General features: G+C 40.1%; 1 protein-coding gene across 4 annotated transcripts; it reads right to left on the bottom strand.

The window, feature by feature from the left end:
• Positions 1–28,405: 28,405 nt before the first annotated feature.
• On the bottom strand, positions 28,406–48,031 carry ITM2A (integral membrane protein 2A). Of its 4 annotated transcripts, none has more exons than XM_001363464.4 (7): positions 47,049–48,031; positions 46,371–46,433; positions 40,728–40,853; positions 40,192–40,386; positions 38,442–38,552; positions 32,668–32,818; positions 28,406–29,457 (listed from the first exon to the last, which is right to left on the bottom strand). In XM_001363464.4, exons 1-7 carry the CDS (start codon positions 47,127–47,129, stop codon positions 29,369–29,371), a joined length of 816 nt encoding a protein of 271 aa, XP_001363501.2. In that variant the 5' UTR covers positions 47,130–48,031; the 3' UTR covers positions 28,406–29,368. The 4 variants fall into 4 exon arrangements, with proteins under 4 accessions (XP_001363501.2, XP_007507547.1, XP_007507548.1 ...); XM_007507485.3 differs by having other exon boundaries at positions 46,377–46,433; positions 47,049–47,828; XM_007507486.3 differs by lacking the exon at positions 38,442–38,552 and having other exon boundaries at positions 47,049–47,816.
• Between the last annotated feature and the right edge of the window lie 24,058 nt (positions 48,032–72,089).

Genomic DNA, 72,089 nt, shown 5'->3' with positions numbered 1-72,089 from the left:
TGGTGCCATGGAAAGAGCCCTATTTGTACCTGGAGGACTTGGGTTCAAATCCCAGATTTATCACTTAATATCTCTATGGCCCTGGGCAAATCATTTAGTGTCTATGAATTATCTATAAAATGATGAGGTGAACTTCATGCCCCCTAGGGTGCCTTCTTATTCTTGGGGGATGTTGACTTTTGAAAAAAAAGCTATTTTGGTAACTAGATTTCGATAGGATTCATTTCTTTTCTTATTCTATATCATGATTCTGAAAAGAAGTCTGCTATACTACCCCAAGAGGTTCCTGACACAAATGCATTAACCTTTCATCTAGATTTGCTCTGTGTGACTGACCCTGGGCAAGTCACAACATTTTTGTGCCTCAGTTTCTGCCTCTGTAAAATGAGGTGGCTGAACTAGGCAATCTGTCTCTAAGGCCTCTTATGGCTCTAGATTCAATGATTCTTCTCAACCAGCATCTGCTGAGTACCAGCTGGATGCCAGGAGCCAGGCTTTGGGCTTACAGTGACTTTTCTTGCAGTAGCAGATGCCCAAAGACACTGTTGTGTACTGAGGACCACTATCTGCAAGTTCCCGCTGGTGACATGTACACCTAAAAATGTTTACGTGGTCCTACTCCAGTGTACAAAGCGAGCGTACAGTACTAGGCCACTGGCTTTTATTTCAGGCCACTTGCTGTCCATGTCATTTCTGGTGCCTGACCTCAGTATGTCCATGTGGACCATGGCCTCCTCCTGTGGCTTTAATGCTTTTGGAGGGCTGTGTGCTTGTTTCCTGGGGCTTTGGTCCCAGGCATTTCCGAGCAGAGCAGTATCAACAGATGGTTAAAACAAAACAAAACAAAAAACAACAAAAAAAGAGAAATAAAAGCTTTTCATCTGAGAACAGAGTGGTTCTGACTAAGGAAACAAAGCACTCTTGGGGCTGTGGGAACATGGACCCTTAGCTGCTTTGTGCCTGAGGCTCTGAGCCTCAGTTTCCCCATCTAAAAATAGGGATGCAAGGCAGAAAAAAGTAGTAAGAGGGTGGGCCTTGGAGCCAGAGAGATCTGGATTCAAATCTTGCTCATATAAGTCTGTGGGGGCACTGCTGTGCCTCCTAGGCAATCCTCTTAGATTCTAAACTCCAGAGATATCACTTATCTGCAGTGAGGGAGGGAGTTCACATACCTAGAGATTCCCCCAATGCCAATGAAGCTCTAGACCAGAAGAAAAAAATTTTTGCACTACCTCTCACTGTTGTTGTGAGGAAAGCACTTAATAAAACTTTAAAAAAACCCTCACCTTCCATCTTAGAATCAATTCTTTGCATTCATTCCAAGGCAGAAGAGTGATAAGGGCAAGGCAATGGGGAGGGGGGGGTTAAGTGACTTGTCCAGAGTCACACAGCTAGGAAGTATCTGAGGCCAAATTTGAACCCAGGGCCTTCTATCTCTGGGCCTGCTTCTCAAACCACTGAGCTACCCAGCTGCCCCCATTTAATAAGTCTTAAAGACCTCTTAAGTAGGAATGATGCTGCTAAAAATTAGTAGACTTCTAGCCTGAATAGGTGTGGGAGATGGGAGAGGGTGATGAAGGAGAAGAAAAAACCATACCATAAAGATGGAAGGACCCTGAGGTCATCTAGCCTAACTCCCTGATTTTGTAGATCAGGAAACTAAGGCCCAGAGAAGGAAGATGACTCGGCCAAGGTTGCAGAGCTATTTGGATCCTTGAGATAAATGGGTCTTTGGTCACAAAGGAGGCCTTTGGTTATTTTGCTCTATGGAAGCAAAGCCTGCATCCATTGACTGGGATACTACTCTGGCCTCTCTTGTGTCTTATCCAGATGACAAATACCTTTTTACTCCAAAGCCCTTATTGCTTGCTACAAGTCTTGGACTCCCCTAAAGAAAGGTATTCTCAAAGGGCTAGAAAGACCTAATTACCCATTACTGTTGTGTCATGGCCTGGGGAGCACTAATTCTATCTGGAGGTGTCACTAAATCAGCCATAATTATGTTGGTGATGATGCTAACCTTATCTAATTGGAAAACTCCACTCAGTAGCAAATTCACATGGCATTCTGGAGGATTTTATCATAGGGGCAATAGGGAGCCATGGAATGTTCTAGAACACGGAAGTGAATGGAAATAGGTTATTATTGCATTTTCATAGAAGATGGCTGGAAGGGCAGAGAGATTAGAAGCAAGGAGACCAGTTAGAAGGCCATTAGAATAATCCAGTTAGGAAGGGATAAAGATCCATCCTGGTACAAGTGGGGAAATGGAGAGGATCTGAGAGATGTTAGGGGCCTGTTTTGGAGACCATAAGAAAAAAAGAAACATCTGCCTCTTAAGAAATAAGTGAAATACTAAATGGGAGAGTAGAAGGACTGAAGGGTTAATTTACAGAAACTTAGTTTCCTTTTAAGATAAAACACTAAGTCTGTGGTTGGTTGGAGGTTACTTAATTTGAAGCTATTTCTCTTAGCTGAGGGAAGGTGAACAGCAAATGGGGTTTATTTTTGTAAACTTTGATCATTTAGTCCCCGGGGAAGTGCTTGGACAGGAACGGAAAGCTCCCTGAGGATTGTTTTCTTTATGGTCAGCAAATCACTCGATTCAGCATTTGAAACAGTGGTTGGTAATGTGGAGAGAGCAGCAGGTTTCCTCCCTCCCTTCCCCCACCCTGAAGAAATATTTTGCTTCTGAGTTTGGGGTTGCAAGGCCCCTGAAGATATACTTGATGGTGGTTGGCTTTCTGTTGCCTTAAGCCCTAGTGTCCCCCACCAGCGGAAGGAACTGAAGCATCGCTCGATCCAGGCTTAGAGATGGTTTGGCCCAATCTTCTCATTCAGAGAATGACCGAACCCCTATGGCCAGAGGAAATGTTTCCTAGGGATCTCCGATTCAGGGCCTGTAAATTGAGGTAGAGCCACAGAGGAATTGCTGCTTTGAACTTTGAACTGAGTGCTCTACCCTGAAAGATGAAGTTTTTGTAACCCCAACGGCCAAGGGTGACTTGGAATCCAGCAATGGCCAAGTCTTGGGAGGCCACTATCTTTCTTGTTACACCTGAGTGTGATTTGGAGGAGCTGTGTGGTCTAAAGATGGAGAGAGCTTTGGACCAAGAGGCCTGTGGGTCTAAAGTCTACACTACCACTAATTAGGCTGTGCAACCTCGACTGTTTCATCATTTTCTCTCAGGGCCTCCGTCAGGTCATCTGGAAAATGAGAGGGTTAGTCTGGGGTCAGTTCAACTCATTAAGTGGCTACAACACACAAGGTCCTGACCTCTGGGATCAGTGCTGGGGGCACAAAGACGAAAGACCACACAGTCCCTGTCCTCAGGCAGGTTACAGTCGAGGAGGGGGATGAAGCAAATAACTACAATCCAAGTAGAAAGGGTCTATGCACTCAGATGTCAGAGTGACTGGAGACAGTCAAGGAGGAAGGACACACTTCTTCCTAGGTGGTTCATGGAAGGCATTATGGAGGAGGCAGAGAAAGACTAAAGTGGGCTTAGATGGGGAGTAGGGAGAGTTTGTGCTTGGCACAGGGAAGAGCACGTGTAAATGTTCTTAAGTGGGCGAAGGCAGGAAGAAGCCAGGTAACAACTGTTAGTCTGATTTGTCTGGAAAATAGAACTAAAGCAAGATAACATAGCATAAGGCTAGAAAGATAAATTGAAAAATTGTGCCTTCAGATGATTACTTTGGCAGCCAAGGGGAGGATGGGCTTACTGGATTTTTAATTTTTAAAACCCTCACCTTCTGCCTTAGAATCAATACTGTGTCTTAGTTCCAAAGCAGAAGAATGGTAAGGGCTAGGCAATAGGGGTCAAATGACTTGCCCAGGGTCACACAGCTAGAAAGTGTCTGAGGCCAGATTGGAACCCAGGACCTCCCATATCTGGGCCTGGCTCTCAATCCACTGAGCCACCCAGCTGCCCCCATTGCTGAATTTTAAGACTGGAATCAGGAGAATTAGGTGGTCTTTCTGACAACCTAGGCAGAGGGAATGAGGGTCTGAACTAGGTGGTGACCACCATGTGACTTAGAGAAGAGGGTGAGCAAAGGACTTGATGAACCTATTGGATAATGGAGAGCTGAAAAGCTGAGTATAGTTCTGATATTTCCAATCAGGGTGACTGAGACAGTCATGGCACCTTCAACAAAAAGTGAGATCATGAGCAGGGGTGGGAAGGGGATTGTCATCTGATGGATTGGAAAGAATGTTAAATTTGGAGTCAGAGGATCTGGGTTCAAGTCTTAGATCTCCTAGTGAGTAGCAGTGTGGCCTTGGGCTAGTCCATTCCCTTCTCTGGGCCTTAGTTTTCTCATCTGTAAAAGGAAGAGGATGAACTAGATGACTTCTCGGGTCCCTTTCAACTCTAAATGTATGACTCCAAATTCAGTATTCTTTCTCCTGCCTCCTGTGAGGTCACACAGTTGATCCATGTTAAAATGAGACCCAGGACTTTGGGCTCCAGGTCCATTTAGCTATGATTGTCTTGATCTCCCTCAGTAGAGATATCAGAACCATCCTTAAAGCATTGGTGACTCTCTGCAATCACAAGATAAAGGGGTAACCTAGGTAACAGCAATCCACAGTTAACCCAGACTTCATGTTAGGTAAACACTTCCTCCTTCTCCTTCTCCTTCCCCATCTCTCCCAACCCCACCGAATGTCTTAGGGGAGGTGCTAATAAATAGCAAAAAAATCTGAAAATTCCTTTTATTCAACAGTCATTTCCCCATGGCGCCCACATACGGCAAAGGCATCTCCCCCTACCCCTTCCCAGATAGGATGGTCCTTGAACACAGCAGCCAAGTGAGCATGGGGGCATGGAGGAGTGCTCATCTCCGAGTCAGCAGGGACCTGGCTTTCTCTCTTACCTTCCTATCCACTAGCTCAGTGAACCTTGGTGAGTTGTTGCTACCCCTTTCTAAGCCTCATTTTCCACATCTGTAAAAGGAACCTCATGATACTGATGGTGGCGATTCTGCAGGATTGTTGGGAGCTCCAGAGGACCCAATTTGGGCAGAACATGGATGAAGCTGAAAGTACTGTGTAAATGGTAGCTTGTACATCTTGGTAGAAGCAATAGAAGAGTGGTTGGGGAGCTCTAACCCCAGTTCTAAACCTCAACATCTGCCTGCACTGCAAATTCGAGTTCTAGGCAAGGAACTTTTTTTTTTTCAATAGAAATAGCCAAGCCTGAAACTCAGGTTGCTATCTTCGGAGGAAGCGTTTCCTGTAACTGCTTAAACAGGAACACCCAATAATTATTTGAAAACAGTAATAATGTGGTTTCATCATTGTATCTATTCACTATTGAGAGGTCTAGCTAGTATTGCCTCGCCTGGTGAGCTTCCAAAGGTTCGAGTGCCCCCTTCTGACTTCTTACTCAAAGGGAGCTCACCTTGATCCTTTCTTTTGGTGCGCTGCTCTTCAAGTCAACAAGCATTAATTAAGCACCTACTAGGAGAAAAAGAAAAAGACGGCAGAAAAAGCCTTGCCCTCAAAGAGATTATATCTGTTGTACTTTGGTCTCCAAGTATCTTAGATGTCTATCAGTCAATCAACAAGCCTTTATCGAGAGCTTGCTATGTGCCAGGCATTATGCTAATTTAGGCCCTGGGTATGTGAAGAAAAAGAAAAAGCAGGCCCTGCCCTCAAAAAGCTTACATTCTAATGAGAGAGCAAACATTTGTGTAAATACAAAATCAAGCAGAGTTGATGGAAGGTAACCTTAGAGGAGAAGGCATTCACAGCTGAGGGGGACCAGAAGAGATCTCCTGAAGAAGATGGTACTTGAATTGAGTCTCAGAGGAAGCCGGGGATTCTAAGAGGTAGGAGTGGGGTGAGGAGAGAGAATACTCTACATATGAGGGGCAGTATAGAGACTGGAGTTGGAATGTCATGTGTGGCGATCAACAAATAGAACATGAAGAGTGCATACAAGCAAGTAATGTAACATGGCGACAGAGACAGAGAGAGAAAGCAGGCTATAAAAAGATTTTAATACCATAACTTCAATTTTGTCTCAGATAAAAATGAAGGGTAACTGAGTGAAATCTGAACTTTGGCAAAATCACTTTGGCACCTGAGTGGAGGAGACATGAGGCAAGGCAACCATGTAGGGGGCTATTGAAAAGTGAGAAGGAGGGGGAAGCTAGGTGGCTCATGAATTGAGAGTCAGGCCTAGAGACGGGAGGTTGTAGATTCAGATCTGGTCTCATACACTTCCTAGTTGTGATCAAATCACTTAACTCCCATTTCCTAGTCCTTACTGCTCTTCTGCCTTGGAATGGGTACACAGTATTAATTCAAAGACAGAAGGCAAGGGTTTTTAAAAGAAAAGTGAGGAGGGATGAGATGGCCTGAATTTGTATAACCATGGATGTAGAGAAAAGGTGGCATTTACAAAAGTTGCAGAGAAAGAAAGAAACAACAAGATTTGGCAGCAGATTGGATATGTGGGCTCAGGGAGAGTAAGGAGTTGAAGATGGCACCATGTTTGTGACCCTGGGCACCTGGAAAGATAGTGATGATCTGCACATTGATGAGTTTCTGAAAAGGAGTGCGTTTGGGATAAAAGATCAGCTCTGTTTTAGACATATTGAGTTTGAGATGCCCATGGAATATGCAGCTTAACATGTCCAACAAGTAGCTGGTGATGGCAGAGTGGAGGTTCGGAGAGAACCTAGGGCTGTATTAATAGATCTGGGAATCATCTGCATAGAGATGATCATTGGACCCATGTGAGCCCATGAGATCACCAAATGAAAGAATAGAGAGAAAAGAGGAGAGAGCCCAGGGAAGCACCTTGGGGGACAGCCCTGGTTAGTGGTCATGACACTGATGAAGAATCAGCAAATAAGACTGAAGAGCCTTCAGATGGCTAAGAGAACCAAGGGAGATGAGCATCAGGAAAACCTAGAGAGGAGATGGGAGAAGGTGGTTGTTAGGGCCAAAGACTGCAGGATAAAGATGGAGAAGAGGAAGTGAGACTTAGTAATTAAGAGATCATTAGTAACATTGTAAAGCGAAGTTTCAGTGATGAAGTCAGAAGCCAAATCACATTACAAATAGCAATTTTACAGATTTCCACAATAAACCAGTTTCCATTCCCCAGTGTCTTACTTGTAGGTGTGTCTGACTCTGTTCAATAGATATATGCTCCTGAAAATCCAAGCATTCTTGTCTTGCTAGCACAGTGCCTTCAGTGTATACAGCAAGTGCTAAATAAATTCTTGTTGACTGCTTAATAAATGCTTTCTGGTAGATGCTAAATTTTGATGTGTTGCCAAGTTTGTACCATTTCCCTGAATAGTCTACATTGATTGCGCTCTTTAAAGAATCCTTCCATAATTTCTGGTGACAATAAACTGGTCCTGAATTGCCTTCATAAATCCCTCCATTTAGGGACTTATGAGAAAGAAGCTTTCCACATCCAGAGGAAGAACTGTGGGAGTAGAAACACAGAAGAAAAACAACTGCTTGATCACATGGGTCGATGGGGATAGGATTGGGGATGTAGACACTAAACAATCACCCTACTGCAATTATCAACAATAAGGGAATAGGTCTTGATCAATGACACAAGTAGAATTGTACATCAGATATGGAAGGGGTTTGAGGGGAGGGGAGGGAAAGAGAATGAATCATGTAACCGTGGAAAGATATTCTAAATTAACTAATTAAATAAATTTTTTAAAAACCTCCATTTCTACAACAAATTCATGTGACTGTCATTTGTTCAATTAAGGAGTCATTGAATGCATTTTGCCATGGAGTCAAACAGGTTGTTGTCATTCATGCACCCTAAGTTACTAAATAAAAATTGTTTTGCTTCAACTCCCTCTTTAATTTAGAAGTCTTCTTTAGTTCTAGTTGGGAGAGATGACCATGGGTTTAAAGCTAAGCCATGCTATAATGATTTTATATTGTCTCCCTGAAAAAAAAATGCTGTGGTTTATATCATTTTTTCTTGACTTGATTGTATCGGTGATATGTTTTCAATAGAAAATAGTTTTCCATGCAGACATGAAATACTCTAGCATTCTCCCTTTGCTTAGGTCTTTTTTCTACATTTGCAGGCCTTGAATAATCCATGAGTGAGGAACAGAATCAAAGGCATCATGAAAACCAGCAAAGGTACGAATTATGTTATGGCGTTTTATGGAAGTTTGTCAAATTATTACTGAGTCAATTAGAAGTTGATGTTTATACCCCTGGGACTTTTTGGCATCCTCATTCTGCTTCTCAGCCAATATATTGTTTTCTTGGAAGCACTTACGTGGTTTTCTTTTTAAGTGATTCAAACTAAAAATGCTAAGTAGAAACTATAGGAAGGTGGCCGCCTATATTTGAAGGGGTTGCTGGTGTTCCCACCTTCTGAAAATGACAATGTTATGTCTCCTCTTAAGAAAAGTGGGAGGGAAAGCTAGCTATGCACATTGCTAGTCATTCACATGTGACCGTGAAGCATTTGAGCCAATATTATGGATCTTATCCATTTCAACCAATTTCCACTTTTTCAGAGAAACCAGTTCATTCTTTCCTTTGGCAGAACTGTTCTGTTGTTCATTGTATTAATTGTATGTGAGCTTTATGGTTTTCTCTTGGTCCAGTTTGCATTTTTCTTGCCTTAGATTTCATTCTTTTAAAAAATTTTTTTATTTAAGCCCTCACCTTCCATCTTGGAACTAATACTGTATATTGGTTCCAAGGCAGAAGAGTGGTAAGGGCTAGGCAGTGGGGGTGAAGTGACTTGTCCAGGGCCACACAACTGGGAAGTGTGTGAGGCCAGATTTGAACCCAGGACCTCCTGTCTCTAGGCCTGGCTCTCAATCCACTGAGCTACCCAGATGCCCCCTCTTGCCTTAGATTTCTTAAGGACTTCTATACAACAAATTCCTAAAGTCTTATATAAAACTACAAATTGTTCTACATCCTCCTTCTTTGAGGGTTAGATCTTGCCTCGTCTAAAAAACTTTCTCAAGTCTTTGTAGTAGAGTTTTGAGTGAGGCTGAATTGTTTACTTTGGCTCTATGTATCTCCCTAACTTTGTGGTTTTTGTTTTCAATTGTTACTTAAGGAAAGCCAATATTTTGATATACTTTTGTTTTCTGCATTCCTTTCCATATGTTCATTGTTGTTGCCTTCAACCGAACAATTTGGCATTCAAATAGTCTACCACATGTACAAACTAGGTATTGATACAATCTAGTGCTTTTCAGTAGCTGTGTCTTTGCCACAGTGGTTGGTGTTTGGCATCTATCCTTGAAGCTTCACTTTACCTCCTTTGGTCCTTACCATAGCAATTGCTGCTACATACACTATTGCATGCTGGTCCTAAAATCTTTTTACACTTTCCATCAAATCCTGTGGGTGGACACATTTGTTTCTGATGGTTGTAGAAGAAAACCAACTATTCAAAATTATTTTGTTTGGGGTATAATGGCTCTGCTATTGAATTCTTGATGTCAAACTTTAAAAGGCCTTTTTGGAATTCCAATCCAAGTATTTCTATCTCCTTTTCAAAACTATTTGAAATATCAGTGTTGTTTTTGTTGTCTATTTTATTAGGTATCATCATCCTCATCATCTCACTCTCATCTTTTTTTTTCATGGAGTTCAGATAGAAACAGTCCTGGGACAAGTATCTGTACTGTTTTTACATTTAATGTTCTATGAACTAACTGTGTTAGAGGACAAAAATAACTGCCTTTCGTAGCTGATTAACAGTAATTAGGAGTAGAGAAGTGATGAATATGATTTTTATATTGGGATTTCACAGGTGTAGGAATTCCCTTTTGTATGGTCAGTGTTCCATCTCTAACTTCTGTTGTTAGAGAGTTGCCTAGGGCACTGAGAGAAGTTAAAAGACTCATCCAGGAACACACAGCCAGGATGTGTCAGAGGAAAGACAAAATCACTAGTTCACTTTTCCCAAGGCTGAATCTCTGTCCATTTCATCACAAATCCTCTCTTTTGTTTTATCACCCCTAATTTATCAGTGAGGATACTGAGTTTTAAAGAGTTTAAATTATTTATTCTAGGATACATGATTGATGTCAGGAACAAGAACTCCTGATTTCTATTGTTTTATTTAGCTCCATTGTTCTTAAAAGTACCTTCCTCTCTTGATTTTGTTTAGTCTAAGAAATTAATAATAGTGATAATGTAAACTAATGGGATTAAAATTGTGGGATGGAAGTCGATCCTTTGGTATTGCTAAAACAGCTAGTGACCTCAAGGCCTTGGCTTTTATGTGCCCTTGAAGCTATTTTCCTGGAAGGTTTTTTTAAACCCTCATCTTCCATCTTGGAATCAATACTGTGTATTGGTTCCAAGGCAGGAGAGTGGTAAGGGCTAGGCGATGGGGGTCAAGTGACTTGCCCAGGATCACACAGCTGGGAAGTGGCTGAGGCCACATTTGAAACCAGGACCTCCTGTCTCTAGGCCTGGCTCTCAATCCCTGATCTACCCAGATGCCCCCCAGGTTTTAAAATGAAAACTTAAGACAGATGACACTTTTCAATATTCAATTGATATAGAGTGTAAGCCACTTGAGGGTAGGACTATTTTTGTTTTTCTATTCCTCATGCCTAGCAAAGTCGTGGAAAGGAATTATATTGAATGTGTTAAAGTTAAACCTATCAAATGATAGCTTTATTTGATGTAAGCTATTTGTTTTTGTTGCAAGAGCCACCTCCTGGTGGAATTTTGCATTGGAGCCAAATGAAAGATTTAATACAACAGTTTAGCAATACTAACTGGGATTTTCAGCTTTAGTTTCTGATACATAATACAAAAGAAAACAAATTTAACATTAAGAAGCCACCAATGGGTCTTTAGGTGCTATGCTTTACACACCATAGACTTATTTTTTTAAAACCTTACCTTCGGTCTTAGAAGCAATACTATGTATTGGTTCTAAGGCAGAAGAGTGGTAAGGGCTAGGCAATGGGGGTCAAGTGAGCTGCCCAGGGTCACACAGCTGGGAAGTATCTGAGGTCAGATTGGAACCCAGGACCTCCCGTCTCTGGGTCTGACTCTCAATCCACTGAGCCACCCAACTGCCCCCTCTATCATAGTTGGACTATATTCACTTGTATGAGATTCTGGACATTTAGAAGATAGGTCAGACTCCTTTTTCTCATATTCTTTGGCTACTACAGCCCCCCCATCTCCACCCCCCAAAACAGTAGGAAAATTGCTTAACCCTTGGGTTTAGGATCATTTCTAGGGCCTCCTCAAAAGGGAGAGAGTTGAAAGGTCCTCAGTATACAATATAAATCAGACATCTGACAGATTTGTGTTTCTTATAGGCCAAAAATGCTAAAAGACTCAAATCACACATTCCCAGAATAACTTAAATAGAGTTCAGTCACTTAATTTATAACTGCTGTTCAATATCTTTGATATTGAGATTGATATGTAAACCCCGGCAGAACAGAAGACAGTTTGTGAGACTGCTGAATAGGCATGGCCACATTTCACCTCACTTCTGCACTGTCCAAACCATTCATGATCACCTTCCCGGAGAATTTTCTCTGATGAAGAAATTCCCCTTGATTGTCAATCAGCTAGATCCAGATCTCTTGAACTTGCAAGTTGGCCTCTAAGCCCTGAGAATGATGTTTGGTTACCTACGAGGGCAGGAGAAACTAGGAGGACAAGGAAGGTAGGCAGCCTGGAAGGCACAAGCTTGAGTGGTTGAGTTATGTCTAATGGAGGAACAACTACAAGTTGGAGAAGAGTAGCACTGCTTAGCCCCAAACCCTCATGGGAAATCTGAAATCACCCCAAACCCAGGGTGATTTCTATTGTACCAAAGCTGTAAATTCATCTTTGCTCTGATTTTAGCATAGATTTTGGTCTAACCTTACACATAGATGTGTTATCCTTTTATAAGGCAAAGCAAGAGTACAAACCGTCTATATCTAGCTGGCCCCAAACCATACTTTACATCCTTCAGATTCCACCTGGCCATCTACCAGAACCCCTGAATTTATCCCATGTGGGTATTTAGCCATCTGTCCCCCTTTCCCTATTAAAACCAGGCCCTCCAGAATCACCCTCTGCCCCAACTCTCAGTTCTGCCTTGGGGATGAGCTATACTGATAGCTTTTTTTACATAAACTTTTTAATTTAATTATAATGTGTAATTAAATATAATAAAATTATAAATTATAAAAATAATCAAAATTATTCATTTTACATTTTGTAGTGTTTTCTATCTCTTGCTTGGTCTTAAATTCCTTCCTTTTGCATAGATCTGACAGATATACTATTCTATGTTCACCTAATTTGTTTATGGTTTCCCTTTTAATATTTAAGTCATTTACCCACTCTGAATTAATCTTGGTATAGGGTGTGAGATGTTGATCTAAGCCTAATTTCTCCCATACCATTTTCCAATTCTCCTAGCAGCTTTTGTCAAATAGTGGGTTCTTGTCCCAAAAGTTGGAATCTTTGGGTTTATGATGCGTTATCTTGCTACTGCCATTTGCTCGAAATCTATTCCGCTGATCCTCCTTTCTGTCTCTTAGCCAGGACCATATTGTTTTGATGACCACTGCTTTATAGTATAGTTTGAGATCTGGGACTGCAAGGCCACCTTCCTTTGCATTTTTTCACTATTTCTCTTGATGTTCTTGATTTTTTTGTTCTTTCAAATGAACTTTGTGATAGTTTTTTCTAATTCTATAAAAAAATTTATCTCTGAGTCCCAAGGTGAAACAGGCCAAAGATTGCCACTAGGATGTCATGAGGCAGAAACAACAAAAATAATGTCTAATGCTGCTGTAGTGCCTTGAGGGTTACAAAGTATTTTCCATATATTATCCTATGTAAGTCTAACAAGAACCCTGTGAGGTAAGATCCTACTGGTATTATTCTTCCCATTTTCCAGATAGGGAAACTGAGGCTCAACAAGTACAAATGACTTGCCCATGCTTATATAGCCAGTAAGTGTCCCAGATGGAATTTGTCATGCTCTGCCTCCTGTTTTATGCTGGCAAATCCTGCCCCATGCCACATACCCCACTTTACCTTCCTTCTCCATCTCTGAACATTTCCCCTCTGACCTCCCTGGGTGGGACGACCTCCTGATTGATCTGTGCCACTCCTTATTCAGCAAGCATTACTTTAGATCCTGCTATGGGCAAAGCACTGGGCTACACTGGGTATTGACTGAAAAGCCAACATTTAGATTAGACAGGATTCTTTCCTTCGTGGAACTGTAGTTCAGTAGGGACATAAGGCATAAGCAAAGATCTAATAAATGATAGCTTCTCTTCATTACTATCAAAGACTTTGGCACCATGTTCCCATCCCCACTGCCAGTTTTTATCAATGGAGGTAGAGATTTCTGTGCCCTGGAGTACTCAAAGCAGAAATGTCCAAGTGCTCCTAGAACACATATTGGAAAGCACTGCCCTGAACAGTGGCCACGTCTCTGGTCACTAAATGATCTGGGGCCTCCAATAAAGCCACTCTCTCTTTCTACCTCCTCTAACTGGGCAAACTCTCTTTCTTCAGCTTGGATTTCTTTTTTCGGACCATCTCGAAAGGGGATCAGCCAGCTGGTAATCTCTAAAGTGGGAAGTGACAATTTAGGAATGACATGCTTACCCCGATTGCTAGGTGCAAAGCCCCGGGGGCCCAGAGGCTACAGCTGTCTCCTTTACCAAGGAGCAGGCAAGGGAAATTCTACAAAAAGGGAGCAAGTTGGGTCCTGAAATGTTGAATCTAATTGATTAAAAAGGCCCAAAGTGCCAATTAAGTCAGGGAAAATAGAGGCACTACGGGAGGGCCTACTCACTTACCAGAAGATATTGCTATGATTATTATCAAGTTTAATTCTTAAAAAGCATAACAACTCTGAAGAACACTCTTTTATGTAAAGGCTTACTGCTGTGTCCATCCCCCACAGGGCTACTAAGGGAGTTTCTCAGCAACCTAAAACTTGATGTACAACTTATGGGACATGATGTTGACTTTTAGGGTATTCAAAAACAACACCAAGCCACAGCATTAATGCTATTTGCCACTCTTTCTCAAGTGAGCACTGTCTCAAGTGAAAGTTCCCTTTAAGATCCTTGTGATGGTAAAGCTACGTGAAAAAGTAAGAGTCGGTTGACAGAATAAGGCAAAGTACTGTGTAAAATGGCCAGAGAATTCAGTGATTTTTTTCCTGAGAACACTCAGTACTATTTGCCTCTGTACACTCTTCTAATGTTCTTTCATGTCTGTTATTTGTGATCAGTAATTGCCAGCTAGGCCAGAGCCATGTCTGTTTCAAGTTGTTTTATTCACTATCTATTTGTGCATGATAGATGATGGTTTGTTTTAGAGAAAACAGCAAAACAAATTTCCCAAGTTATGTAAGAGATGATTTCACCCAAGGTACAAGATGGAAAATCAGCGTTTCCATATATCATCCCCCCAGAAAGAGAACAAATGGTACAAAAAGTATTCCAAATTATGATTAGAGATATATTGCATAGCTGGGAATTAATGTACAAAGCCACAGGGCTTTTAGGAAAATAACTAGGAAGCATCTCTTACAGAAATGAAAACGTAAACAACTGGAGAGAAATCCAGTGTGCATGATTCTGTCAAATGAAAACAGACAGGATGACAATTAACCAAAACAATCGATTGGATTTAATGTTCATGCTGGATGGAGCACAAGGCCACAGAACTACATAAAACAATAAGAAGATCCGTACGTTAAGAATGAATTGTCTAAAATAGTCAAGGGGTATTTTTTACAGAAGGAAGGAATATGTGCGTTGCCAGGAGCTCAAATTATTCTATAAAGCAGTAAGTGCCCATACTTCCTGGGACTGAATTTGAACGTAGGTAATTTGATGAGATAATATCAAGTGAGAACCATATACAGTGTATATCTCTGTTTATATATGTAGAGAGACATCTATATATACACATAAGGCTGTGTAAAATGAACATATGTGGCTAGACAGGGAGGTAGCTGTCTTCCTATCTCTTTATAAATATATCTGTTGTAAGTTCCTCAAGGGCAAGGACTGTCTTTTGCCTTTTTTGTCTCCCCAATGCTTAGCACAGTGCCCCCATACATAGTATGCCTTAATAAATATTACATGATTGATTTTAGATACATATATATGTATATCTATATATTTCTCTCTCTTCCTCCCTCCCTCTCTCCTCACTCCCTCTCTTTTCTTTTTCTTTCCTTCTTTCTTTTTTCTTTATCTCTTTCTTTTTTCTCTCTTTCTCCCTTTCTTTCTCTCTTCCTTTCTTTTTCTCTTTTTCCTTCCTTCCTTCCTTCCTTCCTTCCTTCCTTCCTTCCTTCCTTCCTTCCTTCCTTCCTTCCTTCCTTCCTTCCTTCCTCCCTTCCTCCCTTCCTCCCTTTCTTTCTTTCTTCCTCCCATACTTTCTTCTTTCTTTCCTTTCCTTTCCTTTCCTTTCCTTTCCTTCTTTCTTTCCTTCTTTCTTTCTTTCTTTCTTTCTTTCTTTCTTTCTTTCTTTCTTTCTTTCTTTCTTTCTTTCTTTCTTTCTTTCTTTCTTTCTTTCTTTCTTTCTTTCTTTCTTTCTTTCTTTCTTTCTTTCTTTCTTTCTTTCTTTCTCTTCCTCCCTCCCTTTTTCTCTCTCTCTCTTTTTCTTCCTTCCTTTCTTTCTCTCCCTTCCTTCCTTTCTCCCTTTCTCTCTTTCCCTCTTTTTCTTCCTTCCTTTTTGCTCTCTTTTTCTTCCTTTTTTCTCTACCTTCCTTCCTCTCTCTCTCTCTCTCTCTCTCTCTCTCTCTCTCTCTCTCTCTCTCTCTCTCTCTCTCTCTCTCTCTCTTCCTCTCTCTCTCTTCCTCTCTCTTCCTCCCTCCCCCCTCTTATTCCCTACCTACCTCCCTACCTATCTGTATAAGGAGGCCTATCACCTCTGGCAGGAAGACTTGCAATGCCCTTTTCAGGGCTGCTCATTCATCTTTAGTGTCTGCCTTTCCCCCAACTCTCACCTGTGGCTCCAAGAAGCTGTAGCATACACAACTGCCACAACTTGGCAGACAGGATAAACTAGGTTGAGGGTAGCTTACAGACCTCAAACCTGTCTGTGAGTTAGGGAGGTGTCTGCTCCAAGTAAATGAAGACTTACCCTGTTGGAACAGGCAGACGAGTACAGTTTGTTCCAAGGATCATAAAAGTAACTGAAGCACAGGTACTGTGGAGCGTCTAGAGTTTAGTTGGACATTAATGTATGCCAAGGTTGTTCACTGCATTCTGAACCATTGCCAGCCATCCTGACTTTTGTTTTGCTACTGGACTTCAGTGACTCTGGAAAACTGCAACTCTGTCTCACTTAAATCCAATTCACTCACACTTCAAGATACCATCCTCTGATGTTATTGGTTCTCTTAAAAAATGAAGGACAATGATGAGCAGCTAGGTGGCTCTGTGCTTTGAGAGCTAAGCCCGTTAGAAGGAATGTCCTGGGTTCAAATCTGGCCTGGGACACTTCCTGTGTGACCACCTCCCCTCCTTATCTAGGCCTTGCCACTCTTCTGCTTTAGAACCAACCCATAATATTTATTCTAAGACAGAAGATAAAGGCTTAATTTTTAAATTGAATTACAAATAATAATAATATGTACATATATATAATCTACTGTTCATTAAATCCAGGATTACCCAAGACTCAAGAAATTATTCGTTATTCAACAAAAATTCATAAGAAAACTGGATCAGGATTTGGCAAAAATTGAAAGCAAAGCAACAACTTACATCATTCACTCCAGCAAATTCCAAATGTATCAGTGATTTAAGTATTTTTAAAACATATTATAAAGAAAACTAGAGGATGAAAGGGTACTTGTTATATCTTTTGGTAAACTCTAGAGAGGAAATACATCCTTAACTAGTTATGACTTTAAAAAAATAAAAGAAAGTAAAATATTTAAAAAGCAAAACAAAAGAATAAAAAAGCTTTTGTCAGTGAAAAGCAGTGCAGAAGGAAATGGGAAAAATGCCATACCGGGTACAATTTTTGCCTCCAAAAAATTTCCAAGAAGGAATATCCTGTAAGGATGAGATGCAAATTGATAAGATTGAAAGCTCTAGTAAAAGGCAAGGCTCAAGAAATGGCCAAATTATTAAGCACATGAAAATGTTTAAAATCTCTAAAGATTGGACAGAAGAGTATATTCTAGAGAAGAGAAGATCATAAGGAAACAGGCAAGCAGGAGAGCTTTGAAAGTTACATGTTGAATTTATTATATATATATTTTTAAAAAGCAAATTCTGCCTAAGAGTAATTGATAATTTCACATACAACCCCCTCCTTCTGTTTGTCGACGTATATAGGAAATGCTCTTTACATCTGGTGTCTATCAAATTCAGAATACAAAATTAGAAGAATAAAATGTGTAATAATCAGAAAAATGCCCATGGTAAAGATTAGGGTTCTACTTCATTGCCTTATCCCCACCAAATTGGCAAAGATAATGAAATATGACAAGATTCATTGCTGGTGTGACTGTAGTGGACTAGGCACGGTAACATGCTACTGGTGAAGATGTGAGTTGGTTTACCTTTTTTTGGAATGTGATATAGAATTCTATGAATGACAAGAATATTCATAAACTTTTGTTTGGGGCAAAACTACTGAGGTTATATTTTAAGGTGATTACTGGCAGGGAAAAACAGACCTGTTTAAAATTCTTAGCAGTGCAATTTGTAATAGCAAAACACTGGAAACAAGCCAGCTACCTGATGATTGGGGAATAACAGAACAAATTATGGTACAAGAATGTGATGGAATATTATTTTGCCATCTAAAAACATTTTTAAGTATGGGAAGACCTGTGAAGTGATGTAGAGGAAAGAAAGCAGGAGCATAAAACAAATTCATACAGACTACAATTATATTATAATTAAAGACAACCACAACTGCAACTAATGCATGTTAAATACATTGAAAAGAAGTTCAAAAGGTGTCTTGGAAACAGTATATAATTAGTAAGCATTTATAGACAATCCAGTCATTTATCATTTTTCTTCAATTCAGGACAATGACGTTGATTATAATAATTTTTATACAGAAGTTCAACTGATGTAAATCAACTGTGGTAACAAGGAGGCTAAAAGAGCCTAAAGACTACCTTAGCCAGCAAATACTTGACTTACTTGCCAAGCCGGAGATGCAGCAGCCAAGGGCAACACTGACTTAGAACATAAACTTGTATGTAAAATCTTATGGAGGATAGTGGAAGATTATGAGCAGTATCACCTCATAAAACAGAGAGAAGCAATGAAGGGTAAAACCAGTTTAAAGAAAGCTTGGCAAAAGACCCAACTAAGCAAAGCTATCCTGGGGCATTTAAGGTTGAATCTGGAAGGAAGACAACAACCAGACAAAAGATGAAAAAGATCTGCAAAAAGAAATCTGCAAAGATTTCTACAGCAAGTTCTTTTCATTATCTAGGATAGCTGAGCTACCATGCTTGCTCTTTACCATCCCCATCCTGAATGGGACTGTACACAGAGAGAGAAATAGGTGTAAAGAGAAGGGGAAAGCAGTTAGACTAGACCAAGTCTACACTGAGGAGGTCTGAAATAGAAGTAGCATGATTATGAGGCATTAAGACATCAGTTTTAAGGCATCTAGAGAAGGAGGGGAAGATACCAAGGGAGAGGAAAAAATCTTGGATTTTATGAATGCCAAGAAAAGGTAACCGAGAAAACATCAACAGTTGCTGATTTATTTGTTTACTTTTCCATCTATAGAATTTTAATGAGAATAATTAGCCCATTCCTTGAGGATTTTTTTGGTGAGCATATTAGAAGGGGACAAGTAAGCTTTTGCCAGCAATATTACACAGTAGAATGCATAGCTGGCAGGAAAACGTAGAAAATACAGGCTCCCACTGTACTCATTGTTTGTTGACTCTAAAAATGAGTCTCATGAGATGGGTGGGTATAGCTGGACTATGATTTGCATTGTTGGAGGGAATATCCACATTGATTAGATCACAGAACAGTTCAAGTTTGTTTTTCTTCTCTTTTCTTCTCATATTATTGTCTCTGTATTTGTATGATTTAAAAAATTTTGTAATGGCTTTTTATAAAACCACCCAGCACGGTGACAACCTACTACTCACTTAGATTTAAAATTAAAGCTCTCATTCAAAAACTTGTCTTGTAATGTAGCAGAAATGGAGACCTACGTGGTCCTTCACCCAGCATTGGAAAATGGAAAGAACATGGACCAGAAATCAGAAGACCCATGTTTCTGTCAAATCTGCCACTGACTCACTGACCCTGGGCAAGTCATGCCCTTCTCTGTAAAATGAAGGGATTGATGAGACCCTTAAGTTTTCTCTAAGATCTGAAACTCCATGTGCTCTAAAAAGTCTTTTACAAAGAAGCTGGCTTTTGATTCTTGGGAGGTGGTGTTGCATTCCTGCATCATCTCAACCCTTGTCCGCTTTGACTTTCCTTCTTACTCCTGGTCTTGGGGTTGTTTCCCCCAATCATTGGCACTTCCACCAGATGGCAGGCATGAGCAAAATGAGAAAGGCTAGGTCTACAGAACAGGATCTGGAAGGGACCTTAGAGACCATGGAGTCCAACTCTCATTTTACAGAGCAGACAGTTGAGGCTCAGGGAAGGGAAGGGACTTTTTGAAGGTCAACTAGTAAGTAGAAGATTTGGGATTGGGATAGGAATCCAGTTTCTAAGATTATGAATTTAGTGCTCATCTTGCCGTACTATTTTTCTGCCCCTACCAGACATTCCCATGAGAAGTATAGAGAGGTCATATTAAATATACCTCCCTCAATATCTAGAATTTGGGAGTTAGGCTTGCTAAATATATGACCAGTTGACTGGATTTTTCATGTTGTATCCAAACATTTTGTTTTTGTTTTTTTTTATTTGAAAATTTTTGTTTAATTAATTTAGAATATTTTCCCATGATTACATGATTCATGTTCTTTCTTTCCCTTCCCCCAAACCCCCTCCCATAGCCGATGCACAATTCTACTGGGTTTTACATGTGTCATTGATCAAGACCTATTTCCATATTATTGATAATTGCACTCGGGTGATCATTTAGAGTCTTCATCCCCAATCGTATCCCCCGCGACCCATGTGATCAAGCAGTTGTTTTTCTTCTGCATTTCCGTTCCCACAGTTCTTTCTTTGGATGTGGATAGTGTTCTTTCTCATAAATCCCTCAGAATTGTCCTGCATCCAAACATTTTGAGCATTGTATAAACACAACTGGAGGGGAGCAAATCAGATAATTTTGCTACTTGTTAGCAATTTTAATAAAATAATAAATGGGAGATTTGGGGTTTTCAAGTAGCCATACCATCTCACTGACCCTCCGTTACCACAAATAACCAGTAGTCGACTTTGCCTTTAATTTACAAAGAAACTCTTAAGAACTGCTAAGGATTATCGGGTTAGCGTAATCCAAGCACTGCTATAGGGGAATCCAAAGAGGCTTCCAAAAAATCCCTTCAATTTTACAAAACTGTTACCTTTTGCAGCCTTCCCTGGCAATTTAAAGAGAAAAGAATAATGAATTTCTAACTTCCCAGGTAATGGATTTTAAAAAATAAAGGGCTTTGTGGAAGCCAAATCTTATTTAAATCATTTTCATTTTAATTACCAAGGCATTGGGGTCAAGTTGCAGATAGAGTGGTCATGGAGACTGGAAGACTTACTTTTTGAGTTCTGCTTTGACCTATGCTAGTTTTGGGAAGGTGAGCAAGTAGCTTTATTTGTCAACACTCTAGACAATTCTCCAAATTACAGACAGGCTCCAATCTTCATTGACGGGTGAGTCCACATTAGGAGTTTTCTACATCATTAAATTCACTGGTCTAGACCAGACCAAAAATAAATGAATAAATCGAGGCATGAGGCTTAATAACCAAAGTGGAAAAGAATGTCATGCTATACTTCCAATAAGCTTTGGATCGTGTTCTACAAAATATGCCCATAAACAGCCTGCTCTCATTCTTTGGCACACATGTAAGTGTCTAACTGTGTTGTAGTATATCCTATGCTGAATTCCTCCTCTCATGCCTTTGTGTGGAATGGACACGACCCGAGTTCTTGAAGGCTATAACAGTGCAATTCAAGCTCTGACAGGCTGTACCAAGCTGGGAAGACTTGGAGTGTCTGAGAACAGGGTGTCATCTGAGTCTCAACCTAGCTAAATTTGGAGAGGTTCATCACCAGAGGGTTGGCCACCAGGTGATGATTTTTTTTGGCCACAGGAATGTGGTCAGGCGTAGACAGAGTCCAACAGAAGGGCAGACAGATAGCAACAGGTGGGCAGAGATGTAGACAGGCAGACAGAGTGTGACAGATGGGCAAAGAGACATAGACAGACAGACTGGTACAGCTACACAAATCTAATAATGGTGGTCTGCCTTCCTCAAGGGACTCTGATTATGAAATGGCTCCCCTTGTACCGAAAGTCAACTGATAGTAGAATGCAAAATTCAATTGATAGTTGGATTCTAACTTAGGAGGGGAAAGGTACATGGGCTGATGGGGAAAGAGACATGGGGCACACACACAGGGATGGTCTACATGGCAATCTGTACAGAAGAGAAGTCAGAACTGCAGTAGAGGGGAAAGCCTTACTTGTTAAATGATGCTGGTCATGAAGAACTGGCTTTTACCAGGTAACTATGCTAGAGGTACTCTCTAAAAGTTACCCATGACTCAATAAAGCTGAAAGGAGGGATGCAAACGTTCCCAGGGACTTCTTTAGATACTCTATTATTTTTTTTGCAAGTTCAATAATCTAAACTCTGAGTCTGTAAAATAGAATATTTGCTCATATGGATAGGAAATGGACCTGTGATTTTATTGATGAAGGGATCTTTGGGATGAAAAAACTCCCACCAATACAGCTCTGCACTTTCTCTTCATTTTATAGTTGTCGCTGTCTAGACATTGAGAGGTTAAATGACTTGCCCAGGGTCACACAGTCAGGATAGGTCAGAGGTAGGACTTGTACCTAGGTCTTCACATACACCCTTAGTTCCTATCTCTAAAAAATTAGGGGGTATACTAGACCTCTAAGGTCCTCCTTGCTCTAAATCCATGATCCAAGCAAACATGAATAGATGTTGCCATTGTTCAAAGCATGTTTGGAAGCCCTCCATTGAAATTATCTTCAGAGCCAGTTTATTATTTTGTTTATTTTTATTTTACTTAAAAATTGGCTTTTTTATTATAAATGAAACATCAATAAACATGAACATTCCATATACAAAGAACAGAGAAAGGATTGTATATGAAACCATGACTCTCTATTATGTGAAGCTTGTTTTTTTAAGTACATTATAAAGTTAACACAATAGTAACGACACTGCTTTGCTGGTCTATGTCCTTTTTGGAACTTCCCACTGCTCTCTTGTGTATTTTTTTTCATGTTGCATTAATGGAGTTTTTTTTTTTGTACTACTATGCTCCCTCCACAACTCTTCCCACCCCCTGCCTTCCAAAAAGGTCTTCCTTTTTAAGAAATAAGCATAGTTAAGCAAAACAAATTCATACATTGGTAACATCTGAAGATATGTCTCATTCAGCAACTCTAGTCCATTGCCTTTATACCGGGAAATGGGAAGCGTGCTGTATCATAAATCTTTTGGAGTCATGATTGGTCATTGTATTGATCAAAGTTCCTAAATCTTTCAACTTATTTTCCTTAATAGCATTGTCACTGTATAAACTGTTCACCTGGTTCTGCTTGCTTCATTGTGCATCCATTCACATATTACCCCTTAGATTACTCAGAATCCACTCCTCGAGATTCTTGATCTTTCATATTGCCAGGTGAATTTTTTATAATAATTTTGTTGAGTTCTATTAAGTGACCCTTTAGTAGTTTAGCATGGCACTAAATCTGTAAATTACTTTAGAAGATATTTTTAATTGTATTGGCCTGGCCCAACCATAAACAATTACTATTTTATGACTTATTTATGTCTACCATCATTCCTATAAAGTGCTTTATGGTTATGTTCATATAATTCATATATGTTTCCTAAGTATTTTATACAGTCATGAGTTATTTTGAATGCAGTTTCTTTTTCTATCTCTTATTTCTAGATGCTGTTGGTATTATTCAGAAATACCAATGATTTTGCACCTTTATTTTATATCATACTGCTTTCCTGAATTTAAGTAATAAATTAATTTTAGCTATCTTGCTAGGATTCTCTTAGCATCAGATCCTCTGCAAAAATGATCATTTTATTTCTTCTTTGCCTTTGCTGTTCTCTCAATTTCTTCCTCTTGTCTTATTGTTATGCCCAGGATTTCTAAAACCATTTAAATACTAGTGGCAATAATAGACATCTAGAGTTTCCTTGAAATTAAAGTTAGATCAGGATCTTATAACATTCCTCTATTACAGCTCCTGGTTTTAGATAAACGTTGTTTACCATATTAAGGAAATGTTGATTTATCCCTATTTTTTTCATGCTTTAAAAAAATTAAAATTGGCATTATGTTTTGTCAGAAGCTTTTTCTACATTTCTTGATAAAATCATTTTAAAATTGATATATATGAACATATATCATGATTTTTGTTGTTTTAGGTATTAATGTGCTCTATTGTACTAATAATTTTCCTGGTATTAAACTAATCCTACATTTCTGATATAAATATCCAACCTGGTCCAATAAAAAATCTTTTCCCACTTATTCTAAAGCCTCTTACTAATAGATTTTTAAGATATTCATAAAATATTTTGGTCTTTAGGTTTCCTTCTCTGCTTTATCTCTCCCTGGTTTAGTTATCTGGACCATGTTTGTCTTGTTGAAAGAATCTGATAGGACACCTTTTCCCTCTACTTTTACAAATGGTTTATATAATATCATTAGTTGTTCTTTGAATGTTGAATATAATTCACTTGTAAGTTCACCTCATTTTGATTTTTTTCTTTTTCCATTTGAGAGTCCATTTATGGCCTGTCCAATTAATTTTTAATGAGATGGTGTTATTTAAATTGTCTACTTATGGTTCTGTTAAATGTCAGCACTTTACATTTTTATTTGTTTTTTAAAAACCCTTACCTTCTGTATTGGAATCAATACTGTGTATTATTTCCAAGGTAGAAGAGTGGTAAGGGCTAAGCAATGGAGGTTAAGTGACTTGCCCAGGGTCACACAGCTGAGAAGTGTCTGAGGCCAGATTTGAACCTAAGACCTCCCATCTCTAAGCCTGACTCTCAATCCACTGAGCTACTCAGCTGCCCCCATACTTTACATTTTTATAAATAATCATTTTATGTTGTGATCAGTTTCATTGATATTTAATTGGGCAAAAGGGTGTCTAAAATTTTTTTTTATTTCCCCTTCATCGTTGTGAATTCTTTTTCATTTTCTCAGTAAGAATTTTGAGTATTGAGGTTTTTCCTTTAAAAAAAACAAGATTAGTTAATGGTTTGCCTTTCCCCCCCACCAAACCCCACCCTCCAACAACAAATTAAAATAGTTCCTAGTTTTATTTAACAACTAGATGGGTTTGTTTTTAAATTTCTTTATTGCTTCTTTGATTTGAAGAATTTCTTTTTTTTTTTTGAAATATTTACTTAGTCAGTTTAGAACATTATTCCTTGGTTACAAGAATCATATTCTTTCCCTCTCTCCCCTCCCCTTGCTCCTTCCCATAGCTGACACGCAATTCCACTGGGTTTTACCTGTGTCCTTGATCAGAACCTATTTCCATGTTGTTGGTATTTGCACTAGAATGTTCATCTAGGGTCTCCATCCCCGGTCATATTCCCCCTCGACCCATGTAATCAAGCAGTTGTTTTTCTTTGGTGTTGCAGAATTTCTTTTTGTGTGTGTATTCGGTTTTTCAAAAAATCTGCTCCCCTTCTGGGGTTTTATTGTTGTTGCTTGACCAATTCATTGATCTATTTTTTTCTCTGTAAAGTGTTTAGAGATTAAAATTTCCTCTACAGATTACTTTGGCTCTATCCCACAATTTTTATATGCTATTTCACTGTCATTTTCTTCAATGAAATTATCTCTTGGTCCTATGATTTGTTCTTTGATCCACCAATTCTTGGGGATTAAGTTAATGTCTAATTACTTTCAACATTTTTGAAAGTCCTTTACTGAATATAATTTTATTGGTTTAGAGTTAGAGAAGCATATGTTTTCTATTTCTGCTTTTCTGCATTTGTTTACTAGGTTTCTATGCTCTGGTACATGGTTAGTTTTTTTAAAAATTACCACACACAGCCGAGAGATGAATATTCTATTTTCTCTTCTTATAAAATAATTGTCCAAGATCTATCATGCTGAACTTTTCTAAAATCCTATTCAGGTCCTCAACTTATTTTTAAATTGTTTTATTGGATTTGACTAGGTCACAAAGGGGCACGTTGGGTTTCCTGGTTCACAGGAATTTTATGATCTGCCCTAGAAGAGTTGTGCTACTTGACAATTATATCTCATTGTAAGGCAAAAGCTGAATTTTCCAAATTGACTACTCAACTTATTTGACAAACAGGTTCTGAATGGTCTTCAAGGGTGGCTATTTTATTTTTAGAATCAGCCAGAGGTCAAAGATTTAGTCTCTCAAAATATCCAAAAGAGTAGGCACCCAAGTTCTGAAAGTACTCTGAAAAATAGCAGTTTTGGGGGAACAAATGAATGGCCTTCCAAGGTGACTATTTTGAAGGTGGCAACATTCATTTAGTTAAAGTTTGGGGGAGTGTGTGTGTTCAAGAAAAACATTAGCCTCATTGCCTCATGTAATCACACAGAAAGGGCAAACTAGAACATTTCTTAGAGGTCTCTTCAAAATGATTCTGTTGCCTAGTTTAAAAAAAAAGAAAAGAAAAGAATTCCTGGCCTGTTTAAGACCTGTTCTCAGTGGTACTCAATGCTTTTCCTAAATGAAAATAATTTTTAAAATCTAGTTTAATATTATGTCACAGGTGATCATACTAGTAAATATCTAATCAAAAGAGAAGTAAAGGACTTACTATAGAAGCACCTGTTTTGAATTGACCTAAAGTGGAGTAGATAGGAATACCATGTATACAATGATGATAATGTAGACAGGAAGAACAATAAAAAGCTGAATGATGTGTAATAATCAAGGTTAGCCCTGGAGAAAAGAAGAGGAAAAGGCACTTCCCTCTCTTTCTTAATGATGTGGGAGATGATAAAGGGTGGTGGAACATTGTGTCAACCATCAGAGCCAGTTAATCTGTTGGCTAGTTTTGCTGAGTTCTTTATTTTTTTCTTTTTGTTCTTTGTTAGAAGTGATGGCTCTTTGGGGGTAGGGAAAGGAGAGGGAAGTATTTGAGAGTGGAGATGATATTAAAAGGGATCAATGAAACTTGAATAAAGTATAGAGTTTTAATATTCACAGAGGGCTTTCCTTGTAATATCCCCATAAGGCAGAAGATGTTCTCTTGGCCAGAGAGGGAAATCATGTAAGAGCCAATGAAAAGACTCAGATTAATCAGACTAATGACCGTTTCCCACCCTATACTATTTTCACATTTTCCCTTCCTGCCATTTAAAACACATCCTGTGGGGAAATACCTACTAAATAGGTAGCTGCAGTTGTCTTTAATGGATAGTTAACTTGGTTCAAAATTCTCAGTGAAGAAAACAAAAATGAGGAAAGAATGCTTATCCATTGGTAAGATCTGAACTCCCAGGTTAGATTCTTCTTTTGTGACTGGCACAGCTGATTTATTAAATGGTGCTATTCTTCAGAAAGCATATGAAAATTGGGGTAAAATGCCTTGCTTGTCTCTAGGATGCAATTTATAAATAACTTAAAAAATAACATCTAGATTTGCACAGAAATCTATCAACTGCTGGGAAAATAAAATGTAAAATTGTTTCCACTAGTATTTGGAGTTAGGTGGAGAGAGAGAGAGAGAGAGAGAGAATCAGCTTTTAAGCTCACGCTAAAGGTTATAATTGAGTTTGAAAAATCTACAGGAAAATAATGATTGTAAATTTTAACCAAGTGGGTCCTCCTCTCCAACATTTTATTCTACTAAAACATTTCCACAAGGAGAAATGAGGGGATTGTTATAAGCACATATATAAGCATATAAGCCATTTTCTAATTATTCACATGCCTTTCTATCTTGTAGTAAAGGCGAACATTCAATTCTATTCATGAATGTATACCCCATTTCTATTATTGTTTAACACAAAAGCTGGAAACAGTAAATTTGACTTTCCGGGGTGAGATGGCTGTGACCTAGTGTTGACAAGTTTAGACCAGCTCAGGTCGTAAGCACCTATAGCTAGAGTTCCTGTATCTCAATCTTTAGAACCTCCAAGCGAGGAGTCACAGACCCCAAGGATTCTTGATAAATGTTCATTGTGCTGTTGATGAAGCAGTTTTGAGGCTAGGGTTAGGCTTGATTTTAAGCCACTTCTAAGCCACCGGGAAGAAATGCAATAGAAACATAACAGAACCACCGATGTCAAGTAGTTATCTTGGCTATCTTGGCTATAAAATGTGGGGAGTAAGAGTCATACTAATATATATATTAGGTGTATGATGGATGAGACTACTGGTTTTTGAAGGTCATGATGGGCTCTATCCAGAGAAAAGGTGAAGCTGGTTTTGGCAGTTTAGTTTTCGAGAACCACATATCCTCTCTTCATTTAACCATCAGATCGAAGAGTTTCAAATCTCTGATTTAAGAGGCTGGGGCAGTACCATTCTAAGGTGAATGGAAACCATTTGATTTGTGCTTCAAATCTAAGTGATGAGAATATGTTTATAAGGATTCTTCTTCTCAAAACAGTTATACAAAGAAAATATAAATGAGCAGAAGGAAGACACCTCCATCAGAATAGGAACATGGGGTCAGAACAGTAAAAAGGCAACTCGATCCTAAGCACAGCAGAAATAGATTACAGTATTAGCCAGCTTGGTTTGGGGCCAGTTTGGGAGGGAAAGTCTTATATCCTATGGCGAATGACCAGCATGGCTCACCCTACATGAGGATCCTAGAAGAGCAGCTGCCTTGGCTAGGGTTCAACTGGTAAAGTTAGTCTTATTGACCTACTGTAGCTACATAGACATTTATTCTCCTTATGTGGAAAGAAAGGTTGAGGGACTTGACGCCTAGAGACACACTAAAGATAGAGAACACACAGACCAGGGACTATTTCTAGAAGGAGAACAAATGAAGAGTCAGGGGGAGTCTGGAACTTGAAAACTTGTGGGGTGGGGCAGGAGTAAGTTGGAGGAGGCAAAAGGTTTGGGAAACAATATTCTACTGGAGATGAAAAGGTTTACATAAAAGTACAAATGTCAGAATTCCCATCTTGACTAGATACGAAATACCGAATTGTTTCTTGTACCCCAAACACATTTGTGATGAAATAAAAGTAACACTTATTTTGGAGAAACATTTATTGTAAGGGTATCAAATTTATGTACCCAGATAAATGCTTTTACAGTGTGTAGCACACATACAATTCTTTGCTGGATTTACGCTACAGATCTCAGTGAAGAAGAATCAGTTTATTAAAAACAGACTTCAGTGAAAATAACTTGCTCGTGAGAAATTCTGCTGTTCTAGACAGTTTACATATAGGCCAGAGGAGTTAGAACTTTATGAATACAATCATGTTCATAAAATGGGCCTTCTTGGAATTGAATAGCCATCAACAAGTTGGTATTACAATTTTGTAAGCAAATAGCCTGGATAAAAACTTCTTCAAAGTATCTGTAAGTGAACATAACCGGTGAGCTGAAGAACACTTGACAGATAAAAAAAAAAGATTTCACTTTTGGAGAATTCAGGGAAGTTACCAAATACAGACAATTGCAAAGTACAGTAAATCGCCCAAAATGGAAACCCCAAAATAAAGGTGTGCAACCGTAGGTAGCTTTAAATGCCTGACAAAATCTTATCTGTATTTAACGGGTTTTTAAATGAAAAGTCAGAGGAGGTACTCTGAGAATTACGTAGCGTGGGCAAACCAAATAACATAACTTTATTCTGGTTTGGATTTCCTTTCTTAAGAAAAAGATGAGTTTATGCTTACCAAGATGCTAGCTAACATTTATTTATGTGGTTATTAGAAAAAGCTAAAGCCTATATTAGTCATTGATTAAGTTCAAAGTTTGCTTATTTTCTACATTCATTCAAACAACTACAGATGCTAATTATTCTAAGTATAGTAAGAACTTGCAGTGGGGAATCTTTAAAAAATATAAGCAAGACACACAAAGAAAGCATAACAAATAAGGCTTCTGATTATGACAGCATGATTTAATTAGAAGTCACATTGTAGTAAAATGTAAATTGAAAAGCCCCCACTTCAGGAACATGTGACTTCTTGTACTTGGACATCTTCACTGCTGACAGATTTTGGTCTCAAGAATAAATTCGTTGGGAAAGTGTCTAATCTTGAGGCATTGTTCAACAGAACGCTTCTGCAAGCCTGTGTGAAAATAAACAAAGTTGAACATTTAATTAGGAAAATATACATTCAAAGGATTTTCTCTAGAAAAAAGAATTCACTTGAGTAATTCAATACCATTCCAGAGTAGCAATCATTAAATGATTTGCGATAGCTGGAAGCAAGATGTAAGTATTTCCCACTTTATCTGTGTTGAATCACAGAAACTTTGAGCTGAAAGGGACCTTAGTCCAACCCACTCATTTTAAAAACAATACGAAGTAACTTGTCCAAAGTCACGAAACACAGCCAGGAATAGCACCCAATTCTCCTGACTCGTGTTCTTTCCAATACACCACATGACCTTCCCTCAGATCTCGGAGGTCCTTCCAGCTCTAAACATTCTGATTGTAAATATTCAAACCAAATCTCATGGACATAAAAACCAACTGCAATCTGGGACCGTGAACTCATTTAATTCATTCTTCAAGATGTATTATGGCGGTCCTTCTCCAAAATCCAAGCTAGTAAGGGCTGAAAACTCTTCTAGTGGGTACCTTTGATGGCATTTTTCAGCACGCTTAAGGACCAGAACTAAACTGAAACTGATTAACATCATTTCACATTGTTCTACTTCAATACTGCCCAGTAAAGATTGGCATCACGTATAGAGAAGGGCAAAAGGATAAATGTTGGTTAAAGCTCAAACTAGAAACCAAGGCATTTTCAATCAATATGGGCTGCATGAATAGATGTAAAAATTAAATTAGGTCTATTTCACCCATTTTTACTAACACCCCCCTTCCTCTGAGGAAGGCTATTGCCCACTGGATGACAAAAGTCACTCAGTCGGCTCTATGATATGAGGACTTATTTTGGGCTTCAGGACAGAAGGGACAAAGCCTCCATTTTCCAAAAAAGGATAAGGATAGAACCTTCCCCCTCTAAGCTAGTGAGCTTGATGGCACAGGTCAGGAGAATTTGATTAAAAGGATGATTTAGAAGCATTATTAAAAGTGTGCAGTGATCACTAAGAGTTATAATAATTTTATCAAGAACAGGCAGATTTAAAGAACTGAGAGATAACAGTATGCCTAGATTTAGCAACATCCTTTCCTTGTGGGCAGGGAGAGATGTAGGCTATGTGGGGGGACAGATAGGGGATTTGGAATCAAAGCCAGTAAAGTCAGTAATGGGTTGCTGTCGCCTGGGAGGGAAAAGTCTCTAGCAAGGCGATGTCTTTGGCTCCATGTGTTTTAACATTGTTAGTCAATTATTACTTGTTTGATGGTACACTTATAAAAGTAGAAGATGGAAAAAAGCTGACCCTAGCTAATGTTAGATAACAGTCAGGATATAGGGAGTGTAGAGGGGTAGTGCCAACTCTATTGGGAAGAAAAAGATAAAACTCGTGCTCGGGTTAAGAAAAAATCAACCCAACAAGTAAAATAAGATGTGGCTAGCCATGTGAAATTCTTAAGTGTTTTAGTCAACTATAAACCTAACATTTATGTCAACAGAGTCACCACGGTAGTCATCCAAAAAGCCACCTAGAAGAGGCAGGGGAAGGGAGAGCCAGACGACACGATGGTGACTTCCCATTAGTGGAAACGGGATTAGACTTGTTCTGCTTGACCCCAGAAAATAGAACTGGTTGTTGCAGAGGGAAAGCATTAAACTCAATATAGGAAAAAGCCTTCTTTATCAGCGGTTCTCAACCTCTCAATTTGTAGCAATGAGAATACATAATGCATATCAGATATTTACATTCCGAATCAAAACTGTAGCAAAATTACAGTTTTGAAGTAGCCACCAAAATAATTTTTTGGTTTGGGGTCACTGCAACATGAGGAACTGTATTGTGGGGTCATGGCATTAGAAAGGTTGAGAACCACTGTTCTGAATAATCAAAACCATCCAGAAGTCGAATGGGCTGCCTTGGGAGGTAGTGGATTTCATTTCTAAGCTGAGTTCTTCAGGCCGACTGAATTGACCATTTGTCTCAGGGATGCCATAGAGGCAAGTCCTGTTCAGATACAGGTTAGATGAGATGGCCTCTGCCCTCACAGCTCAGATTCTGTAATGCTACAGGTGAGGAATCTTGTTAGGTCCTGAGAGAGGTGACACCATAGAGGACAAAGGTTTTGCACCCAAGGAGGGAATTGCTAGAAATGAGGCATGAAACGATACAAGTCACTAAGTGATAGAGACATGCCAAAAGGTGCTGCAGAAGACAAAGAAAGATTATTTTGGGTTAGGGAGGTTAATAAAAGGGGCTTGGCCCTGGGATTTGAAACTTGAGCATGAATTCAACAGATGGAGAAGGGGAAGGGGTAGAGAACATATAACTCAGGCCTGAATTCCAAACAAAAGTTTCTTCAACAGGTAAAAATCATTGATCAAATGACCAAAAAATAGATTGTGTTTAGGGTTGTGTCCAAGAATGTAGTTATTCTAGGATACTTAAGAAACTCTTCTTAAATTTGGCTTTTCTTTTTCTGGGCGTGGATCAGGACAGGGCAAGGGGAGTAGTGGTAGGAGAATGAATTGTTAAAGTAGGATTTCACTAAACAATGACATAGTATGGCAACATTTTCACTATACTTCGGAATTCCCTAAAGTCCCTTTTTTAGTTAAAACTGGATGCAAGTGCAAAAAGTACTAATTAAACTGTTAAATGCTTTTGGTAAAATTCTGGCACATATACCACAAGTATCATGAATGTAGCAGTCTCTAACAACAGTTTCTCCTTCTCCTTTCCCCCTCTATTTTCCTGGACACAGGAGTTCCTAGATTCTAAGTTGCTAGTGATTGCTCTATGACCACCCACCCATCACATATTCCCACAGAATTCTCTGTAATCTTTGCCACCCTTGGAAACTGAGGCCTTATTTTTTTCATGCCAACTGAATGGTCCATGAAACTGCACTGCAGTGGAACTATTTAAAAATAAAACAAACTGAAAAAGCCCAAACCACACTCAAAAAAGTATTTCCCATAAATAGGAAAGCCAATGATCTGGAGGGAGGGGAAGAGCTGCTATTGATGTGGTAGCAATGCTTTCACTTTCTGAGCCCTTAAGTAGACTTACCATGGGGGCTAGCTTCAATTGAGTCACTGTAACTTCTTCCTGAACCTTAGGAAAATTGCTATGACATGCCGAGCCCAAATGTGAATAGAGGAAGAAACTGGTTAAATGGGCAGAATGTGAATGGCAGCAAAAAGAGCTATGGCACAAAAAGAAATACCTACCGGCTATTGACTCTCGGCGGCGCAGTCTAAAAGTTTTCTTCCCTCCACAGATCTGATAGATAAAAATGCCCAGATCAGAAACATCCTCGATTTCTTCAGCAGCCACCAATTCCTCGCGCACTAGATAAGTCTGGGGCAGGTAAGATCCAGTCTAAGAGAGGAAAACAAACAAACAAACAACCTCAGAATGATAAATTCCTGAAGGCATCCTCATTTATACTCTCCCCATAATGGAAATGCGCTTATACGGTTAATATAGAATAAACATTATCACGTACATTTATTTAAATACACCAGGACCCCTTTAATAAAACGTTGGCTCTCCTCTAAAACATGAATCATATCGTGCCCTTCAAAATGCAAACACATTCTGAAAAGGGCCTCAGATGACACAGCTCCTTGGCTTACACAGTATCACCACTCTTTGGGGATTCCACATAGCCAGCACACGCAGTCCCTGACATGAACACAGCGTACATGTAGCCAAGCCCGGTGGCTGAACAATGGGACGATCCTGTTTCCACTTCTTACCACTTGAGGATATCTTGTCTTTTGTGGCTACATATTCTGTTTGGGGAGAGGAACTGTTTGACTTGAGACAGCAGGTAGTGCTAGACCCAGGTCAGTCAGTTTGGCAAGGGTTATCACCGCATTAGCTGCTCTGACTGGGGGAGAGAAAGAATGTGTCCCTTGGGACAGACTAGGACAAGCTCAAGGAGCTTGCATCTTGTCCGGCTGGCAGTGCAAATGCTACCGGAGGTCCATGGTACATAAGGAACGAGAGAAGAGAACGGTTACTGAAGTTGTACTTTGACAGAGGGGAACGTGAAGGGTAAAGGAGATGGGAGATATATCCCTGCCATCCATAGTTTTAACTCAGAATGTATTTCCCTCCAGAAAACAAGGTTATAAAATGGTGGTTTCAGGACTAGATAATTCAGGTCCACTGTGGATGAAAGAAGCTATTGTGAGTTGACCTGGGAAGCTAGCTGCCATTTATAACACTGTTTCTATGGAGAAACGTGTTGAGGGTTCCAAACAGACGTATAAACAAAATGTCAGGAACACAACCTATTGTTTTTGGATGCCTTCCATTTTTACACCATAGTCATTTCTGGATATACTGCCTATCTCCCTCTCTGCACTGCCACCATCCCACCGCCACCCCACGTAACAAAGACACATCAAGCAAAGCCAACAGACACAGTCACTGAGCCTGCTAATGTACATGAAATCAGACACCCATAGCTCACCACCTTTCTACCCAAAAAGTCCTCCGGGGTGAAGATGGGTCACTGTAGTCAATCCAAATACAGCCACCTTCTAGTCTTGCCATTTACATTATTGCCCCATTTTGGCCATCACTCTCTTGATTCTGCATCAGTTCATACACAAGTCTTCCCAGGTTTCTCTGAATTCCTTATATTCCATTCCACTTTACATAAGAGTTTGGTTGGGCATTTCGGAAAAGATGAACACCGATTTTGGTCCTAAGGTTTTTTTTTTTTGGGGGGGGGGGTTGCAACCACAAAGTGCTGCTTTGAATCTTTCACTAGTAGACAATTAAAATCATTTCTTAAAAGTAGTTTTGTTCTCATAAGTAGACGAGCCTTGTTCCCTGACAGAACACTTATTTGTTTAGCAAAGTCTTTGGAGAGTACAAAGGTAAACTTAAGACTAGGGGAAAGGAGCAGATTCTAAATGAGTGGAGGGTATCCAAAATCATGGGGTTTTATTCGGCTTTCAGTTTGGGCACGCTTGCCTTTGGAGTAGAGCTATATGTTTCTAGATTACTAGTTCTACTTACTGCTTTTCCCACCTGAAGTTGCTGGCATTGCTTTTTTGAAGTCTCATGAAAGCATGGTTCATTGACTGGCATAATATTCCGAAAGTGGGCTCAATTCAGGCCTACTGAATGGTAGGTCTGTCCAAGGTTCCAGCAGTCAGAGGGGAGCTGTACATTCAATCTACATATACTTCAGTAATATCTGTTGCCCAAAGTACTGGCCACCAGGTCCTTTACAAGAGGGCTGGGTTGGCCAAAGGTTGATAGATGCCACGTTCGTAATTTGGCGAGTTAGTAGTCTCTTGGGGCCAGAAGGGACCAAAGCAGTCCAAGTCTGGCTTCCATCCTCTAGGGGAAGCCTCCCATCACCTTTATCTTCTTTCTCAACCAAAAAGGCCTTTATGGGCTAACTGACTCCATTTCTTCTAATACCCCAACAAATTTTGGCTTCAGGTATTTAGTTTCTGCCTTGCTGTCTTCTTCCTTCTCAAGTTTGTGGCATTTGGTAGACGTGGGAGTATGGCTGTGGATTCATACATTAAAGCATACAGCCCTCCAGATCACAGGACAGGCATGGTTAAACCTGGGCCCCAGAATTTCCAAGCTGTCCCCAAATATTGGGAGGAGTCAAAGAGTGAACACACGGCTTTGCATTTGTTTGCGTTTCATTATTGTCAGGCCTTTCACTCAGATCTTTAACTCTTCCCCTTTAAATAGACTCTAGCAAAGGGCACGAGTATTTAGGGGCAGGGAACAAGAAGGAGAGCATGTAGACATTCTCTGGAGTCTGCAGACAGGGAGGGTTGAACAGGGAGGGGATGGGAAGAGGTCCAGACCACAGCCCTAGTCCCTTGAAGTAAAAAGAAAAAAAAATCTGAGGCTAGTAGGTCAAGCTTAAGGATAATTGTGGAAAACTATGTACTATCTGCATGGGTCTGTGTGTCTACAGCCAATCCAAACAGTGAGTTACTGCCTTCTGTAGAACAGAGACAGTATGTTTCCTGTAATAGCAAAATCGAGGATTTTAGCTTTGGAGACAGAGACTTCGGTTTCCCTCTGTGACATGCTGATACAATGGAAAGAATACAGGCCTGGGAGTTGGGAGCTGTGGTCATTTTAGTTCTAGCCCCAACCCACGCTGGAACGTCTCTGTTGCCTCATGTGCCTTAGTTTCCCTCTAAAATGAGAGCCTTAGACTTCTGGCTCTCTAAGATCCCTCCCAGTTCTGCTGTTTGATCACTATTCTGAAGTATTTCCTAGGCTCATCAAGTAAGAGAGATTTTAATCTGTGTCCATTAAAAAGCACATTCTTCTTCCTATAATGACTGCTACTTATCTACAAAGGAAAATCTACCAAGCTTGGTGCCTGCACACACTGGTCCTCTTTTATCACCGCCTACACCCAGAAACCAATTTGTGGCTCTTGCTATTATAGCCATCGATATTTTTTTACTTTTGTTTCAGGTCCGTGACCTGTATGAAGTCTGGTCTCTAAGAATCTTCCCTTTGATGTTTTTTGGAGACTCATACTTTCTGTTTTAGAATCCATGCTAAGAATCAGTTCCAAGGCAGAGGAGAAATAAGGGCTAGGAAACCAGGGTTAAGTGCCTTGTCCAGGATCACATGGCTAGGAAGTGTCTGAGTCCAGATTTGAATCCAGGACCTCTCCCGTCTCCAGACCTGGCTTGCCTATCTGTAATTGCTTTCAATGTCCTGTCAGTCTTTCAAAAGACATGATGGTCTTTGCAAATGTTTTTTTAACTCTTTTTGTCAGTTAGCTGGTACCTAGTTATGTGTGTGTATATATATATATATATATATATATATATATATATATACACACTTTGAAGGCACCGTCATCATTATTTATTCATTCCTGGGATTAGTAAAGCCACTGATTTCAGATACAGTTCTTAATCTAAGGAAACGAAAGACCTAAAAGAAACAGAACCAATTGAAAAAGAGCCCATGAGTCAGATGCGAGGCCCCATGTTCTGTCATTTCTTATGGCTGATTAGGCCAGACCCTCATCCACACCAAAAAGACAATCTGGGGAAGATAGTAATACCACCTGCTACTGAAAGGGGCAAAGTCTATGGCTTGCCCGTTGCAGTCAAAGACATGACTAGTAAAGGCTCTGGAATGAATGCCAAACCTGCTGAGGTCTTTAAGCAGCAGGGGAAACACTACACTGATATATGACGGCCCGAAGAAATATCATAAAGATTTCAGAGATGCCATTATCATTAAGGCAAGCAAACTCACCCCAACAATAATTTGGGGCGGAGCTGTGACTAGAACGATCTGGCCAGAATCTTTTTTGGATTGGCTACCAAACATGAGCATTCTTGGAATGGTAATGTACAGCCGAAAACACGACACAATTAAAGTGAAATGTATAGCATACCAGATACAGGAAAAATATTGGGAACACAAAGACACTTCTACCGATTAGACTTTGCGAAAGCCCCAGATGCCATTAGCACACTTCAGTTGTGCTACTTATAGGCCAAGTAAGTTGGGCTACTCAAGACTAAAGGTGTGGTTCGTTGTTTCTGTCGAGAGTTATTGCTGCCTCATCTGATTTGTTCCCTATCACCAAATGAAGCAATGTTTGCAGGTGAGGCCCAATCTCTATGTAGCTCATGGCCACAATACAAGAACAATAATCATATAGCCAATTCATGAACTGTTCATTTCTATTGCCAAACATCTTTTAAGCCCCTCCGTCTAAATAAGCACTGTTAGCATAAGAGAAAAGTACAGAGGCTGGCTCCCTGGTAAGAAAACTTGTGAAATTCAAGCATGTTTTTATTCCCAATGGAATAAAACCAAGGCAGCAGGCCTTAAACAGTTGGCTTTGGCAATAGGCTAAATGAAAACCCAATTCATGAATTAACTGAAGTTCAATCTTCAGTTATGAAGCCATTCTAGAAAGAAAAGCTAATAACCAAATGCTTCCCATACATTGTGTCATTTGATCCCCATAACAACCCTATGGGGTAGATGGTGCAAGTAGTATTAGCCTGCTTTTATAGCTGAGGAAATTGAAGCTCAGAGAGATTCTGACTGCCCAAGACCACAAAGCTACTGAGTGGCAGAGGAGGGGCCTCAGAAACCAGGTTTTCTGATGTCTGTCTACTGCAGTGGTCTTTCTACCATGCCTTTGCATCTCCATATGGTAGAAAGAATTCACATCATCATCGATTTCATAAGAATGAGTTGGTGCTGCATGTTCTGTAATCCAAAAACTTACAGAAAATCTGAGTCTCTTTTGCGTGTCATTTTAACATTTCTACTAAAGTACAGTGACTGACCACTGCTGGGAAAGCGCCACAGGTGGTATTTACACAGAGAATAATATTTCCAAAATATGCCCCAGGGAGCACAAGTGATCCATTATATATGCCTGATAATATGAACGTTCAGTGGAATGAATCAACAACTTGAGAAAGACTAATGTTGAGCATAAGAAAAAATTGAGGGGGGGTCGGTAGTGGCTGTGACAATGACAAAGGTCAAAGTTTGGGGAGTTTTAGCTTGCTGGGGAAGCAGCAAGCAGAACTAACAGTGACCTGGGCAGCTAACAAAGCTCGATTCTTAGCCCGCCTGCTCTGCCATTACCTATGTAATCTTGGGCAAGTCAGTTTATGCTCTCTGGGGTTCTCGCTTCCCTTCATACAGAAGATTAGAGAGTTGGACTAGATGATTTCTAAGAAGGTCCTTTCCAGCTCAGAATATCTATAATAAGAAGAGCCTACTTCACGTCACTTGGAATTTCATCTCACTCATGTAGCTCAATGAGATTCTAACGGAAACCACTATTTTTGCGAGAAGTTAAAAAATGATCTCAAGAGACCAAGTTAGAAATCATGTCTCTGATCTAGTCTATTTTCTCAGGATCTCTTAGCATGTTTCCAAATAAAAATGGTGACAAATCAATTTGAAACTATACTTACACCAAAACTTCTATCCCAAAAGTACATACCGAGAGTTTGGCAAAGAGGTCCATAAGATTTCTTGGAGGCATAACAATGGAAGTATTGAGAGGGATTACATAGCAGTTGCCGAGCTGCAGGTCTAGGTAAGCAGTCAGAAGCTATTGAAAAAGTTAGTCATGATCAATATAATGATGCATCAGAGTGCTGACAATGAAATTTCTGTCATTATAACTAAACAGCTACAGCCTAAGTTAACTAATCTGTGGGTCAAGGTAAAACATTCAAATTCTTGGTGAAACCGTGAGGACATCGTTTTTAATGGACAAGCTCAGTGTTTCCTCCTCAGAGTGACTTAGGCAATGTTAGGGGGAGAAAAAAGAGGCAGGGACAATTTCAGGTCACTGGGGTGACATTCTTCCAGTGTCAAAGCCTGGAAGCATCTTTGACTCCTTCCTTTTCTTTAACATCCCCTCCCGGCTGCCTCCAACCCTTCGAATTGTCATGAATTCCTACTGAGTCTTCCTTCAAACCTTTTCTCTGGTATTTAAAAAAACCCATTCTGGAATCTTCATCTCCACCTCCCTCCCACGTGCAGTAATCCTTCCTGACTACTCCACCAAAGTACTAGTCTGATGGCTCACTGGGGCACCAAGGTGACCCTGGCTTCTTAAAGGGGATGCTAGCAAAATGCAGGGTCTAGCAGCTTCTATCAAGAAGGAAAGGCTTCAAGAAGAGACCCTACAATGTTCCCTGAGAATCAACTGAAAATCACTAGGTTCTAAGAGGACCATTACTAAGAGAAGGTCAGCTACCAAGTGATGAATATTGGTTTGGGTCACAGCAACCACGAGACCTTTGCCGTGTGTAAGGAATGAAGGAGTTGCCATCTGGGTCAGTGGAGAAGCACCCACACCAATGAGTTAGGTTTCTTTCCAACAACAAAGTCGGCTTCCTAACTGGCCTTATTATTTCCAGAATCCCCTCCCTCCAAGTCCTCTAGTATCTCCTTGTCAGCTGAATCTCCCTATGTCCTTTTCATGCCATTCCCTTGCTTAAAGGCCTACAGTGGTTCAAGTTAAAACTTGTCTGTGATTCAAGGTGCTCCATCAACTGCCCCATCCTACCTTGTTTCTCACTCTCAGATCCAGAGTCTCTTGTTTAACCTGGGCTTATTGATATGCTGGGTGTACACCTGACTCACAAAACTCATTTTTTACTGTGATTTTTGCTCACAGAATTTTCTCTGCCTATGATGTCCTGTCCGCCAAGGTAAATCCTATCCTTCCTTGAGGTAGTGGTTAAAACCTAAATGAACACCAAATCTGAAAATCACCTTTCCCTTACACTGTTGTGAATCTTTCTGCAGCTAGTGCAGAGATCTTGAAAGTGAACTAAAACCAGTGGGATGTGTATGGCTCCCTCCTTGGTTTCTGGCAAAATTCTCACCTGGCTTTCTAGTTGTAAAAATAAAAACTTCAAATCCGGAATCCCTTCATTTGTTAGGAGATCTAGCTTGGTCATTAGTGTGGCACATGAGAGATTACAAAAAGCTGTCTAGTGGCTATTGGAAAATGTCTTGTTTTCCTGGAAGGACTTAGGCTAAAATAGCTAGGCAAAGTCAAGCTACAATTTATTTCTGTAGATTTTGGTCCTGAGCTCCCAGTCTGCTGCAAAAGAACATTTTAGGAGCAATGAGAAACAAACTACTATGTGAACTCGGTGAAAAGATATCAGTGATTACCAGGGAACAAAGCAAAGGCAGCTAGTCTCGGAATAAATGATGAATATTTAACTTACTCTATCAAAATCATGGACAATAGCAGCAGGATCACTATCAGAGAATTTGGGAACAGGAACGTCAATGATGGCTATGTTTTCATCCTCTCGAATATCGGCTTCCTCAGAAATAGGGAGGAAATAGGGCTCAGTTTCACCATCCAGACCATTATCATCGTTTTCAAAATAACACATTTCTCCACGGAATACTCTATGCTAAAAATAGAAAGGGGAAAAAAACTCCAACATTTTAAATTTAAAACAGTGAAAAGTTAGAATTGTTCCTCCACACTTCCAATAAAAGTTCACTATGTCGTTGCAATCTCTTAGGCCTTATGAGGCATTGTCTTCACATTCGGCACAAATCCATTTTATGGCAGCCAATTGGAATACTATTCTTAAATTTCATAATTATGTTATAATGAAACTCTATGGAGAAACCACAAGATGCTCTTAGAGTTGTCCAGAAGTCTTACTTTTTAGATGTCTTTCAACATAAAACAAAACCAAACAAAACCTTTAACCAGCTATGCTTTAAAAAACTAAAATGACTTTACCCTTGGCATGAAATATTTATAAATGCAAGCTCCACCAACAATTACTCCTGTTAAAATGAATGCAAGACCCAGGAGGGTCAGCAAGCATCTTCCGGATGAGTTGTCATGTGTCAGGATTTCAAGTTCCTATGAAAACAGAGGCATAAAAGATCTCGTTAAGACTTAAAGGCTGCAGGGCAAGATTTAAACTTAATTCTAATTCTAATTTCTATATAAATTATATATCATAATTTAAAGTAAACCTCTTCTTTCCACAAAGATTTGCCAAATGTAGGTGTCAAGTTATTGTCAGGTCACAGAGCCTTGGATTCAAATGAAAACTGCCATATTTAACTATGTACGATGTTATAACTGCCTAGTTAATTTTTTAAAAAATCATAGAATTTCACAAGTCTCCAAATAAGTGACAGGGGGCAAATCCATTCAGGAAAGCACCCAGGCATTCATTTTAAGAGTCTTTTGGAGAAGAGGAAAGAGTCTATTGCATTAATGGTGTTGCTGCCATATTGCACACTTCATAAAATCTACCCCAAGTCTGTGTAAACTGTTTTATGAGGAGAGACAGATGGGGCCAACAAAGCTGACAGCAGAAACTTTTCTATTGAGTAGATGTTATTGATGTCCCTAGTCGTTCCCCGATCGAAGCTGCTTCTACAGCTATTTCTAGTTATTCCCAAGCTTAACACCATCAAGAAAATTTGGGAGAATTTCAAGTCTTAAGATCTTTCTGCCTTCTCCAATTCCAAAGGGCCTTATCACTGCCTTCTTTTATATGATCGTACCCATTACCATCATAGGTCTGCTTAGGATTTAAGCCTTCAGACACATCTGAACTTTCAAGAAGCTGCCTAGGAAACTATCGCCAAGATAATCCTTGCCACCACCCATTTTGCAGAGGAGCAATGAGGTCCTTTCAAGATGATATCAGCAAAGTATTTGGGGGTCTTCAAACAGAGGGAGTAAGTTATTTTTTAAGCAGCCCTTTGCAACTATAATTCTTGTTTGCACATAAAAGGGGCTCAGTGAGCAGGCTAGTGCAATATAAGCCACCTCGGTGTTTCTAATGTCCACCTTTTTGCCCTTTCTGCAAAGCATAAACCATTCTTTTGTTCCAAGGTTATTCAGCACTTTCCTTCCCAGGGCACTCTAACTTTTCCCCAAAGCTTGTCCCTTAAATCCCCTCACTGGTCACAGAATCACAGAATTGTTCTTTGCATCAAGAGAGACCTTAAAGATCATCCAATCTAGCCCTCTAGGCCCAGATAATGTCTTGTCCCAAATTCCACAGCTAATGAATGGCAGAGCCAGAACTGGAACACAAGTCTCCTGACTTGATTCCTGACTCCTGAGCCAATTCTCTTTTTTGCTCTTCATGCTATGTTCCCCTACCTCACTAGCTTTTTAAAGTGGTTTTGAAGACCCCTCTTTCATTCTTGCCTCAGATACTTTTCCAAATTGGGGAAACTCCTTGACCCTACAACACACCTTATGTCTGTGCCCCCAATAGCAATATACTTATCTATTTCTCTCCATCTATATGAATCCTAACTTTCCTTTTTAAGATGCAATACAAGCCTCATCTCCTTCTCTGCCTAGCCGACTCTGAAGTGGCTTCTCTTGCCTCTGAATTCCTGGAACAATTACTGCGGAGGCAGTCCATTTGGCAATTCATCATCTACTGCCTTTTGAGACCTACCTAATGGCTATTGAAATCCTTTGTTATTTAACTTCTTACACATTTATAGAACCTCAAAATCCACCTGGTCCAGCTCATCCATACCAGAATTCCCTCTACAGAATCATCAGCAAGGAATTAGCTGGCCTTTTCTTTAAAATGTCTACAAAGAGGGAGCCAATGACTTCCCAAGGCAGCCCATTACCAATACTGAATAACTTGAATTGTTAAAAGTTCTTCCTCAGTCAAACCAAAATCTGCCCATCTACAGGGTTTTATCCATCATTACTAGTTCGGCACTATGGCATTAAGCCAAACAAGTCTAATCTCTCCTTCCATGTTCAGCCAGTTCTGAACACACCTAATAATTATTATCTATCTAGTCGATACTGTTCCATAACTATTCTCAAAAATAGCATGAAAAACTGTGTCAGATGTTTGGTAAGGGAAACAGAAAATCAAATCAAAGTAAACTACGTATTCATTTACATTTTTATATGTATCCAAACAAACACAGCGTTCCCGTGATCTTTTCTAATCAGCATGTCAAAAAAGGAAATGGGGTTAGTCTGGCATGACTTGTAGTCCCATGCTGGCCTTTTGTGTTTACCACTTCCTTTTCTAGATGTTCATTAACTATCTCCTTAACGTAATCTATAATTTTGTCAAGAATCAAAGTTGAATTTCTCTAGTTTTAAACTTCTATCCTCTTCTTTTATTGGAAATTCAGGACATTTTTTTCCTTCTCCAGGCCTATCGTTCTTCTCCCTTTCTTCAAGATCTTTGAAAGATCATTGAGAGTAAGTATATTAGCAATCACATCCACTAGTCCTTGCAGCAGTTTTAGTAGTTGTAGTACGTCTGAGCCTGGTAATCTGAACCCATTAGAGACCATTTAGTTGTTCTACCAGATTACTTTGGGCCTCATAGGTTCACAGATTTAGAGGTGGAAAGAAACTTAGAGGCCATCTAATCCAACCCTCCTATTTTACAAGACTGGTAATCATCTTGCCTGAGGTTCCCCAGATGGGTAGTGAATATCAGAGTTGGCAACACTGTATAGTGGATAGAGTGCTAAACCGACAAACAGGCAAGTCTGTATTCAAATCCCACTCCAGATATTAGCTGTGTGACACCTAGAAGGTCACTTACCTTCTCTGGAGCTCAGTTCCTCATCTGTAAAATGAGGTAATTGGATTAGGTGGCCTTTGAAATTCTTTCTAGTCCTAAATCAAGATCCTACAAACTGTCTAGAAACTACTAGGCTTCTTTACTGTTTTTTCCAGCCCAATAAAATATAGGCTCCTTAATAAGGATAAGGCTTGCCTCACCTTTTTTGTGGGAGAGAAGAGGTGTGCAAAATGGGAGCTCTATCCCCAGTGTCTAGCACAGCAGTAGCTATTTAATAATTGTTGTTTAAGGAAGTGAATTTCTCTTCATGGAAAATCAACTCATCTGAACTCTCATGAAGGAATATTCATCCTTTGGTCTATCTGTTGATTTTCCTTTCAAAGTTGTTTCTTAATTATTAGGCTTTGGGAGGAAAAATGCTCTGATGCAAGCATGTGATGATTACAGAACATTTTACTGATCTGAAAAATTGAACACAGATTAGCTACCCAATATTAACCAGTAAGGATCTCTTCCTTAGGGATTTTTACATAGGAAGTGATTCTTACTTATCCCCAATCCTCAAAAAAGGAAAACAGAAGGTGTTATCATACTACCACTTGTTTTTTCTTTTAAAGTTCTATCCTCCCTCTTCCCCTCCCTTCCCACGCCATCACAGGGAATTTTCCTTTTTTGTTTGAAATTACCTTTGTATCTTTCTTAGCATCTCTAGAGTTTTTGCAGTCAATAACAGTTACCTCTCTATGAACATGTGATTGCTAATTTATCTTAGCACAAGAGTAAGAAAGTTTTTCCAAGTCTGACAGAGCCCTCGATTTTCAGTCTGATTGTTTAGGATGGCCAGGTACAAAACTAACTGTAAAATCGACTATATAAATTAGTGAAATCAATCATTTTCTTAGGAATTGGACTCTCAAAGGTCCATAGCAACTGAGTAACTGATTAACTCTTAGCAACCTCTCAGGGCAGAGGGCCTGGAGGCCCTGACTGCCCGATCTGTATGTTACAATAGGTCAGAGCAGACAGATTATGACATAAGGATGGAATCATGAAGTCAGCAAAGCTGGCTACTGGCAATCCATGGGTAAATCATTCAGGCTATTAAGTCAAGAGATGGGTCTGAAAGACTTCTTTCATTTAGGTCCTTGCCATGACAATATAATATCTGTGGGAGCTATCTACCTTGACAACTTTATGAAAATAAATCTGAGGGATTAAAGGAGTGGAGGGGATGAGGAGAGAAAGGCCACACATCAAATGTTTACCCTCTGACAGAGCATAAAACAATATGATTTTCTTTCTAAAAAGACCAAGGAATTGGGATTTTTTATATTCGCACCTAAAGGAAATTTACTTTAACAAACCCTGCTATTTAGAGTGATTGATGAATAGCCTAACTTACCCAGTTACATTTAAAATACAAATTAAGTTATATAAATCCCAATTCAGAATCACAGGAAACCTAGGCTATTTAGAGATCATCTAGCTTCCCACCCTCACATAATTTTAACAGAAAAGGATAGTTTTATAAATAACTTTAGTGAGGGCTAGAGAAGGTAAGTGACTTGTCTAAGATCATATAGTGAGTCAGGTAACTTGAAACTCTCAAGAGAGCTTTCCTTTATTGCTACAGAAACTGATGAAAAAAAAACCTTCACTTCCAGTTCTCCTTCTAACAATTCAGATTTTATTACTAAGCATATTGTAGAGCTCTCCAGTTTTCTCAGTTCCTCCCTGGGTTTCTGCAACCTAGGAACAATTATTTTTGCCTACATTTTAACTTGCTGAGATCTGGGCTGACTGGCCGCTAATTTATCTTTGAACTCCATTTACAAGCCACAACCTCTGGACTGTTTTATAATAGTTGTATTGTAAAGCTGTTCAGAGGTTGAATACATCACTATGTATGTTGCCAGTTATTAAGTCAGTCTCCCAAAGTGGCCAGGACAGAATCTCTTGGGAGATTATTGTACACCTGATATAGAAACAATCATTGTACAAAGGGTTACTCCTGTTTGTTTCTCATTATTTTCCTACAGGACCAGGAGAACTACTTGCATATTCAGCAAATCCAACTATAAGTCAGAGCTTTCACGGACTAGGAAAAATTTAAGAGGATTACTGCGTGGCTATTTGGAGTCCCATTAGACCTCCCAAAATCTGGCCAAGTTTCGCTTAAATAGTAAATTTAGCAACGGTTAAATGTTGGAGCTGTAATTTAATTAAAAGACATCCAACCCTACAGGAAGATGTTCCTTAAAAATGATTTGGAATGGGCTAGTTTCACCAAGATCTACAGAGCACTGACCTGACTGTAGCTGATAATTCTGCAGAGAACTCCTAAACATTTCAGATTACCTTAACCTTTCCAAAAGGCAGTTCATTTTTCTAACCTATGTTGCTGAATATGGAAGTTAGAATTTACAAGGACCACAAGGATCTGTGACTCTAACAATTACCCAGAGAACACCTACTCAAGTAAAATAAAGTTTGACTAAGAAATAAGGAGGGGGAAAGGGTTGAATGCATTTTGGAAATTAGGTGCCCTTTAAATGTTTACAGGAAAACCAAAATGGATTAGTAATATCTTAGCATTTTTGGAAAGTCCTCTGGTTCCTGGCATAGTTCAGAATGAAAACTGAAGAAGGGACCTGTTTTTAGACCTGAATTGGGAATTGGAAGATGGCTATTTGTTGGGGGTGGGGGCAGCTGGGGAAACTCAAGTTCCTCTTTGAGAAAGAAGAGTGTTTTCTTTTAGAAATACCACAGAGAAAGCATGCAAGGTTCCCCACAGGAAGACAGAACAGTAAACACCCCAAATTTATATAAAGACAAACTTTAACTCTAACAGCTCTTCTACTGGTTGTTCTGAGAGTCTCTCCTCTGGGAGGGAGTTCTTTCTGTATGGAAGAAAAAAAGGCTCAAAAACTCTTAAGTCAAAGATTTAGGGGATGCCCCTCAAGCCCCCCCCCCAACCACCACCATTGCCCCCTCCCTCCCACCCAGGGTCCAGACCTGGGGAGTAGGAGCTGGAATTTTTAGGTCTCTCAAGGGCAGAAAGACAGGTTAGCATCCTCCTGAGCATCCTGATCTGGTCCCCTGCTCCCTCTAACCCTCCATCCCTCCTGGAGTCCCCTCCAATCCCTCTGGTCCCTCCTGTCCTTCTCTGCCCATCCACTTGTCTAGGGCACAGGTCTGGATATCTGCGGGAGGGGGGGGGGCGAAATCTGTTCTATCCCACCCAGAGTCAAAAGCTCAAAAGATCCCTGAGGCCCGGGAGTGGGGGGGGGCGCTTCGGGTCCCACCCTGGAGCTGTCTGGTCCCACCTTCCCACCCTCTCTCGCTTGGCAACCACCACCCTGGGGGGGGGGGACAGAGCAATTGAGGGCCCGCGGGCAGCAGAACAGAGTGGGGGAGGGGGCGCTCTGAGGAAGTCTCCATTTTGTCCTTCGACAAGTGCCCCTTTTGAGCCCCGGTCCGCCCCGCGCCCCCCACCGGCTTCCCATCCTCCTTACCCTCTCGGCCACTAGGGCCTCGACGTCCTTCTTGGGGCCCGGCTTTTGTACGAAGGGCGTATTGAAGGAGATTTTCACCATGATGACTCTTTTTCCTCGAGTGGAAAAGGAAGCTACAACTGCAACGGCAGCAAGGGAGTGAGAAGACGCACGGCGCTTTGACCGGGGATACCGATCTGCGTGCCAGGCAGGGAATGACGGACGAATGCACGGAGGGACGGACGGGTAGACACACAGACTAGTAGGGGCTGCAGTGAAACAAGTAAGGACAGAGAGACCCAATAGGGCTAGAGAGAAGAGAGAGGAGAGGAGAGGAGGAGGCTGCTCGCAGCTCCGAGACAACCTCCGCAAGTGGCTGGCTCCCGCCTCCACCTAGAGAGATGTAGTTAAGGCCGCCCGCTTGCCGGGTGCGAAACGGGGCGGGGCGGGGGCGGAGCCTGAGGGGCGGGGGCGGGACACGGATCGCCCCGCCCCCTCCCGGCAGCCAGGCAGGCGGCCGGCGAGCTGGCAGGGAGGCAGTGCATCATCCGTCGGTGCGGCCGCCGTCGTTCAGTCCATCCTGACGGCAATCGCCTCCGAACCGCCTCCGCCTTCCGCTCGCCCGCCCCCTGCACCCCGCAGCTCAGGGCCAAGTGCGAAGAAAGCGCCTTGTAGCCTTCCGCGCCTGGCCCGGCCTGGCCTGGAGTCTTCAGCCCTCAAGTCTTCTGCGCTGGCCCCCAGCGGCTTGCGACGTGAGTTGTGAGCTTCACATACATACACCCACACACCCACCCACGCACGCACCCGCACGCGCCGGGCATACACCACACACACCCCCGCGGCGCCCCCGCACACATTCGCAGCCACCCCCCACTCCACTCCCCCTCCCTCAATGTGATTCAAATGCCCACTATGGCTTTGAGCCACCCTGAAATGAAAGGGGGCGTCTGGCAGCTCCTTAGAGTCCCTCTCAGCTCACAACCCTCTGTCTCACTCCCACACTCGAAGAATCCTGAGCCTCAGCCTCTGGCTTCCCCCCCTCCTCCCCCCTCCCTGCTCGTCCTCCCCCCCCACCCCCGGCCGCCTGGAACTGCTGAGCCCCCCCCTCCCCCGGGCTCCCCGGGGGTCTGGGTGGTAGGGATGTGTGTGTCTGTATGTGTATTTGTGGGGGTGTAAGTATATGTATTGGGGTGGGGTGGGGTGGGGTGGGGTGGATACAAGGCTGTTGGAAGAACTGAGAGAGGGAGGGAAGGAAGGAAAGGAGAAAAGCAGGGGAGGAAGGAAAAACGCAAGCCCAGGCCAAGGCGCTAAATTGAAACCTAATTCTTTATAGTCACTCTCTTAGACCTTCCTTGGAGAAAAATCCACGGGGAAACATTATTTTCAAGACCCCAAACGGAGACCTTACTTACAGCTTGAGGGATAAATCGCTGTATAGACCCTCGTTAAAAGTAAACGGAACCTTCATTTTTTTTTCAAATTGTGAGGACAATTTGCACCCCGCCTCCCCCCCAGATCTGGTTTCTATGGCCTCTCTATCCCTATCACACATGTACAGCACTCAGTTACGTGAGGTTCGCCCTGTTTAGGATGTGCTAGTATGTGGGGGTTATAAATAGCCCTACCACCTAAGACAAGAGAGGGCTCTGTTTAAAACCTAAAAACCAAGTCTGTGCCCCAAACACCCAGCCAGCTCTAAGCCAAAGAAACCTTAATATGCTCAGAATCTAAACCCCTTTCTATTCAAGTTTAAAATAGTACCTGATTCATTGATCGCTAGAGCTTGCTCCTCTGAAAGACTCTCTTCAGGCATTCTCCCTTAATTCTGAGGACCAGTAACTAGGGGCCAAGTTTATCTAGAGTGCCCGTGTTCTAAGAACCCTGATCTAATAAAGGGAGCCCCTAAATCACAAAAGCAGCTGTTGCCTGGGGGACAGTAAGAGAAGGCTGCCCAGCACAGTGCTCACCCCTAGCCTAACTAATAGCAGGAAAGTACAGATTACATTCATTCAGTCATTCACTTCTGAGTATATTTTTTGTACCTTAAAAGCCACTGGAAATGTATTTTTCACTTGTAAAAGGCCTCTACCCTGTCAGTAGTCCTAAAGCAGGCTGCTCAGATTGCAGTGTACTGGTTTAGAACTACATTTGAAAAGCCTCTGACTTAAGTACTAAAAAAGTACCATGGCCCACCTGTGACATACTCCAGGCTATAATCATAGACCATATTACTCCAGAGCTTTGCAACGTCCTTAGTCAGCAGATTACATAGAGCAGCACCCTGTCTATTTCTGGGTACGATTTGGAGTGGGGTTTTGATCTTTATAGAAACCATCTTAGCTATTTCCCTACATGCTTAACCAGAGCTTAAAATCAGATCTATAGCTGCTGACCAAAGTCAGTAGAGGCAGCAGTCACTTTGTATAACAGCTCCTTGTTTCTGGACTCCAGTAAGCTTTTCTCAGGAAGCTATAAGAAAAAGATAGAAGGAGCAAACAATTTTTTCTTAACTTAGCAGTATAATATGTTAAAAAGAACTGGATATGGAACCAACAGAGACCAGCCTGAGTTCAAATCATGGGTTTGATCATTATTAGCTGTCTGATGGCAGGGTAAGTAATTTCTTCTAACTGAAAACACCTTTTCTCATGTTTAAAATGGAGATTGTAATAATTTATATACCTACCTCACAGGGTTGTTGTGAGGGAAGCACTTTCTAAACCTTGGAACTATGGACTTAGCTTTAGAAAAATGTGAATTTTTGTTATTGTTATATATAAAAAAATCTGTTTTATCCTTAGGCTGGATTAATGATGTGGCCATGCATGTATGGGCTCGAGGTTTCCAGGCAGTGGCACCCCACCCTCCACTCTTTAGTTTATAAAATGTGAAAATATTAATGAGATAAAATTATTTTTTACTTATAGAGACAAATCTAGAGAGACTATACTCTAAAATGTAACTTTACTAGACTTGTAGTTTCATTTCAGCCTAACCTTCATTGACGTTTTGCTACTTTTTTTACCTAGCCTCAGACATATGTGATCATACTTTTTTTGCCTGCCTGTCTCAGCCTTGAATAATATACATGAGAAACTCAAGGACAGCCAGTGAACCTCCTGAAAATATTTTCATATGCCTGTTCGGTGGTAACCATAGCCTCAGAATGCAGCTCAGACTGATATTAATTTTTTTAAGTTGACTTTTAGAGTCACCTTCTGAGGAAAGCAATGTAAGGGTACTTGTCTTTTTATTCAGCTCTTGCTCAATCACGTATTCGTCTACCCATGTGCTCTGCTTTTCTAATGGATCAAACTGTTCATTTCCTACTTTGATCAAGAACAGGTCATGCCAGACTAACCTCATTTCCTTTTTTGATAGGGTTATTAGGTTGGTAGGTGAGGGGAATGTGATAAATTTAACATAACTAGTTTTTAGCTAAGCATTTGACAGACTTGTGTTATCCATGTATACTAAATGGAAAGATATGGGACTAGATAATGCTACAGTTAGGCGTATTTACTGGCTAAATCACCAGACCTGAGAGTAGTTATTTATGGATCCATGTCAACTTGTAGGTCCTTTTTTATGTCATGAATCCCCTTGGCAGCCTGGCAAAACCCATTGGCTCCTTCTCAGACCTTTTCAGAATCATGTTTTTAAATGTATTAAATAAAATATGTAGGATTACAAAGGAAATCAATTATGTTGAAATATAATTATCAAACTACTAAAAAAAGTTCACAGCCGCGGTCAAGAAGCCTTATTGTGGGATGATCTTTCAGGAGAGTAACCTCAAGGACCCTGCTTTAACTTTTTCATCAGATTGCCATAGATGGCATATGCTTATCAAATCTACAGATGGTATAAAGCTGGAGGGAGGGGTCAGAGAAGGGCTCAGTGAAAGAGTTAAGATCCCAAAATATCTCAACACACTAGAATGAATCGAGTGAGGTGGGATTTAATAGGTCTAAATGTAAAGATCTACAAGACAGTTCAAAAAATCAACTTCACAGGTAAAAGATGGGATTTGGGAGGGCAAGGGAGGGAGGGTGTGGAGTGTAGAAGGAATGACTAAAAAGCATTTGACCTGAAGAATACATTTACATGTAATATGAGTGTATTATCAAAATGTGATATAGGTAGTGTGATATAGGGACCAAAGAAACCTTAAGTTATTTTTGGCAACATTAAGGCAAGTATAATATCTAAGAAAAGGGAAGCAAAGAGTTGCACTGTATTCTGCCCTGCTCAGATCATGTCTAGAGTATTGTTGCCACATTCCAGGGAGGACATTGATGAGCTAGAAAGCATTTAGAGGAGGGCAACCAAGATAGTAAAGGGCTTTGATATCCTGCCATAAGAAGATCGGTTGGAGGAAAGGGAGGGGGGGGGGTGTTTAGCCTGGAAAAAATTAGATTCAGAGGATACATGCTTAAAGTTTTTGAAAGGTGATCATATGGAAAAAGGAATGGATTTTTTTCTGCCCAGTAAAACTAGGAGGGAAGATTAGGAGCATTACATCGTAAAGAGGAAAGTTTAGTCTTGATGTTAGGAAGAACTTTTCAACAATCAGTGCTATTCAAAAGTAGAATGTCATAAGAAAGTTGTGGCTTTTCCCCTCAGAGTTTTCGAAGAAGGCTGGATGACTGCTTGGCAAGGATTTGTAGAGGGAATTTTTATTCAGGTATAACTTGGACTAAATGTCTTGGAGCTCCTTTCTAACTGGGATTCTGTGACATTGAATTAAACAAAATTACCAATTTGTCACAGCGTTTTTTTTTATGAATTCTGTACTGTACTTTATTTCATTTACTAGCCGCCTGCTATCTACAAGGGCATTGTGCTAAGTGCTAGGGATACAGTTTTCTCTTCTACTTTTAATTTAATTTGAAATTCAATTAATTTTGTCAAATTATATCATCTTTAGCAGCCAGTATAATGGAAAAGGAGCACTGAATTTGGAGTGAAAGAATCTGCCTTCCATCCCAGTTCTCCTTTCTGCTCCTGTGACCCTTTCCCTCTCTAACTCTCAGATTCTTTGTGTATAAAATGAGGGAATTGGACTGTAAGGTCCCTTCCAGTTCTAAAATCCAGTGATCCTTTGAGATCCTAAAGTTTCTGACCCCAAAGTCCAGCAGGCATTTGGGACAGCTGGAGCAGGTCCTAATATGGATACCAGCAGTGCAGAAGGCTCAAATATGGATTGCCTTTAGGCTTATGGTAATACTCCACCCATGCTGCAATCAGAGAGAAGTCTGAAGGTCATGATTGCAAGTCCTAGTTGGGAATCCTCTAACTGTAACTTCAGGTTGATAGGAAGTAATGTTTCGGACCCAGTCTTCATTCTGAGCTGAAATAGAAGCTTTTCTAGTTCAACTGGTAGCGAACTGCGTTTCGGCGAAAGCCTAATGAGTTCTTCATGGCTGTTGGCTCTGTGAGGATGGTGGAAAGAACGGCTTGGCAAGTAAGTAATCTTGGATATCTTGAGTACTGGACTTTTTAATATAATAATTGGAATTTACAAATGACTAAATAATGCACATGCAGAAGAATGTTTTAAATGAATATCACCCAAACATTCTAGGAAGGGAAGGGGCCTCTTGACTATGGACGGACGCTTATTTGGTAGTTGACAAAGGGGAAGGAACTTCTTTCTGAAATTTTAGTTTGCAGGATCAGAATTTAATTTTTTTCATCCTATTAAGGATTAGAATAATTGATACTATTTCAATATTACTATATAAGTGTATGGTATTACTATATATTTTAACATATCCATATATGGATATGAATATATATATATATATATATATATAATCAGAAACTATTAAAGCTTAGCGCTGCACTAAGACTTTGGGGACACCCTGGAAATTTAAGGAGAGCTATAAATCTCTAGAACTGGATTTTCCTTAATTTGGGAAGCTCCTGTTATGAAAATTCACTTCATTGCTGTAGATCAGCAATTCCTAAGTTCAGTGACTTAGTAATGCTTATGGGCCCGAGGCGAGACCCAACCCTAGTCTTTCTGACTCCAAGGCTGTAATTCTATGCATTATACCACACTATGCCCCTGCTCATGATATTTTTAAATATCAAATAGCTAAGTCAGTGAAAGCCAAAGACCACTCTAAATTATGCTACAGTGAGGAATTATTTCCCTCCTCATTGGAATGTTAGCCTCTTCACCTCCCAGATTTCTAAATACCTTACACCAACTGGTCTCTGAAATGCTGATTTCATGGAACATTGTTGGTGTGAACAGGTGGAAGCCAAAGGGGCTTCTGGCCCATCCTACTTTTGAAAAAGCTCATGATTAAGACTGCCTCCCTTTGGGGGCCAGTGGCATTGGTAATTTTAGCAACTTAAGACCATCAATGCACAGTACAGTGAAAAGAGTACAGATGATAGAGTCAGAGGGTCTTAGTTCAAGTTTTGCTTTTGGTAGTTAGATCTGAGGTCTCTTCCAGCTTTCTAGATTAGTTATATGTGATCCTGGACAAATGTTACTCTAGATTTCATTTACTTCTACTTGATGAGAGGCAGCATAGTGTTGTGTGTAGAATGCTAGACTTAGAGTAAGGAAACCTGGGTCAGAATCCTGCCTCAGACACTTAAAAGCTGTGTGACCTGAGGGTAAGTCACTTTCTTCTTTCTGAGCCTCAATTTCTTTATCTTTAAAATAACATGGGTACACTTACCACCCAGGTTTGTTGTAGGGAGGAGGTATTTGGTCAACCTTTAAGGTACTATGGAAATGTGAATTAATTGGGATAAAGGAATTATTAGCAAAAATAAAATAATAGGAAGGTACATAATTAAGAAAATAATCATCTGCTCTTATTCAAAAGCACCCCAGGAATTTCATTTTACCTGGAGAAAATTATATATGGTGGAACTAACTATGGGAATCTTGGGGGTGGCTAGGAAGAAATTGTGACTACTGATTTGCTAGCTAGTACCTAATAGGTATTGTAATGACTGTGGTCAAACCAGAGGCAGAGATGATTCTGCCAGCCATACTGCGGTTTCTTTCTGGCAGCTCTGCAAATTAAAAAACAAAACCAAAAAACTTTTAAATTTCCCAAATCTGTAGTCCAAATGCAGCTGAAAACCTCATGGAATCAAAGCTTCTCAAAGACATAAGAGGGAAAAATACATACTCTTTCTTATTTTGCCTTTAAAGCTCTTTGGAGTATTTCTCCAACTTAGTGAGGAGACATGCTTGCCAAAGGTGTTTATCACCATCATGGAATATGCCTAGCACAAAATACAAATAGAAGGGACATTCCTTCAGAGCTAGGAAAATCCTCCAAATGTTCTTCTTAGTAGATAATATTGTGTTCATGTACATCAAGCCTCAGAAGACTGCGGAACTTCCTAAATGAGATCCATAATCACTTAATAGGTCAGCCTAATGATTTATGGTGCGTGCATGTGGTAGAATATTATTGTGTCATAAGAAACAACAGATGTAAAGAATTCAAAGAAACTTGGATGATTTGTATCAATTTATACTAAGGAACCAGAACCAAGAAAATAATTTATATAGGTCCTTCAATAATGTAAAGTAAAACAACGTAAAAAAAAAAAAAACCAACCATTGGAACTCTGATCATAGCAGAGACCAGTTTCGGCTTTCAGAGGACGTGGGGTAAAACGTTCCATCCTCATGTTGGCAGAGAGGCAGTGAACTATAAGTACAGAATGAGGCATATGTTGTCAGATGCAACCAATGAATTCATTTTGCTAAACTATATTTTTTTGTTACAGTGGAAAATTCCATGGGATTGAGGGAAGGGTTACTGGGAAGTGTTTTAAAAAGCATCAATAAAATATTTTTGAAATAATTTTTTAAGGCCAGTCTAACTCTTGACACCAGAACAACCAATTGGTTGAAGAATGCCTGCCATCCACACTTTGGTATACAATCGAATGGACAAGCAAAGAGCCAGTAGAACAGTATGTATATTTATAATATAAGAGATCGTACATAATAGGTACAAAAGTGATGAATCATGTGCATATGGCATGTTATATATAATGTGTATTGGTATACATATATGTGCACGGTATGTATTATATATGCATGTGTGTCTTAGATAGACAGTGCCAATGGACAATGAATGAGGCTCAGAATTAAGTAGGAGGAGGAGAGTGGGCTGGATTCCATTTGGGAAATTTCACAATACTTTTAATGACTCAAAACTTCTTCCTGAAACAAAGGCTCAATTTTTTTAAACCAGATTTTTTTTTTCAGTGATGCTATATGGCAGCAAATTACAGGATAACATGATCTATGAAGAATTTAAGTTGCAGGTCACCCAAAGGGTAGGAAAAATGTTCCGCCACAGAATTGTGAACCAAAAGCTTTCTAACAGATGTCAGCACAGAGGAGGGCTTGCAATATAGAAAGAATGAGAGATAACAAATGGATAGCCTATATACTCCATTGCTGCCCAGTTTGATACAGTGGAAAGAGCACTCACTGGTGCTCAGATCAGGAGACTCAGGTTCAAATCTTACTTTTGCTACTTAAGACCTGTGTGACCTTGGGTTATTCATTAAACCTTTCTGGGCCTCAGTTACTTCATCTGTAGAATGGGGGAAGGATTGGACTGTATGATTTCTGAGTTCCCTTCTAGCTAGACCTATGACCTTAGGATGTCAAGAAATCCAGAAGACCTCTTAGTGCATTGGGTGGAACCCCTCTCTGGAGGATTTCTTGGAGAATATATAAAAGAATCTCATGGGATGAGCCATAATCTGTAATATTAGAAGAAATAAACAGAATGTTGGAGATTCATGGGTCTATTGAAGTACTGAAGTAATAATCTGATGATATAAATAAGAAATTTATTGTCATTTCCATTTCCCAGCTGAGAACACTGAGGTTAACGACATTAGTTATCCTTCTGGATCTTAGGCCTGTGCTCTATGCACTAGCTCTATTGTACTTCTGCTGGAGTTTCTCCCTTTGTCCCAGATCAACCCGTTCGTTTGTAAAATAAAACCAAGCCAACAACTTGCATAGCACGTTGGAAACCAGCTCCCAAGAAACCAAAGAGAATCCCATGTTCTCCTATTGGAGAATATTATTGGAGCCTTTTGATTGATCTAATGTGCTTTGTCCCAATAAGTTGGCATAACTGTCTTTTAATTCTTCATTTTTTTCTGTGTCGTAGTCCCCTTGGGCAGTCTGGCGAAACCTGTGGACCCCTTTTCAGAATTATTGATTGAATTGCTACATTTTAGTGAAAATAAAGATATAATTTATCTCACTCAATATACAGAGAGATACCCCCCCCAAAATTTACCCATGGATCCCTTGGGGGGCCATAAGCAACTATACATTTATCATTGTGAGGTGTTAAAGTATTAATATTTTGTAAGAAAGGATTGGCAAATAGGTGATTTGGGGATGGGAGGTGACATCTGTAAGTGTGATTTTATTATAACGAGGCCCGTTTGTTGCTCCCCACCTCCTCAAGGGGCATATCTGTAGTTTTACTATCGTCAGGATTTGATGTGTTGAGGGTTCTACCTCATGTCAGTATGTAAGTGCAGGCAAAGCACTAATGCCCTTGCCAGAAGGCTTTTTCAAATCCGATCTAAGGAGAGCAAAGGAAAAACAAGCAGCTAATTAAGATGTTATAGTCGTTACTGAAAACTGACATTTTTCGAGATCTTAATGTCCGTACAGCTCTTACTTGTAGGCTGGATCTTAGGCATTTAACAGGGATGTTAATTCCTGTTGCAGAAAACTAAACGCCTTCTTATTGGGTTGGATTACAGATAACCACTGACAGTTTTGTGGTGCCCTAACCAAATACCTCCACAGGGTGCTACAAAATACTTTCAAAGTTCTCAAATAAAAATTAATTTCCATCAACTGAGAGATATGATAGCAAAGCATAAGCTAGAAATTCATTTGTAAACTTTTACATAAAACATTTAATAAAGATGACGAGAGACATAAAAAAGAATTGTTTTATTTTGCATTCCTCTAATTGGGAGTGATTTAGAACATTTTTTCACATAATTATTGATGGTTTTGATTTCTTCATCTGAAAACTGCTGGTTCTTATCCTTTGGTCATTTGTCACGTGGGGAATGACTTATATTCTCATAAATTTGACTTAGTTCTCTATAAAGTTGAGATATTGAGACCTTTATCGGAGAAATTTGTTGTGAATTGTTTTTTCTCAGTTTATTGTTTCCCTTCTAATCTTGGTTTTGTTCCTACTTTTTAAATTTAATATAATAAAAATTATTCATTTTACATCACAAAAAAATAAAAATAGTTTTAAGTCTCTCTAAAAAATAGACTCTCTTTCCTCTAGTCTCTGCCTCTTCTGATTCATCCTTGTAAAATCTTGCCAAATTCTTCCTAAAAAGTCTGCTTTCTTTATGCCACTTTTTTGCTCCAGACTTTCAGTAGCTCCCTATTGTTTACAGAATAAAGTCCAAAAAGATGGCCCAGTATTCTAGGTCTTTCACAATTCAGCACTGAGGACTGTTTCCTTACTCCATGTTTCAGGCTTTTTATTCATTCAATTCCATCTACCTGGAATAACCTGCTCTTTCCTCCCACACTTCTCCAAGCCCTACCTACCTTCAAGACCTGCCTCAAATCTAGCCTTTTCCTGGAAGTCTTCCTTGACTTCATATTTTAAAAGTATGAAATTATTTTCTGAAATCCTATGGCAGTTGATATCTCTTGAATCCATATGGCTAGCAGAGATTCCAAACCTTAGTCAGAGGCATTAAAGGACCTCAGATACCGAGATCAGATGTCTTCTGGGTGGGCCATGCCCTGTGCCATTTGGAAATGAGGCTGTAGAGCTGGCCCTGAGGCCTATCAGTTTCATATTTGTAATATCTCTCAAATCTGATACTGTCACCATCCCGGTGCAGGCTCTCATCACCACATGCCTGAACTATATAGCCTGCTTATTGGTCTGCTTACCATAAGTCTCTCTCTAGTCTACTCCATATTCTATTTAGAAGCCAAAATAATTTTTCCTAAAATGTCGGTCTGACCATGTTGCCCTCCCCCTTGATAACTCCGGTAACACCCTGTTACCCCTAAGATTATATGTAAAATCCTGTTTAATACACAAAGCCCTTCATAATATAGCCACCTCCCTCCTACCTGTCTAGTCTTATGATATTTTACCCACTACGTTCTTCTAAAATACTTTACAATCAGGTAACACCCCTGGCCTCTTATGCTGCTCCTCAAACGAGACCCTCCATGTCTCTACTCTGAGCATTTTCTCTGGTTGATCCTCACACCAGGAATGCTCTCCTTATTCGTCTCCATCTACTGGCCTCCTCGTTGTTGTGTCTGACTCTTTGTGACCCTATTGACCATACTGTCCATGGGGTATTCCTGATGAAGATACTCGAGTGGTTGGTCATTTCCTTTTCCAGTGGATTAAGGCAAACAGAGGTTAAGTGACTTGCCCAGGGTCACACAGCTAGGAAATGTCTGAGACCAGATTTGATCTCAAGTCTTCATGGCTTCAGACCCAGTGTTCTATACACTGAGCAATCTTGCCACCTCTACTGGCTTCCCTCAAATCCCAGGTAAACTACTACCTTCTACAGGAAGCCTTTCTCAATCTTTCTTAATTCTAGTGCCTTTGTTCTGTTGATTATTTCCTATTAATCCTGTATATAGCTTGTTTGTACTTAACAATTTCTATGTTATCATTCTTGTCAGATTGTTATCTCATAGGCAAGGATGGTCTTTTGCCTTTCTTTGTATGCCCAGCGCTTAGCACAATGCTTGACACAGAGTAGGCACTTAATACATATTTATTAACTGACTCATGCCCTTCAACACACTGGGCCATGAAAAAGAATTGACCAGCTCCTTTCTCCCCATTGCCACTTCTAGACTGACCCTCTGCTATTAACTCTCTATAATATCTTACTTTGAAGCTCTCTCTTATTTATCTATATTAATCCATCTAAATCTTTGTAAAATTACAGCCTCCAGGTCCCTTTTCTTTTTTTTTTAAGGAATGACTCATTTTCTAATCTTCCTCCCTCTTTCCCTCTTCCTCCCTCTCTCTCCCCCTCTTCTTTCTCTTTCTTTCCTCCCTCCCTCCCTCCTTCCTTCCTTCCTTCCTTCCTTCCTTCCTTCCTTCCTTCCTTCCTTCCTTCCTTCCTTCCTTCCTTCCTTCCTTCCTTCCTTCCTTCCTTCCTTCCTTCCTTCCTTCCTTCCTTCCTTCCTTCCTTCCTTCCTTCCTTCCTCCCTCTATCCCCCTTCTTCTTCCTCTCTCTTTCTTTCATCTCTCCCTTCCTCTTTTTTTCAAATGTGTTCTTAGACTCTTATTAGTTGTGTGACTCTCAGCAAGTCACTTAACTTCTGTATGCCTCAATTTCTTTGTCTGTAAAATGGGGATGATAATAGCACCTCCCGTCCAGGGTTATTATGAGGAACAAGTGAAATAATCATTATAAAGTGCTTAGTACAGTGCCAGACATAGAGTAAGCCTTAAAGAAATGCTAGCTCTTCTTATTATCTTGGTTGCCTACCTCTGGTTACTTTCCAGCTTATCAATGCCCCTCCAAAACTGTGGTATCCAGCACTGTTGCATATGTGATCTCACCTGTGTGGAGAAAAGAGGAACTATTACTTTCTTATTCCTAGAAACTGAGTCTCCCTTAATGCAGCCCATGATTGATAGGCATTAGCCTTTCTGACTGCCACATCATACTGGTGACTCTTTGAGCTTATGGTCAACCAAAACCTCCAGACCTCCTTAGTCAAATTGCTATCTAGCCAATCTTGTATTTGTTAAGTTTTTTTCTAACCTAAATAAAAAGTTTACATTTTATTCTGATTATATTTTTGATTAGTCTTCTATCGAGATAGCTTTGAGTCCTGTCCTTTGTGTTAGTTCTCCCTCCCAACTTTGTATCATCTCTGCAAAAATAGATAGCAAATCATGCTAGCTATACTTTCATCCAAATTATTGATAAAATGGTAAATAGCCCTGGGCTGAGCAGAAAACTGCTTCTAGCATTATTCTAATTGTACTGGGCCATGCTTTTGTATTCATGTTACGCTCCTTGTCCTTGTTTCCATGTTCCGTACATATCTTTTTTAAAATCTAAGTTTGTTGGTAAGTTCCATGGACTCTCATGTTGTTCTCTTTAGACTATAGCTCTTTTTCTTCCTCCTTGGAATATTTCCTTTGGGTCCCCAGAATTTCTTATCCTTCTTAAGAGTTTCCCAACCTTCCTTCTTATTTCCAGTGGAGAATTTTAGTTTCTGGGGTCCTACCTATCCTACTTCTGAACCATTTGAAATCTGCTTTCCTATAATCTAGAATGTATATCAGATGGTTCTAGGCTTTCTTTTTTTTCTCTGTCACTAATTAATATGGAATGGTCATGTCCCCTTAAGGGTCCCATCATTTCTACCCTACCCAATTCATTTCTGATGCTAAGAATCAGTTACAAAAAATAGAATTCCCCCTTGTTGGTTCTACTGTTTAAGTATGAAATTCTTCTTGAGCTAAGTCAAGAAATTATTCGTTATTTTGCCCTTGGTGAAAAGAGATCTTCTGCAGTTGCCCAAATAATTGAAATCCCCCATTATTACGATGTAATGCCCCTCTGCCAGGTTTGTGATCCATTTTCTAGACTCCTCATAGAGTTCCCTTTTTTACAGGTGGTCTGTAGTACCTATTGGTGATTGTTGCTTTTATTTCTGTCTCCATTGGTTTTTGATCAAGTATTCTTGATCGTAATTCCCCTTTGGTTCTTGGTACACAAATAGATTCGTGTATACATCACATGCTTTACAAGGTTACAAATAACTTATACCAGGGATAGTGAGATCAGAACTAAAGAAAGGTCCAGTTAATGTACCATCAAAAATTTGAGCAGAGAAAGATTGCTTTCACTGATCAGGAAAGTCTTCAAGAAGGAGGCAATATCTGAACAAGCCTTTGATTAGGGTAGTAGGGTCCATTATAATCATGGAGAGATGTCAGAGGGCAGGACAAGAATGTGGGATGAGAGTAGTCCAGTTGGACTAGAATGCTGAATATATAAAGCAGTGTGAGATCAGACTGGAAAAAGGTAGGTTGGAAGTAGGTAATTAAGTTCTGGAACACCTTGAGTATCAGGGATGAAGAATCTAAACTTTTTTGTTAGGTAATAGAAAGCGACCATTTTTTCTGATTATAGGATTGCCATTAGCAGAGTGGCATGTTAAAAATCTTACAGGCCCTGCCCATGGCACTACCACCCTTTCCCCAGCCTAGAGGGCCACAAACATATAAACAGGACCCCACCAGCCGGGTACCCCTTTGCCTCAGCCTTACCCACTAACCAATCTACTGGCCTAAATTGACAAGACCTTGTGAAAGAATTCCCCAGATTGAATTTTCTAAATCATTTGACTCACTCAGCTACTTCTTCTTCTGGGAAATTCTCTTTATTAGAATCCCCCCCCCCAATACAGAGCATGGTGGCCATTGTCTGTTGACCCTCAGGCCACTTTGCCTCCTTTCTCAAGAAGTTAACTATTCTTCTCCTGCCCAACTCTCCTCCTTATATTAGGGGGCTTGGACATTCCTATTGATGTCCCCTCAAACATTCTGGGTCCCCCAGTTCCTAGTCTCCTCAGATTCCACAGCTTACTTTTCCACTCCATGTTAGCCAGGATGTGATGATAGGAATGGCCACACCCTAGATGTCCCCATTATCCACAGATGTTCCCCTTTCATAATAACCTCTGACATTCTTCTGTCAGACTATTGCCTGCTATCATTCTAGCTCTCCCTATGCCTCGCCCCTCCTATGCTTATTCTTTGACTACATCATGACTTCCAATCCATTTACCACTCCAGGCTTTTCTCAGGCTATTACCAGTATTTTGACTTCATTTTCTTCACTTGCTCATTTTGACCCTCTAGTTAACCAGTTTATTTCTGTATGTCTGTATGTTTTTCTCAGCATCTGTCTCATCTCATACCCTGAGAATATTTGGTTTTACCACTGAATAGAAATGGGAAAAGTCATGCTCTAGATCTGAATCACTAAGTACCTATTGGGCATTTCTGATTGACTTTCCCTTAGATTTCTTAAATTAACAGAACCTCAAATCCTTTTTTCCCCAAATTTCTCTGTTTATATAAAGAGCACCATAATTCCGTTCCTCTCTCAGATTCATAACCTCCATGTTATCCTCAGTGACTCATTCTCCTCATTCCACATATAGTCAATAGCCAAATCTTGTCATTTCTTCCTTTCTATCAACTATTGCCTCCAACCCCTTCTTTCTCCTTACAGCCGTTATCTTATGTCAGGCCATCTTCATCTCTGTTGTATACTATTGTTTTGGCCTTCTAATTTGTTTCCCTCTCTGCCTCATCTTTTCCCTCCCTCCTCCACATAACTGTCAAAATGATTTTCATTAAGCACAGATCTAACCATTTTGTTAAATTCTAATTCCTCCCTATTATGCCTGAGATAAAATATAAAATCTTCTCTTTGGCTCTTAAAGGCCTTTATAACCCCTTTTTATCATTTGTTATAAATTCTCTTGAGAGATAGGGAAACACTGACACAAATTCCTATCTTGTACTCAGTGGTCCAACCTGTCCTGATCTTTCTGTTCTTCACACATCTCCAATCTCCGTGGCTTTGCATTGGCTGCCCCACATGCCTGGAATATACTCTCTCCTTAAGTCTGCCACATACCATCCCTCACTTCTTTCAAGATACTGCTGAAGTACCACCTACCTAAAGCCTTTTCTGATCCATTCCTCTTCCTCCCAACTTCTAGTTCCTTCTTCACAAAATACCTTATTTTGAACTTATATTTATTCTGCATATATTCTGTTCACCTATTAAATGCCTTTTTTATAGAATGTAAATTCTATAAAGAAATGGTTTTCCATATATACCTTTTTATGGTTCCTATAGAATAGAATGTAAATTCTTTGAGAGTAGAGATTGTTTGATATTTTGTCCTTGTAACCTAGTGCTTAATACAGTGCTCATGACAAAGCACGTGCTTAATGAATGCAGCATTGATTGACGGCTTGGTTGAGTGGGTAGCAGTACTGGAAATGAGATTTGTTAGAAACACTAGGAAGACCAGTTACAATATTTTTATAGTCTAGGCAATAAGAGGTGAGGGCTTAAACAAGTATGGTAGCAATGGGAACATAGAGGAGGGAGTAGGTAGAAAAAATATTGTGGAATTGAGATCAACAGGATTTGGCAACTGTTTAGACACAAGGAGTGAAAGACAGGTTGGCATTGAAGATGATTCCAAGATTATGAACCTAGGATACTGGGTTACTTGTTTGTATCTTCCATGGTTCTTAGCATAGGGCTAAGCATATATGCTGTTGGGACTCCATGAATATTTGTGGATTTGAGTTTTGTTGGGGTGTTCTAACTCTAAAAATGTGCGAATCATTGAATCAGATGTTAAAACTCGCCATGACTCAATGATTAACATAGTCATTAGTCAGCTACTGTAATAATTAGTTGACATTTGGTCATCAACTACAACCAAAGTCTGGAAATTCACTTCATGGGCAACTTTGGAAGAATCCATTTATGCCACATATTGTGGTTATATCCATGGTATGATATCTAAAAGTATTAAACTCATTAACCTTTAAGGCCCCTTATGATCTTGGATTCTAAATTAGAGATTATCTGGAAAATCAAGGTCCGGTGTTACTTTGGCTTGATTTTTTTTTTTGCTTTCAGGACCCAGGTGGGCTTTTTAGTGAATTCCTTTAAACCTGCTTTGCCAAGAATAGAAATACCACAATGCACCTGCAAAAATAACACATTTAGAGATGCTTCCAGTTAAAGAGATTTGTGGCAGCAAAAAAAGAAAAGCAGCAAAACAAGTTTTTTATCTCTCTATCTCTGAGCTAGTTGAACCTTGGGTCTCTGATAGGATGTGTATCTTCATGCATAAATGAGCTCATCACCATGAGGCATGAAGTCATAGTTGATAACATATATTCCCAAGTCACTATAATTAGGATTTTATTTTTATATTTATATTTATTTTTATATATTTTCTTAATGTCTAATACAGATCTGATAAAGAAAACCAAATTGTTCGTCATAGATCTACCATCATTTGTATTTTTATTGAAGCCCACTCTTGGATAATTCTGCTGAGAGATAGGAAAATATTAAATTAAAAAATACAATGCTGATATTTGGAAATTCATTTCCCTATACTGTAGTTGCCTTTCTGAATCATATAAGTAAACAAACAACTAAATTAAGAAACTGATCATTAAGTGAAAATAGTATAGTGAAAATAGATAGTATTTGTTCACTTTATTGGTACATCACTGCAGCCTTTGGCAGGAAGCACCTATAAAGTCAGAATCTTGTGGCATTCTATCAGAGTAGGCTACCAGATCATTGGTGAAATCAACAAAGGGAAAGGATATGTGCAGTAGAATCATAAGGTCTCAGAGTGGCGTACCTGGGTGAGGGGGGTGCAGTCATCTGTATAATTAGTCTAGTCAGTGTGTCCCCACAACTTCCCAGGCTCCATCACAGGACCTCAATTGATGGCAATTACAACAGTTAACATTCCTATAATCCTTTAAAGCTTGCAAAGCACTTTGCATCTGATCTCATTTGAGCCTCACAACAACTCTGTGATGAAGGTGCTATTATTAGAGGCAAATTTAAGTTTGAGATCAGAAAAACTAATAATCTGAGCTTCCAGAAGTGGTAGGTTCAGCCTTTGGGGAAGTTTCAAGTAGAGGATAGACAGCTACTTGATGGGTATGCTATATGAGGGATCCCTTCATGCACAGATTGGGCTAACGGGACACTGAGATCCTCTCTATTTCTCAAATTCTGTAATATCCCTCAATTTACAGATGAGAAAACTGAGACTGTAAGGTTGAGTGACTTGCCCCATGTCACAGAGATACTAAATGTCTGAGGCAAGATTTAAACCTGGGTCTTCCTGACTCCCGGCCCAGCATCATAGGCACTCTACTGCTTACCTACCCATTCTACTTTGGGTGAACTCTTTGTTAGAAATGTTTTTCCATTTCTGAAGCCTAAATCTGAAGCTTCCATTCATTTTTCCAAGTTCTGTTTTGAGGCCAAGAAGCATAAGTGTCTCTTGATAGCATCTACCAAGTTCATTGCCTTTGAGGCAGTGTAGTAATCTGTGAAGCCTTTCTGAGAGTCAACTTTGAGAATAGAATGTAGGAATGAATAGGGGAAAACAGACTTTGCTCTGTGATCACAGGGAAAAATGAGCAGAGGCAGAAGTAGTAAAGTCTGCTCGGGCAAGCAGAGTGGTATTGAGGGACGAGGAGAGGAGGAAAGAAATCTTCAGGAAGATGAGAGGATCCTATATCTAGAGCTTCTAAGGAAAGGATGGCAAAGGTCATCTCAGCCCATCTCTTCATTTTACAGGCTTTCTGTTGTACAAGGCTTTGATCACCAAGAGGTTGGCTGGGACCCAAAGATTAGACAGACTGCCCAGGGAGACGTATGCAGTCAAGACAGCAGGTCCTAGCAGTTAGCAGTCTAAGGAAGTCCGGGAAAGCAGGCAATCATTCCCCATCAGGGAACTTCAGATTTAAACAATTGACATAACTCAGGGGGTAGGAAGAGCAACAAGGGCGAGGGAATCTGGCATCAGGCAGGATGGGGCCCCAGCTAGGCAGATGCCTAGAGTCAAGGGAGTCTTGCAGCAGGTAGAATGGACCCAATAGTGGGGACTGGGCTTCAGAGGCAGAGCCTGGTCCTAAGGAAGACAGAGAAAAGCTGGGCAGTATCCAAAGCCCAGAGGAACTGAGGTAGCATATGGGAAACAGGGCCCAGGACTTAAGAACAAAGGAATAAGGACAAGGATGCGACTGCAGGAAATTATAAGGTTAGGGTCTAGTCTCTAGAGAGGAAGGCAAAAGCTTAAGAACTGTATTGAACTTAGAAGGCCAGAGGAGGATTTACAGTAAGACTTATTTGATGTCGAGCCATTGATTGGTGGGTCTGAGGGTCTCTAGATCCCTATCACCAGTCTCATGTGAGCTTGTATGTTCAGGTGGGTGCTGTGACTTCCTCTGAAGGAAATGGATGGCTACGGGCTCAGGAAACCTGCTGGGTCATTACCGATACAGAATGTCCAGTGTGTCCTGCAGTATTTCACTGGCAGTCTGTGAATTCACTAAGTTAGACTTTCCTTTTCAACATTAAAAATGTGTAATGAATTTTTTATAGTCGTCCATAGGAATCTCATTAAAATTAAAGTTTTCCAAAGAATTTTCCTAAAGAGTTAGTCCTATATTCATGTCTCGCTACCACCAAGAGAGATGTTTTTCATCTATTTTGGAATTTTTCATATTTATAATTTATTTATGCAATTGGCAGGGAAGCTAACACAATGGTCTTTCAATCCAGCTTTTGGGCTCAAGACCAGATGCCTGCTTTGGAATGTAAATAGAGTGAAATATGTAAATAGACTAACTGTGAAACAGATAGTGTTATGGAAACAGTAAATAGAATGGTAAACAATAATATTCAGAAGGAAACATAAATAGAGAGGTTTGAGGAGATGTACTGAGTTCTGCTTGTCTAAGGAAAAGTAGCTGTTAAATCCAAAGCGATTATTTATAATTCACATTTTATTATTCATTTATTAGGAGTTAGGTTTGTTTTTCTTTCTACACATGCCAAAAGCTGGCCAACATAACTGTAGCTGAATTCAGGGTTGGCCTGTGGCCTAGGGAAATCAGTATCAAATGAGATAACCTTTGTAAATTACTTATCACAGGGCTTGGCACATATGGGAGGTGCTTTAGAAAAGCTAGTTTTTGATGATGATGATGAAACACATCCCATACCCAGTGACTTAGTGTTTTCCTCCCTGCCAACCTAGAGAGTGAGTATGATACAGTGGGAAAACCTTCTGGACTTGGAGTTGAGGTCTTCAAGTTCTGGAGCAGAGTAGCCTTCACCTGTCTAGGTTCCAGCTTTCTTCTCAGTCCGTAGGGGTAAGAATCCGTGCTCTGCCCACCTCATGGGGTATAGAAGGATCTCAGGGTCTTGTTTTTGTTTGCTTGCTTTAGTGTGGAGGCTAAGTGTCCTAAGCTGGTTTTGAACTCACTTTTCTCTTTTCAAGTCACCAGACCACTTTTTGTCCACTTTGCAGCATTTCACTTGGGCAGTTTCTCCTTTCCTGGTCTTCAAGCCCTTTCCTTCTTTTCCTTTTCTCCTTCCTCCTTCCTATCTATTGTAAACAAAGGACTTTCCTCCATTTGACTCCTGTTTGCATTAGAACCAGTGGTAAGAATCTTACTGTTCATGAATCTCACCAAAGGCAAGTAATTTTCCATGAAATGCTGATAAGAGCATAAAAACACGTCTTTGACATAACCACATTTAGTTCTTCCTTTTAATTTTTTAAAGCTAGTGTTAGGATAATTAAAAACATTTGTTTAGAAGGCATGTTGGACTGCTTCATACTGGATCCTGGCCCCCACTGCCTTCTCTAAGGTTGCTCGCCATGCCATTCTAAACTTAGATTGCACTTCTTTGCCTCTGTTACTTTATGTTCTAGCCAAACTGAACTGTTCAGTCCCCTGCCTGACTCTACCCATTCCCATTTGGCTCTCTCCTTGTCACTGTGTTTCTATTCATGCTTAGAAGCAATTCCTTCATTCCAACACCACTGTCTTTCCTCAAGGCCCAATTCAGGCACCACCTCCTCCGTGAAGCCTTCCCTGAGCATGCCCCACCCTCCAGTTTATGAACTCTCCTTTAGCTTTGCATGGCACTTGGTTTGGATCCATCCTTTTTGCACATTCTTCATTCTGCCTTGTAGTTCACTATGAGAGCAGGATCTTCATAATTTCATCCTTAATGCTCAGTACGATGCCATATACACACACACACACACACACACACACACATATATATATATATAGTAAGTGCACAATGAATGTTTGTTGAACTTAATTGAATAACTCATAGAAAGTCAGTGACCAAGTCTACAGGACCTAATATGTAATGACATAGGAGCCTAGCAAAGCTGGTCTCTACTTTCCACGTTGGCACTTGGACCACAGACTAGTTTAAGAAATGTGACAAAATTTTCAGAATAGGAAAGCAGTGTTAAACTACCGTAGTCTGTGATGTGCCTGCTTCGAATGTTGTTGATTTAATATGTAATCCCAGTATTCATCTCACTAAATTCTTGAGGTCAGTACTGTATCAAGTTGATTATAGACACTCTGAGGAATTTTAATTGCTTGACATTTATTCCTGCTATTTGAATCTAATTTCAAGAACATCTTAAATCATCGAGTACAGTTCTTGTTGAACTCTGCCCCGATTTACAAACATCTCATGGCCTTAAGTAGATAGAGAATTAATTTAAAGCAACATTCTGCAGCACTTAACTCTCTAAAGGCTCCCTATCCAGAAGGATCTCTGAGGAGCTCTGTTCTGGTGATCTTTTGGATAGGTGGAGTCCCATGAACATGGGTGGAAAATGAACTAGGCAGAAGTGGGATCCAATGGTAATTCAATATCTTTTTTATAACATTTTATAGAGAAGATTGAGACCTAGAAAGATAATGGCTGTCTCTAAACCTTCTTTGACTCTGCTCTTAACCTACGGAGTTGGGAGCATTCCCCCAGATCCCAGGAGTTTGGTGGCCATAAGCAGAGGAGTGCAGGAAGACACCCTTTCAGAACCCACAGAGGCATAATCCCTGGCATCACTGAGGGTGTGTGTGTGTGTGTGTGTGTGTGTGTGTGTGTGTGTGTGTGTGTAGCTGCCAACCCTAGGAAAGCCAGCCGCCGGACACACAGCCTTCAAGAATGGGGTGATTGTTTTTGTGCAAAGCCTTGGTGCGGATCATTAGACCAAGAGACAGAGCTGCAAGCTGGGCTGAGGGCTACATAAACAACTGGAACAACCGCACATCAAAGGAGTGGCGTTTTCTTGGCCTAGCTGTGGCAAACACTGTCTCTTTAGACACACCTACACCCACATGGATCACTGTCAGGAGTCTAATCTCCAAGTAGGAAGGGCCCTAATATATAAATAAAGCAGTCAGTCTGCATGATAAATACCATTGCAGATAGCTTTTTAAAAATCTTTACCATTTTCTGTTGGGGGTTTTTACTCCCTTGCCACCACTGGTTGCTAAGTGAAGACACAGAAAGTTAAAGCTGATGGAAAAGATCTTGGAGGATACACTACTTGGGAAATGGAGAGCATTTAAAAGTTGTAATGCAATCAGTGCATTCATTTTCTTTTTTTAAAAAATCCCTCACCTTCCATCTTTGAATCAATACCATGTATTGGTTCTAAGGCAGAAGAGCAGTAAAAGGTTAGACAGTAGGGGTCAAGTGACTTGCCCAGGGTCACACAGCTAGGAAGTGTCTGAGGCCAAATTTAAACCCAGGACCTCCTATCTCTAGACCTGGCTTTCAATCCCCTGAGCTATCTAGCTCTCCCCAAATCAACATATTTCTGTATTAGAAATGCTCACTTCATAAATGGACATGTGTTAGCACAGTTCTGTGTGGGCTTCCACTTGATTTGAGTTTGAGTTTCTTTTGGTCTTTCTGTCCATGGCACCTTGCAGAATGCTTCTCTTGTGGCATAGTAGGTGCTTAATAAATGTTTGTTGGGTAAGACCAAGCTAGACTGAAAATTTGCATTCATGCGAGAATGTCTGAAACTCTTCCAAATGGATGGATAGTATGAGTAGGTGAGTGTTTCAGTATTCAGGGAGGGGATTGAGGAGATGCCGAGAAGAGAACACAATTTCCAAAGAAGGTTTCCAAATGTGTTCTGAGCAATGGCAGCAGCATTGTTGCAATACATATATAGCCTCCAAATGGAACAGCACTTGTTTGGATGTCTCCGTTCTGGGGTGTTTGTCAAAAGGCCAGGCTCATTATGTTACAGTCACACCCCATCTATAGCATCATATTCTTGTCCTGCAGCTGTTCGTTCCTTTCACTGAAAGGGGGTTGACATTTGCTTGTTGGAGGGGGCGGGGAATAGAAAAGTAAGAAATGTCCAATGATTGCTTAATATTGAAGTGATAACTCCTAGCATGGCACAGATATCTGGAGCCTGAGGCCATGCCCCATTTGGGCAAAATGGTGTGTCATGTCAGTTATCTAAATGATCCAGGTACATTCAAACCCTGCCATTGAGGAAACAGATCGTGTATCCTGATTTGTCTTATCCCGATGCCTTTTCATGGCCCAGAGGTAAGCCTGGAGTGTGTGAAGGCTAAATCTGTGGAGTGTAAGCCTCAGTAGGTTCCACTATGCCAAAAAAGCTTTTGAGCATGGGCAGAGTAACATCATAAGGCACCAGCCAAGTACAGAAGTACTCATTGGCCTCAGGAGGGGCCATCCTAGTTGATGAATTCTTTGTCTGCGGCAGCCCATGAATTACAGGGCCTGGTTCTCATTTTCTTTTTCAAATTATATATGATTCGTATATATGCATATATATTTACAATTTCATTTTACGAACAATTTTTAATATTCTTTTTTGAAAATTTTCAATTCTAAATTCTCTCCTTCCTGCTCCCTCCTCATTGTGGTTCTCATTTTTAGAGAATCCTCAGCACTTCACTTTACTTCGAGTAGATACAACCAAGGGACACAATTGAAATGCTTTTCTATTTGTCTCTCTCACTGGTTATTTTGTCACACTGAGGAAAATGTTAAAGACCAAACAGGCCCCCCTTTCTTCAGTTGACACTCAAATTCCATATCTAGTGATAGCATGCTAGGCTTTCCTCCATCCAAGGAACTTTGCCCTTCATTGAAGGAATGGCTTCTTCATTTTGAAAATGGATGCGGTCAGTCCACAAAGTCACTGAATTAGTACTGAGACTGAGCACAACAAGACCACCATAGAACCATCATTGCAAATAGATGCTAGCCTAAAAAATGAATAACTACAGTGACACTCATAACAATAGTTAACTTCTGATGTCCTAAACAGTAACAAAGCTCAGCATATGGGAACTCCTTTGATCAATAGAACAGTTGTGAAGTACCTCAGACATAACTGGATCTGTTAAACGGTACCCATTTTGCAGATGAAGGAAATGAGGCACAAAGAAATTAATTGTTCTTTGTCGTATTTTATTAATTTTCTAAAATTTCCTTTTTGTTACGTACTTAAACATCAAAAGATGATTGTATTTGAAACCAAGAACTCTTGCTATGTAACATTTTTAAGAGCATGTATAAAATTTAACATGGTGGCAACAAAAATTGCCTTTTGTTTCCCTTTTTGAACTTCTTTTTGTTTTCTTCTTTGCATTTAAAAATATTTTGGATGCTTTTTCACTTTTGGCATCTCTATTGCTCTCATAAATTCATCCTCTCTTTTCCTGCATCCTTATAATCCAAATAGTAGCCAATGAGTAAAGTTGAGCAAAATAACACATTGGTCATGTCTGAAAATGCATGTCTCCATCTGTACCTCTAGTCCATCACCTGTTTGCCAAGAGACAACTGCAAAAATGCTTTTTTTATCTTTAGTCTACTGAAGACATGAATGATCACTGAATAGACTTTTAGAGTTCTTTTTTAATATTATTGTAATCACATAAATGGAACTCCTTGTCCTACTAATTTCACTCTGCATCTGATCATACAGCTCTTCTCAAGTTTTTCACTGTCATTGATTTCTAAGAGAACTCATGGTCACAGAGGAAAGCATGCTGCACTTGGAGTCAGAATACCTGGATTCAAATCCTACATGAGGCATTTTTGTGACAAAGGCAGTGGGGGGAGGGGGGGGAAGATGGTTTTGAGGATGAACCGCTAGGGAAAAAAGTAGGGTTCAGATATCAAAGCGTTTATTTATTTGACAAACCTTTTAGAGAGACAAAACCAAAGGTAGTGAAAAAAGAACCTCTGCTTGTTCTTGAAAATGACTCCTTGAATTCATGAGGTAGGTCTTCTGATTGAGGTTATCCGTATTTTGAGGTATAAAGGAAGCGAAGTGCTCTGGTTTCTGAGTTTTCTTCTGTT

The sequence above is a fragment of the Monodelphis domestica genome, chromosome X (genome assembly GCF_027887165.1).
Source record: "Monodelphis domestica isolate mMonDom1 chromosome X, mMonDom1.pri, whole genome shotgun sequence".
Lineage (NCBI taxonomy): Eukaryota > Metazoa > Chordata > Mammalia > Didelphimorphia > Didelphidae > Monodelphis > Monodelphis domestica.
The sequence above is the reverse complement of the archived record's forward strand: the minus strand, read 5'-3'. Positions and strand labels throughout refer to the sequence as shown.

Excerpts from the sequence above, each read along its gene's own strand:
- ITM2A (XM_001363464.4), bottom strand. The coding sequence starts at position 47,129 with ATGGTGAAAATCTCCTTCAATACGCCCTTCGTACAAAAGCCGGGCCCC. Across the intron at positions 40,387-40,727 it reads ATAAATATTTCATGCCAAGG|CATAGAGTATTCCGTGGAGA; the intron begins GTAAAGTCATTT and ends TTCTATTTTTAG. Across the intron at positions 29,458-32,667 it reads CCGCCGAGAGTCAATAGCCG|GCTTGCAGAAGCGTTCTGTT; the intron begins GTAGGTATTTCT and ends ATTTTCACACAG.